The sequence below is a fragment of the Procambarus clarkii genome, chromosome 1, assembly GCF_040958095.1.
Source record: "Procambarus clarkii isolate CNS0578487 chromosome 1, FALCON_Pclarkii_2.0, whole genome shotgun sequence".
In the NCBI taxonomy this organism is placed as follows: Eukaryota; Metazoa; Arthropoda; class Malacostraca; order Decapoda; family Cambaridae; genus Procambarus; species Procambarus clarkii.
In genome coordinates this window covers 28,183,749-28,255,837 of record NC_091150.1, presented here as the reverse complement: position 1 = coordinate 28,255,837, position 72,089 = coordinate 28,183,749, and the positions used below count along the sequence as shown (strand labels likewise).

Below are 72,089 nucleotides of genomic sequence, written 5' to 3'. Positions count from 1 at the left end.
CCTATATGTGCTTGCAGGATCGAGCATTGACTCTTGGATCCCGCCTTTCTAGCTATCGGTTGTTTACAGCAATGACTCCTGTCCCATTTCCCTATCATACCTAGTTTTAAAAGTATGAATAGTATTTGCTTCCACAACCTGTTCCCCAAGTGCATTCCATTTTTCTACTACTCTCACGCTAAAAGAAAACTTCCTAACATCTCTGTGACTCATCTGAGTTCCCAGTTTCCACCCATGTCCCCTCGTTCTGTTATTATTACGTGTGAACATTTCATCTATTTCCACTTTGTCAATTCCCCTGAGTATTTTATATGTCCCTATCATATCTCCTCTCTCCCTTCTTTTCTCTAGTGTCGTAAGGTTCAGTTCCTTCAGCCGCTCTTCATATCCCATCCCTCGTAGCTCTGGGACAAGCCTCGTCGCAAACCTCTGAACCTTCTCCAGTTTCTTTATGTGTTTCTTCAGGTGGGGGCTCCATGATGACGCGGCATACTCTAAGACGGGTCTCACGTAGGCAGTGTAAAGCGCCCTAAAAGCTTCCTCATTTAGGTTTCTGAATGAAGTTCTAATTTTCGCCAGTGTAGAGTACGCTGCTGTCGTTATCCTATTTATATGTGCCTCAGGAGTTAGATTAGGTGTCACATCCACTCCCAGGTCTCTTTCTCGAATCGTTACAGGTAGGCTGTTCCCCTTCATTGTGTACTGTCCCTTTGGTCTCCTGTCACCTGATCCCATTTCCATAACTTTACATTTACTGGTGTTAAACTCCAGTAGCCATTTCTCTGACCATCTCTGCAGCCTGTTTAAGTCCTCTTGGAGGATCCTACAATCCTCGTCTGTCACAACTCTTCTCATTAATTTTGCGTCATCTGCAAACATCGACATGTATGATTCCACTCCTGTAAACATATCATTTACGTAAATTAGAAAGAGGATTGGTCCCAGCACCGATCCTTGAGGTACTCCACTTGTTACTGTTCGCCAGTCCGACTTTTCGCCCCTTACCATTACCCTCTGGCTCCTTCCTGTTAGGTAGTTCTTCACCCATACTAGGGCCTTTCCGCTTACTCCTGCCTGCCTCTCAAGTTTGTATAGCAGTCTCATGTGCGGTACCGTATCAAAGGCCTTTTGGCAGTCAAGAAATATGCAGTCTGCCCAGCCTTCTCTGTCCTGCCTTATCCTTGTTACTTTATCATAGAATTCTAAAAGGTTTGTTAGGCATGATTTCCCTGTCCAGAACCCATGTTGGTGCTTGTTTACAAACCCAATGCTCTCCAGGTGCTCAACAAGTCTTAGCCTAATTATTCTTTCAAGTATTTTGCAGGGGATGCTTGTCAGTGATACAGGTCTGTAGTTAAGTGCCTCCTCCCTATCCCCCTTTTTGAAAATCGGTACGACATTTGCCTCCTTCCAGCAACTGGGCAATTCTCCCGACATAAGTGACTCATTGAAGATTATTGCCAGAGGCACGCTGAGAGCCTGCGCTGCCTCTTTAAGTATCCACGGTGATACTTTGTCTGGTCCAACAGCTTTATTTGCATCCAGTGTTGTCAACTGTTTCATTACATCCTCTGCTGTCACCTCTATATCTGATAGTCTTTCATCTTGGGTAATCTCTTCTAACAATGGGAGCTGCTCAGGCTCGGTAGTGAACACTCCATGGAATTTTGCATTCAGTACCTCGCAGATTTCCTTGTCGCTTTCTGTATATGCCCCTTCTGTTTTCCTCAGTCTTGTCACTTGGTCATTTACCGACATCTTCCTTCTTATATGGCTATGTAGTAATTTTGGTTGCTTTTTCGCTTTGACTGCAATATCGTTCTCATAATTTCTTTCCGACACTCGTCTTATGTTAATGTAATCATTCCTAGCTCTGTTACATCTAATCCTGTTGTCCTCTGTCCTTTGTCTTCTGTACTTCCTCCACTCCCTCCTGCTTCTCACCTTTGCTTCCTGACACTGTCTATTAAACCATGGGTTATTATATTCCCTCCTGCTTTTTTCCTTTATTGTTGGAATAAATCTATCTTCAGCCTCCTTGCATTTCAATATGACTTGGTTCATCATACCTTGCACTGTTTTTCCTCTAAGTTCTTCCTCCCACTGCACTTCTCCCAGGTAGTCCCTTATCCTTCTGTAGTCCCCTTTTCTGTAATCAAGTCTCCTTTCCCGGACCTCTTGTCCTTTGGTCACAATTTTAAGCTCCATCATGTAGTCAAAGGCTAGGACACAATGGTCACTAGCTCCTAGTGGTATTTCATGTTCCAACTGCTCGATGTCTTCTACATTCTGAGTGATAATGAGATCTAATAGGCTGGGCGTATCCCCTCCTCTTTCCCTAGTATCTTCTTTCACATGCTGTGTTAGGAAATTCCTGTCAATAACGTCTACCAGCTTCGCTCCCCAGGTCTCCTCCCCGCCATGGGGATTCCTCGTTTCCCAATCTATCTCTCCGTGATTTAGGTCCCCCATGACCAGCAGCTTCGCTCTCATTCTATGCGCTAAAGTTGCTGCCCTCTGCAGTTCATCCATACATGTCTTGTTGCTGTCCTCGTACTCCTGCCTGGGCCTTCTACTGTTTGGTGGGGGATTGTAGAGTATCAAGATTACAATCTTCTTCCCATCCACTGTCAGAGTTCCATGTATGAAGCTTGTGCTTTCATTGGTACCCGGATTTTCCGGATTGTGTGTGTGTGTGTGTGTGTGTGTGTGTGTGTGTGTGTGTGTGTGTGTGTGTGTGTGTGTGTGTGTGTGTGTGTGTGTGTGTGTGTGCGCGCGCATGCGTGTGCGTGCCTGCGTGCGAGCGTCTACGTGTATCCACGTGCGTACGTTCCCCCCCTATACTTCAAAAATTTAATTTACGCAGTTCATTATATATTTAAGCCCTCCCCGCCCCCCCCCCCCCCTCTCCCCGCTGGCCGTGTCATAACACCTGATCTCCCTCTCCTGTTTACCCCATCATCAAAGCCCTTCAAACCAACCCCCCCCTCCCACTCTCAACCCCCCTCCCCCCCCCCCACCCTATCCGTTCCATCCCCACCTCACCCCCCACCCCCCCATTACCCGCTCCCCCAACCCAGAAGCCTCTGCAACAATAACATTGGAAAACAGGTCGCTGAATTCAAATATATATATATATATATATATATATATATATATATATATATATTGTTTTCAGTAGGTGTTCAAGGCTATGGCTTCCCCCCCCCCCCCCCCAGCAAGAGGACTACAGTCATGATTATTGGGTTACAATACTGCTGTAATGTTATTATGCCATCAGTCGTTGAATGCTAATTACCAAGTCCGTCAGTTTCATGCTGTGCTGTCAGTCTCTGTCTGATCGTACATACAGTCGATCTATTCGTACGTCAGTTCGGTCGTTCGGACGTCAATCGAGGAATAAGAAATTGTATTGAGACATAAGTGAAATTCGATGATAACGCAAGCTGTCGATTTGTGTAAAGGTTGGTAAATGGACAAATTGATAGATTAATAGGTTGAAAGACACAGATTGAGGTAGATTGATAGGCTGAGTTGGACAGAAAAACTAGGATCAAGAGAACTGTTGTTTAAAGGCATCTTAAAATATTGACCAAAATACATTAAAAAATCGTTGGTTAAAACAAAGTAATTTATTTTTTTAGTCCCGGCCATTACAAATTATGTGCTTGTAAATTCTGCGTTTGTAAATTACAACAATCACCAAAATTTAAATTTAAGTAAATTAGAGGGCCAAACAGCCCTGCCCCCCCCCCCACCCCCCCCCACCCCCACCAACAGATTTTGCATAGGGAAAGAAAATAATTTACGTGCGTGTGTATGTGCATTGAAATTCGAACACACGTAATTGAGTTTGGTGGGTAGAATCTCAGTTCCTGGGCCCAGCTTTCATATTTCCTCTCTACACACCTAGTGAAATGTGTGTCTGTTCCCCGGCTCGTTCGAGCAGCCCGTCCTCATCAAAACTGGCCAAATGCTCGTTAATTCAACCGCCCCTTGTTAATGAATCAAATGCATTTTACAAAACTAACAACTGATGACATTTTTTCCCCTCAATGCTTCACTTTCGTTCACTGTTCAAGTCGCAGTACCACTTTAAATGCTCCACTTAGGTACTGCAAATACAAATAGTTGCCTACAGAACCTAAACGCCTAACCTAGCCTAATGTAACTTAACCTAGCCTAATGTAACCTAACCTAGCCTAACGTAACCTAACCTACCCTATGCTTATATATAAACTTTATTTTAATAACTTTAAATTATATTTGAGAGGGGGGAAAATTATTGTAAATTCAGTGTGTCTTATTGATTAACGCATTTTGGGATCGCCCACCGCATGAACGAACCTAGCCTGAGGACGGGCTGCTGAACGCTTCACCAACCTCTTGCTAATACAAATGGTTTCAGCCGTCCTCATCAACAAAGGCCAAATGCTCGTTAATCTAGCAGCCAAACCCCCCATGTTTAAGAATGAAAAAACACTTTACACACGACTCTCAACTGATGACGTTCGAATATTTCTCGAACAATGGTTCGCTGACGACCTCTGTTCGAATCGCAGCTGCAAATCCTTAACCCAATCACTTGAAATACAAATAATTTATCGTGAACAAAACCAAAACACCTAACCTGACCTGACCTAACCTAACCTAACCTAACCTAACCTGACCTGACCTGACCTGACCTGACCTGACCTGACCTGACCTGACCTGACCTGACCTAACCTAACCTAACCTGACCTGACCTAACCTAACCTAACCTGACCTAACCTAACCTGACCTGACCTGACCTGACCTGACCTGACCTGACCTGACCTAACCTGACCTAACCTGACCTAACCTAACCTAACCTAACCTAACCTATCCTAACCTAACCTGACCTAACCTGACCTAACCTAACCTAACCTAACCTGACCTAACCTGACCTAACCTGACCTAACCTAACCTAACCTAACCTAACCTGACCTAACCTGACCTAACCTAACCTAACCTAACCTAACCTAACCTAACCTGACCTACGCGTAACTATACACTGAACTTTAATGTATAATAGTATCAATTTATATATAAGAACAAACTTATTTTTTAATTCACGATATGTTAAAAATTGATGAATGTGTCTTGGGGAACCGTAGCTGCTTTAACGAGCCTGGCCGGAGGACAGGTTAGATAATTGACAGCGGAACCTATAAATCCCTAATCAAACCTCAACTAGGCCTAACTATACAACAAATTCTTGTGTATTTGTTTATATTTGTTCTAGTGTATATATTTAGATTTGAAAAACTCCCGATTTCGAATACACAGTGGGATAAAATTTATGAATATGCCATTCTCAGCTTGGACGAACATGAAATGAAAATGAATTGTGTTGGAGTGTCCGATTTCCAATCATGTCGCTTCTTGTTGGTGTTTCTAATCATGAATAACTAGCTAATTTGCAATTATCCTCAACAGTATGTAACAATCATATCCCGATTCTGGTGTGTTGTCAAGTGTAGCTATGACTGTGTCCGTGCACCCTGCCTCACTGCTGGTGTACTTGGCTACCTGTGACTACCTGGGGGGGGGGTGGCTTTTATGGCCCCCCTATGAGCCGTGTTGAAGCTGTTGGGTAATAATTGACATTCAGATGTTGGAAGTGTGTGTGTGTGTGTACTCACCTAATTGTACTCACCTAATTGTGCTTGCGGGGGTTGAACTCTGGCTCTTTGGTCCCGCCTCTCAACTGTCAATCAACTGGTGTACAAGTTCCTGAGAATACTGAGCTCTATCATATCTACACTTGAAACTGTGTATGGAGTCAGCCTCCACCACATCACTTCCTAATGCATTCCATTTGTCAACCACTCTGACACTAAAAAAGTTCTTTCTAATATCTCTTTGGCTCATGTGCGCACTCAGCTTTCACCTGTGTCCCCTAGTGCGTGTGCCCCTTGTGCTAAATAGCCTGTCTTTATCTACCCTATCAATTCCTTTCAGAATCTTGTATGTAGTAATCATGTCCCCCCATGACTCTTCTGTCTTCCAGTGACGTGAGGTTTAATTCCCGTAGTCTCTCCCTCGTAGCTCATATCTCTCAGTTCGGGTACTAGTCTTGTGGCAAACCTTTGAACCTTTTCCAGTTTAGTCTTATGCTTGACTACATATGGACTCCATGCTGGAGCTGCATACTCCAGGACTGGTCTGACATGTGGTATACAAAGTTCTGAATGATTCCTTACACAAGTTTCTAAAGGCCGTTCTGACATTTGCCGCTGATGTTATCCTCTTGATATGAGCTTCACGGGACAGGTCTGGCGTGATATCAACCCCCAGATCTCTCTCTCTGACTATTGAAGTATTTCATCTCTCAAATGATACATTGCATCTGGTCTCCTGCTCCCTACACCTATCTTCATTATATAACATTTGCTTGGGTTAAACTCTAACAACCATTTGTTCGGCCATTCCTGCAGCTTGTCCAGGTCTTCTTCAAGCTTCAAGTTGTCCTCTTCTGTCTTAATCCTTCTCATAATTTTGGCGTCGTCAGCAAACATTGAGAGGAATGAGTCTATACCTTCTGGGAGAACATTTACGTATATCAGAAACAGGATAGGTCCGAGTACAAAGCCCTGTGGGATTCCACTGGTGACTTCACGCTAATCTGAGGTCTCACCCCTCACTGTAACTCTCTGCTTCCTATTGCTTAGATACTCCCTTATCCACTGGAGCGCCCTACCAGTTACTCCTGCCTGTTTCTCCAGCTTATGCATCAGCCTTTTATGGGGTACTGTGTCAAAGGCTTTCCGACAGTCCAAAAAAATGCAATCCGCCCATCTTTCTCTTTCTTGCTTAATCTTTGTCACCTGATCTTAGAATTCTATTAAGCCTGTAAGGTAAGATTTACCCTCCTTGAACCCATGTTGATGGGTTGTTACGAAATCCCTTCTCTTTAGATGTGTTACTAGGGTTTTTCTCACGATCTTCTCCATCACCTTGCATGGTATACAAGTCAAGGACACTGGCCTGTAGTTCAGTGTCTCTTATCTGTCACCCTTTTTTGTTTATTGGGACTACATTAGCCGTCTTCCATATTTCTGGTAGGTCTCCCAACCTACCAGAATAGGTGTATAGTGGGTCTGGTAGGACCCCAGTATACACTATGGAGTGTGGCAAGCAAAGCACTCCTGCACACTCTTCCAATACCCATGGTGAGATTCTGTCAGGGCCAACAGCCTTTCTCACGTTCAGATCCAACAGGTGCCTATTGACCTCATTTCTTGTAATTTCGAACCCTTCCGAGGCCGCCTGGTTAACTGCCACCTCTCCTTGTTCTATTGTGAAGACCTCCTGGAACCTCTTGTTGAGTTGTTCACACACCTCTTTGTCGTTCACTGTGTACCTGTCCTCACCCGTTCTAAGTTTCATCACCTGTTCCTTCACTATTGTTTTCCTCCTGATGTGACTGTGGAGTAGCTTTGGTTCGGTCTTGGCTTTATTAGCTATATCATTTTTATACTTTTTCTCAGCTGCTCTTCTCACACTAACATACTCGTTCCTGGTTCCCTGGTATCTCTCTCTGCTTTCTAGTGTTCTGTTATTTCGGAAGTTCCTCCATGCCCTTTTGTTCAGTTCCTTTGCTTTCATACATGCCCTATTAAACCACGGATTCTTCTTTTGCTTCTCGTTTTTTTTCCTGCTGGACCGGGATAAACCTGTTTACTGCCCCCCTGACACTTTTGGGTGACATAGTCCATCATGTCTTGATCAGATTTAGTTGTGAGTTCTGTCCCATGGTATATTCCTTAGGAATTTTCTCATATCCTCATAATTTCCCTTTTGGTACGCCAGCCCTTTGTTTCCCAGTTCATTTTTTTGGGAGATAATTCCTAGCTCTACCAGGTACTCAAAGATCAATGTACTGGGATCACTCATTCCCAAGGGGGCTTCCAACTTAACTTCCATTATATCCGACTCATTTAGGGTAAATATCAGATCAAGCATAGCTGGACTTAGAAAGTTTCTTGTTGCTACGTCCAGCAGCTTAGCTCTCCATGTGTGTCCGGTCCTCCATGTGGGTCTCTGTTTTCCCAATCTATCTTCCCGTGGTTGAAATCTCCCATGATTAGTAGTCTGGATCCATTCCTGCTAGCCACAGAAGCTGCTCTCTCTATTATATTGATGGTGGCCATGTTGTTTCTATCATATTACTGTCTGGGTCTTGTGTCGTTTGGTGGGGGGTTATATATGACTTCAACTATAATATTTTGTCCTCCAATTGCTATGGTACCTGTTATGTAGTCACTGAAACCTTCACAGCCCTGAATAACCATCTTTTCAAAACTCCAGCATTTTCTTACCAGCAAAGCTACACCACCTCCTCCTCTCCCTTCTCTCTTCTTCCTCACTACATAGTAGTCCTGTGGAAACACTGTATTTGTTATGGTTTTCGTTAGTTTTGTTTCTGTGAGTGCTATTATGTCTGGGTTTTCTTCTAGTGCCCATTCTCCAAGTTCACTTGTTTTATTCGTAATCCCATCAATGTTAGTGTACATCGCCTTGAAGCTCACTTTCTTCTGTTCATTCTCTTGTCCCCTTCTTGGTGAGCGTTCTGCTGATAGAGGAAGCTGTTCAATAGATGTGAAGATCATTTTTTTTATTATTATTACTATTTTCTACCACAGACATGGCCACACATTTACAATGCTAACCAGCATATACACATTTTCTTGTGTCCTCCATGGACAGGGTTAGAGATGTGTTAAACATATAGTTCAAGGGTTTATTGAACAATTAACTACAGACGGTGATTCGGTGCTTTTAAAATGCTAAGCTAACCTACATACGTAAATGCATAGATACACAGATTTACGTATGCCCTACATAAAGTGTTCGATGTGGCTTTTACGTAGTGTCATTAATGTGCATTTACAAAGGTGGAATGTAATTCTGATCAGCTTCCATATATACTTTATACACATACATATATACACACACACACACACACACACACATTCACATACATTTGTCTCTTTTATTCTGACAGGGTGAGATAGCTGATAGAGAAACTAGTGTGCAATTAAGCACTTAATCACTGAAGGTGATGAAGGTGCTTTTACAAGCTCAGGTTATATAGTTACATCACATACACACATTGTATAATTGATACATTACATGGTCAATCCCGGGTCTGTGAGGAGGTTATCAGGGTCTCAGAGGATTCTGGGGTGGGGGGTGGGGGATCAAGGGAAGAGGGGACAGGTAGGGTATGGGGTAAGGAGGTAGGGGGGACATGGAGGATACAGGGTGAGGGGGAGGAGGGATAGGGAGGGTATGGGATGAAATGGTAGGGGGGGGGACAGGAGGGGAATGGGGGTAGGGGGAAAGGGTGAAGGGGAGGATACATGTTGGGAATGGGGGAGGGGTGACATGGCCGGAATGGAGTGGGGGCGGGAGGGAGGGTTGAGTGAGTATTTGAGTGGGGGCAAGTAGGGTGAGGGCTAGGGAGGGTTTCTATGCAGAGGGGGGGGGGGGTGGTGTTGCCCTCCCCTCTGGTGTTGCTGGGATGCTGGTTGTGGGTTCCCCTCTTGTCTCTGGGGATGTTGCGTTGGGGGCAGTGGTTTCCTGGTTTACTCCTCTCTCCCTGCGCCTCTTCCTTGCCTCTGTCACCCTGGCTCTCTCCTCCTTCGTCCTATCCCTCTGGAGGAATATTTTTCTGTATTCCTCCACATAGTGGAGGAATACGTCTCCCTCCTTATACAGCTTAAGGCTTTTCTTCTAGTCGTTTCCAAGTAGTTTCCTTACATTGTTTACCGTTCACATGCTCTCCTATCACCTGTTCGCATTTTCGTCGCTTTACATTTGCCGGCGTTGAAGTCTTGAAGCCATTTCTCGAACCAACTCTTTATAGCTAGTCTAAGTTATCTCGGAGTATCTTGCAATGCCAATCTTTCTCAACTCTTCTGATCAGTTTCTCATCGTCTGTGAACATCAACATTTAGGACCCCTGCCGTGGGTGCCGTGGGTAGGTCATCAACACCAATGAGCAACAGAATGGGTCCCAGCATCATTCCTCAACCCGTTCTTGCACTTTCTTACAGTCAATATTGACTTATTAAATAAGTGCATATGTGACATACTAATTCATTGTGAATATTTTAGTTTACCTTGAAAAGCTTCATAGAAAAAAACGACCTTACCTAACCTTCTTAGTATGTTAAGATAAGCATCTTATTGCTTCGTAATTACAATTATTACTTAACCTATTATAGGTATAAACTAAAATATTCACAATAAATTAGTATGTCACATATGCACATACTTAATAAGTCAATATTGACTATACGAAAGTGCGAGAACGGGTTGCATTCCTTCAGGAGTTGTCTTGCTGGGGCTAATATGCCTTCTGCTGTTGCCTTAATTCTCATATTTTCATGATGGTGATAATAGTGGTAACGATGGTGTTGATATTCACGGTAATGGTGGTGACAATTGCACCACCAGTGGTCAGTGTGGCTGTTATATTTATGACATTAACGATGAAAACTGCGATAATGGTGATGGACACTATCAGCTCCTCCAATGGAGGAGCTGATAGTGTTGATAATGGAGGTGATATATTGATTGTGATGATCATCTTGTTAATAGAGAAAATGTCAAGTGTTAATGAATGATTGGCAATTCATTGACATTAGTGAAGGATGAGAGAAAGGGAGAGAGAATGTCTTGTGACCCAAATGAATATGAGTAAATAAGTTATGCTTTAGTCAAAGTATGAGTTCAGCAGAAGCATTTATGGGTGAGTGTATGAATGGGCTGCGTGTAGATGTGGGAGTAAGACACAGGAGACATCTAGGATGCCAGCATATGTCAGATCCTCTACGAACGTCCAATTATGAGAAGGTGATGGCCAATTACCCAAGCGGCCCCTGGAAACTATAGTCGCAAGTAGGTTGTGAAAACTAAGGCACGAGGAGGTACTGTGGAGGCAGGCCAGAGGGAAGTGTCACAGATGTGGGACTTAGAGATGCGATATTGGCTCCGGTAGGGAAGGCAGTTCTGCACATTGTCCCGAGTGATTAACGAGTGAGCTATGGAACCACCTCATCTGGTGATAGATCCTAACCTGGCAGTCATTGACACAACTTATCCCATGATTTTGAAATCGGACATTTGTATCATGAGAGGTATGAATTTGCTAGTATTAAAAATGATTAACACTGGGCCAGTAATCTGAGAGTCAAGTTGATCTCCAGAGATTAGGATGGCACAAGTATCAGGATTTTGAAGACCGGTGGAAGCCGGCTAGGATGAAAGGCTTATGAAACTGCGCGGTGTTTGTGGGTATGTAAACATTGAATATATGTAGATACTTGCGAATGTTTATAGATTAATTGTTAGTTGCGCTTATCTTATCCTCTTCGGCATGTTCCCTACCCATGCCTAGGCCTCAGTAGGAGTGGCTGGTGCATAGTGTGGGCATAATAGCATGCCAACACCATGAGATATGATGAGATACTGATATATTGATATAGTAGTCGAGAGAGAGAGAGAGAGAGAGAGAGAGAGAGAGAGAGAGAGAGAGAGAGAGAGAGAGAGAGAGAGAGAGAGAGAGAGAGAGAGAGAGAGAGAGAGAGAGAGAGAGAGAGAGAGGGGGGGGGGTTCCTCACCTCAGGCACCGGATATTAACAACTTCGACCCGTGTGTCTATTGTCATTTACGGGTGCCGCTCTTCCTCCTCCTCTTATTCCTTCTTCTACACCCCCCCCCCTCTACTTTATCTTCTCCCTATCATACCTTCTCTTTTTCTCATATTCTTACTTGCCTTTGCTTCTTCCTCATTCTCTCCTTAATTTGCCTATCACATTCTTCCTTCTCCGCTTTAACCTCTGTCATCTCTTCCTTTTGCTTGTCCCTCCTATTTACTGTTTAACTCCTTTACTTCTTCACCCTCTGTTATTTATTTATCTGTTGTTTTCTTCTGTTTCCTCCCCTTTTAGTGTAAGTGATTATTTTTAACCCACCGCCTCCTACTTTTCCCTCAAGTGAGGCATTCCATGCTTTCTCTGCCTGTTCCTTTACCTTTCCTATCCCCCTTTCTCCTTCCCTTCTTTCGTCTAATCGCCCTAAGTACCCCCCCTCTCCTCCCCTCACAATGCAAGGGGAATAGGGGTCGGAGGGTTAAGTTAGGACACACATTGCCAAGTGCATTTTCCTTAATCATTGGTCTTAACTCCTGATGGTGGGTGGTTACTGGAGGGGGAGGTCAGAAGAAGTGGTGTGTGTTCTCCTCTTCCACTTCTCTCCCTCCTTTCCTTTATATCCTTCTCTTCCTGTACACCATTTCTCCTCTTTCTTCCCTTCCTTTCCTGCTCTCCTAAATTCTCCATTGCACCTCCACTTGGAAATCCCTGCAAGTATGTGTGTGTGCTGGCGTGAGGGGTTCAACATATGTAGATCAACGTGTTGATGTTGTGGGGCGTCCCCCTACACACACTCCCACGCCTACTCCCACGCCCACTCCCACGCCCACTCCCACGCCTACTCCCACGCCCACTCCCACGCCTATACTCCCACGCCCACTCCCACGCCCACTCCCACGCCCACTCCCACGCCCACTCCCACGCCCACTCCCACGCCCACTCTACGATTAAGGACTTATACCTACACACCCAAGCACTATGTAGGTTACATTAGCATTTTATAAACACTACAAACACCTGTGGTTGATTTTTCAATAGATGACTGTATTATGTCTTTAGACAGATCTCTAACCCTGTCAAGTTCAAGTTCAAGTTCAAGTATGTTTATTGAGATAAGCAAGAAATACATCTCAAAGGGATAGAGTAGCTTAGGCTATTTCTACCCTCCTCTAACCCTGTCTATTGAGGATATGTACATATGCTGGTTAGTATTGTAATTGTGTGGCCACGTATGTGGTAGAGAGGAACAAAATGAGACTCGCTGCCGGTTGTAACCAAAGTTCTCTTTCGTCGATAATTTCATCTCTAATGGCACTGGTTCCCAATAAATTAATAAATGCTGATCTTTGACAATGAAAATGCTGCTGTATTTCTGATGTATAAGAAATTCAACCAACTCTCCCTTCTCTCAACCTCAACCCATCTTCCTGTAATACCAATCTCTCTCTCTCTCTCTCACACACACACACACACACACACACACACACACACACACACACACACACACACACACACACACACACACACACACACACACTCATTAATCCACCCCAGTTCTCATATCTAGCTTCTCAGGTCTTCGTCCCCTCTGTCTTTCTTTCCCCTCGTTTTCCTTCTACTTTTTCGACTTTATCACTTCCATTCTCTCTCACTTCTCTCCCCCTTCCCTGCTACTATCTCACCCTCTCACTCAAATTCCCCGGTTCATTTGACCTGATTTGATTCCTCTCCTTTCATCTTCCATATTCACTCTCACACCTCACTCCACTCGCCTCTATCACTCTCCTTCCTCTCCTCTAAACCTGTTTCGTTCTCATTACTCTCTTTACTTACTCTCATGTTGCCTCTTCTCTCTCTCCTCGCGCCTCGTAAGCTTTCTGTCTTTCCCACACTCACTCGTTTTCGTCTATTCTATTCCCTTTCCTTTCTATTTTCACCTATTTTCTTTTCCTTTGCCAATTTCTTCCTACTGCCCTTATTCATCACCCTTTCGATCTACACTCTTCCCTCTTCTTCCTCTCCCTCTCTTCTCCCTCCTCACCCTCGCCTTTCCCTCTCCGCCCTCTCCCCTTCCTCCTGTTCCCCCCCCCTCCTTTTACTAGCTCGAAGTTATCTACCTTGACACAGGCCAATTTACACGTATGAAGAAGCTAGGCTTCGTTTAGAGCTGCCTTCAGAGAGAGAGAGAGAGAGAGAGAGAGAGAGAGAGAGAGAGAGAGAGAGAGAGAGAGAGAGAGAGAGAGAGAGAGAGAGAGAGAGAGAGAGAGAGAGTCGAACCCTTGCCACAGGGATGTGCTCGTCGCGTGTTTTTGAAGTATTTACTTTAGAGGTTCAGTAGACCTCGACTGTGAAGGTCTACCTCAGGCTGACGACTGACCCTCAGCCTTAAATTAGCTCCTGCTGTCAGGCAGAACACAGGCGGCTGTCATCACTGGGTGTTATGGCTACAGGTTGGCCCTGGTCGGGGACAGGAGAGATTTAGTGATTATAAATGACGTGAACACCATGCAAGATTCTCACCCTGCAAGATTGCAAGCAAGATCTGATTTTCCAGTGACCACTTGGACTGGACGTTAGAGCGACGCACTTCTGTATTCCAGGGTCGGCGTTCAAACCCAAATGGACCTCATATCCTTGACTCCATATCCTGATACTGGCTCAGCTCTTCCTCGCCATAATAGGGACACCGTGGCCATACTGACCCCAAGAACTCAACCTGGCAAGCAAGGCATCTAAGAAAGCCTCGGTATTTAAACGGAAAATATTTTTGCTGGACAGTAGCGACTGCCAAACTCTGTATGAAGCCTTGATTATGCGGCACCTTCTTGGAGGGTCTGTGACTAATATCTTGCCTCCCAGTGTTCTGGGAGATGTTCTCAGGTGGACTCCCGCCTCCATCACACTCTGGGGACCAGAAGCCACCGATAGTGTCACACGGTACAATACTGCCACACAGTGCCACCCAGCGCCATACAGTGCCATCCAGTGCCACCCAGTGCCATTCAGTGCCACCCAGCGCCATTCAGTGCCACCCAGCGCCATACAGTGCCACCCAGCGCCATACAGTGTCACCCAGCGCCATATAGTGCCACCCAGCGCCATATAGTGCCACCCAGCGCCATATAGTGCCACCCAGCGCCATATAGTGCCACCCAGCGCCATATAGTGCCACCCAGCGCCATACAGTGTCACCCAGCGCCATATAGTGTCACCCAGCGCCATATAGTGCCACCCAGCGCCACCCAGCGCCATCCAGTGCTACCCAGCGCCATTCAGTGCCACTCAGCGCCATTCAGTGCCACCCAGCGCCATACGGTGCCACTCAGCGCCATTCAGTGCCACTCAGCGCCATTCAGTGCCACCCAGCGCCATACGGTGCCACTCAGCGCCATTCAGTGCCACGCAGCGCCATACGGTGTCACCCAGCGCCATTCAGTGCCACTCAGCGCCATTCAGTGCCACCCAGCCCCATACGGTGTCACCCAGCGCCATTCAGTGCCACCCAGCGCCATACAGTGCCACCCCGCGCCATACAGTGCCACCCAGCGCCATTCAGTGCCACCCAGTGCCACCCAGCGCCAAACAGTGCCATCCAGCGCCATCCAGCGCCATACAGTGCCACCCAGTGCCATACAGTGCCACCTAGCGCCATCCAGTGCCACCCAGCGCCATTCAGTGCCACACAGCGCCATAGTGTCACCCAGTGCCATGCAGAGCCATCCAGTGCCACCCAGCGCCATACAGTGCCACCCAGTGCCATACATTGCCACCTAGCGCCATACAGTGTCATCCAGAGCCATACAGCGCCCTCCAGCGCCATACAGCGCCACCCAGTGCCACCCAGCGCCACCCAGCACCACCCAGCACCACCCAGCACCACCCAGCGCCACCCAGCACCACCCACCACCACCCACCACCACCCAACACCACCCACCACCACCCACCACCACCCAGTGCCACCCACCACCACCCAGCACCACCCAGCACCACCCAGCACCACCCAGCGCCACCCACCACCACCCAGCACCACCCAGCACCACCCAGTGCCACCCACCACCACTCAGCACCACCCAGTGCCACCCACCACCACCCAGCACCACCCAGCGCCACCCAGCACCACCCAGCACCACCCAGCGCAACCCAGCACCACCCAGCACCACCCACCACCACCCAACACCACCCACTACCACACAGCACCACCCAGCGCCACCCAGCACCACCCAGCGCCACCCAGCACCACCCAGCAACACCCAGCGCCACCCACCACCACCCAGCGCCACCCAGCACCACCCAGCACCACCCACCACCACCCAGCGCCACCCACCACCACCCACCACCACCCAGCACCACCCACCACCACCCAGCGCCACCCAGCACCACCCAGCACCACCCAGCGCCACCCAGCACCACCCAGCACCACCCAGCACTACCCAGCGCCACCCAGCACCACCCAGCACCACCCAGCGCCACCCAGCGCCACCCAGCACCACCCAGCACCACCCAGCACCACCCAGCGCCACCCAGCACCACCCAGCACCACCCAGCGCCACCCAGCACCACCCAGCACCACCCAGCACCACCCAGCGCCACCCAGCACCACCCAGCGCCACCCAGCACCACCCAGCACCACCCAGCACCACCCAGCGCCACCCAGCACCACCCAGCGCCACCCAGCACCACCCAGCACCACCCAGCACCACCCAGCGCCACCCAGCACCACCCAGCACCACCCAGCACCACCCAGCGCCACCCAGCGCCACCCAGCACCACCCAGCACCACCCAGCGCCACCCAGCGCCACCCAGCACCACCCAGTGCCACCCAGCGCCACCCAGCACCACCCAGCGCCACCCAGCACCACCCAGCACCACCCAGCACCACCCAGCGCCACCCAGCACCACCCAGCGCCACCCAGCACCACCCAGCGCCACCCAGCACCACCCAGCACCACCCAGCACCACCCAGCGCCACCCAGCACCACCCAGCACCACCCAGCGCCACCCAGCACCACCCAGCACCACCCAGCGCCACCCAGCACCACCCAGCACCACCCAGCACCACCCAGTGCCACCCAGCACCACCTAGCACCACCCTATGCCACCCAGCACCACCCAGTGCCACCCAGCACCACCCAGCACCACCCAGCACCACCACCCAGCACTACCCAGCACCACCCAGCACCACCCAGCATCACCCAGCACCACCCAGCACCACCACCACCACCCAGCACCACCCACCACCACCACTCAGCACCACCCACCACCACCACTCAGCACCACCCACCACCACCCAGCACCACCCAGCACCACCCAGCACCACCCAGCATCACCCAGCACCTCTCAGCACCACCCACCACCACCCAGCACCACCCACCACCACCCACCACCACCCAGCACCACCACCCAGCACCACCCACCACCACCACCCACCACCACCCAGCACCACCCACCACCACCCAACACCACCCAGCACCACCCAGCACCACCCAGCACCACCCAGCACCACCCAGCACCACCACCACTCAGCACCACCCACCACCACCCACCACCCAGCACCACCCAGCACCACCCACCACCACCACCCAGCACCACCCAACACCACCCAGCACCACCCACCACCACCCAGCACTACCCAGCACCACCCAGCACCACCCAGCACCACCCAGCACCACCCAGCACCACCCAACACCACCCAGCACCACCCACCACCACCCAGCACCACCCAGCACTACCCAGCACCACCCAGCACCACCCAACACCACCCAGCACCACCCACCACCACCCACCACCACCCAGCACTACCCAGCACCACCCAACACCACCCAGCACCACCCACCACCACCCACCACCACCCAGCACCACCCAGCACTACCCAGCATCACCCAGCGCCACCCAGCACCACCCACTGGCCAGACCAAACAATGTGTGGTGTAAATGAGTGTGTGCCGCCCGCCACGCTCCACACAAACACCTCAGTAACTATCCCACCAACAATAACACCCTCCTACACCTCTTTGGCCCCTCGTTAACCTCCCCCTTCACTACCTCTCCCTTCCCCCTAGCTATCCCTTCCCCTAGCTACCCCATCCCCTAGCTACCCCTTCCTCTTGCTACCCCTTCCCCTAGCTACCCCTTTCCCTAGCTACCCCTTCCCCTAGCTACCCCTTCCCCTAGCTACCCCTTCCTCTTGCTACCCCTTCCCCTAGCTACCCCTTTCCCTAGCTACCCCTTCCCCTAGCTACCCCTTCCCCTAGCTACCCTTTCCCCTAGCTACCCCTTCCCCTAGCTACCCCTTCCCCTAGCTACCCTTTCCCCTAGCTACCCCTTCCCCTAGCTACCCCTTCCCCTAGCTACCCCTTCCCCTAGCTACCCCTTCCCCTAGCTACCCCTTCCCCTAGCTACCCCTTCCCCTAGCTATCCCTTCCCCTAGTTGCTATTTCCCTTAGATGCTCCTTCCCCTAATTCCTCTTTCCCTTGGTGCTCCTTCCCCAGGCTAGCCCTCTACCCTAGCATTCTTAAACACTGAGCTCCCCTCCTACCCCCTAGCTGCCCCTTCCCCTTACTGCTGAATAATTCTAAGTACAGGCTTCCTGTCCCCCTCCAACGGGAATTATTAAACGTAGTCTAATTAGAATTAGAAACTTGTTTCGTAGCAACTAAATACAAAATACTATAGTCAGGGCTGGACACGAGAGGAGTGCAGCATTCTAAGTCAAAGTTACGTTTTTGATATGAAGTAACATTGAGGTTATAATTTGAAAGGCAAAATATATATTGGGCAAATATATATATTATATATTGGGCAAAACAGAGTGTAGTTTACCATAAGAGCGGCAAGACACATATTGGCAATAATGTATATCAGATAATTGGCAAGTTGAGAACAATTTGGAGAGGTGTGCGGAAGTCTGTCTGTCTCTGGGGGGAAAGGAGAAAATATTGGACGGTAAGCAGCGTAAATTATTCGTCTCGTCTGTGTGAGAAAATAGTCTGTGCAGCAACAGTGAGAGTCTTCTATGTTTCACCATTTTCCCTTCTTTATCACTGCCCATTCCTCTTTTTCACTCACTCTTATCACAAGTGTGGTAGGACTTTCCCTTCCTTCTACCTTCCTCTCTTTATCCTTCATGCCTTTCTTCCCTCTCCCTCTCACAATATACAGGAACCCATCCCCATTTCCTTCCCCCTCTCACTCAATAGGCCAGCAACCGTCCCATTCCTTTCCCCTCTCAGTATACCAGCACCCATCCCCATTCCCTCCCTCCTTCAACATGATAGGTGGTGGTGGCAGGATCCACACACACACACACACACACACACACACACACACACACACACACACACACACACACACACACACACACACATACATACACACACACAATTAGAGTGGTAGACGGTTGGAACAAGTTAAGTGAGAAGGTGGTGGAGGCCAAGACCGTCAGTAGTTTCAAAGCGTTATATGACAAAGAGTGCTGGGAAGACGGGACACCACGAGCGTAGCTCTCATCCTGTAACTACACTTAGGTAATTACACTTAGGTAATTACACATACACACACACACACACACACACACACACACACACACACACACAGTGATGAACCTGAGAACAGGGGAGAACAGATACACAGAAAATGACAAGAAGGTGTGTGAAGAACTCAACAAGAGATTCCAGGAGGTCTTCACAATAAAACAACGAGGAGCCCCTGCACTAAATAAAGAGGCGGCAAACCAAGCAACCTTGGAGGAATTTGACCTCACCAGTGATGAGGTCAAAAGGTGTCTGTTGGAGCTGGATGTGACAAAGGGTGTTGGGCCTGACAGAATCTCACCATGGATACTAAAGGAAGGGGCAGAAGCACTAAGTGTGCCACTCTGGTGTATAACAGGTCACTGGAAACATGAGACCTACTGGAAAGTTGGAAGACAGCTAACGTAGTCCCAATATACAAGAAGGGTGACAGGTAAGAGGCACTGAACTACAGGCCAGTTTCCTTAACTTGTATACCATGCAAGGTGATGGAGAAGATTGTGAGGAAAAGGCTCGTAGAGCATCTGGAGGGAAATAACTTTGTAACGCACCACCAACATGGGTTCAGAGATTGTAAATCGTGCCTCACAGATTTAATAGAATTCTATGACCAGGCAGCAAAAAATTAGGCAAGAAAGAGAAGGGTGGTCAGACTGCATTTTCTTGGACTGCCAGAAAGCCTTTGACACAGTATCCCCATAAAAGGCTGTTAAAAAAGTTGGAAAAACAGGCAGGAAAAAAAGAGAAGGTGCTCCAGTGGATAAGGGAGTACTTAAGCAACAGGAAGCTGCGAGTAACTGTGAAGGGAGAGACATCAGAGTGGTGAGGTGTCACCAGCGGAGTGATATCTCCGGAGTCCCACAGGGCTCAGTACTTGGACTCATCTTGTTTCTAATATATGTAAACGATCTTCCGGAAGGGTATAGCCTCAATCCTCTCAATGTTTGCTGATGATGCAAAAATTACGAGAAGAATCAAGACAGATGAAGATGGACAGAGACTACAGGATGACCTGGACAAACTGAAGGAATGGTCTAGAAAATGGCTGCTAAAGTTCAACTCAGGAAAGTGTAAAGTAATGAAATTAGGGGAAGGGAGCAGAAGGCTGAACACATGATACCATCTGGGAGGTGAAATCCTACAAGAGTCAAATAGAGAGAAAGATCAAGGGGTTGATATCACACCGAACCTGTCCCCAGAGGCCCACATCAAAATGATATTATCAGCGGCATATGCTAGGTTGGCCAACATAAGAACTGCCTTTAGAAACTTGTGTAAGGAATCGTTCAGAACCCTGTATACCACTTATGTAAGACCAATCCTGGAATATGCAGCTCCAGTCTGGAGTCCATACCTAGTTAAACACAAGACAAAGTTAGAGAAGATTCAGCGGTATGCCACCAGGCTCATCCCGGAACTGAGAGGTATGAGCTACGAGGAAAGGCTAAAGGAGCTGAACCTCACATCCCTGGAAAACAGAAGAGTAAGGGGAGACACTGATAACCACCTACAAAATTCTCAAGGGGAATTGACAGAGTGGACAAAGACAAACTCTTCAGCACGGGTGGGACACGAACAAGGGGACACAAGTGGAAACTTAGTACCCAGATGAGCCACAGAGACGTTAGAAAGAATTTTTTCAGTGTCAGAGTAGTTAGTAAATGGAATGCATTAGGCAGTGATGTGGTGGAGGCTGACTCTATACACAGTTTCAAATGTATATATGATAGAGCCCAGTAGGCTCATGAATCTGTACACCAGTTGATTGACAGTTGAGAGGCGGGACCAAAGAGGCAAAGCTCAACCCACGCAAGCACAAGAAGGTGACTACAACTAGGTGAGTACACACCTTCAACAAAACAGAGGCTGCGAGAGTCAAATGCTAAGGCTCAACCCCGCTAGTAACTACACCTAGGAGATTACATCCTTGAGTACACAAGCATCCTCCCTTCACTCACCGGTATTCCTTCCCTCCCTCCTTCCCTTCCTTCCCTTCCTTCCCTTCCTTCCCTTCTCCACCTGTGTCAACTTCGATTGCGTCACTTCATCTGTCTCCCCCTCTCTCTTTCCCTTCCACTGTTTTCTCTCGTTTATCTTCCCCCCCCCTCTCTCTCTCTCTCTCTCTCTCTCTCTCTCTCTCTCTCTCTCTCTCTCTCTCTCTCTCTCTCTCTCTCTCTTCTCATTCACTACTTCCCTCTTCAGTCCATCGGTACGTTTGTCTCCATACGAGCCTCTACACTGCTCTGTACCACACGGGCCTCTACACTGCTCTGTACCACACGAGCCTCTACACTACACTATACCACACGGGCCTCTACACTACACTATACCACACGAGCCTCTACACTATACCACACGAGCCTCTACACTACACTATACCACACGAGCCTCTGCACTACTCTATGCTACACGAGCCTCTACACTACACTATACCACACGAGCCTCTACACTACACTATACCACACGAGCCTCTACACTACTCTATACCACAAGAGCCTCTACACTACACTATACCACACGAGCCTCTACACTACACTATACCACACGAGCCTCTACACTACACTATACCACACGAGCCTCTACACTACACTATACCACAAGAGCCTCTACACTACACTATACCACACGAGCCTCTACACTACACTATACCACACGAGCCTCTACACTACACTATACCACACGAGCCTCTACACTACACTATACCACACGAGCCTCTACACTACACTATACCACACGAGCCTCTACACTACACTATACCACAAGAGCCTCTACACTACACTATACCACACGAGCCTCTACACTACACTATACCACACGAGCCTCTACACTACACTATACCACACGAGCCTCTACACTACACTATACCACACGAGCCTCTACACTACACTATACCACACGAGCCTCTACACTACACTATACCACACGAGCCTCTACACTACACTATACCACACGAGCCTCTACACTACACTATACCACACGAGCCTCTACACTACACTATACCACACGAGCCTCTACACTACACTATACCACACGAGCCTCTACACTACACTATACCACACGAGCCTCTACACTACACTATACCACACGAGCCTCTACACTACACTATACCACACGAGCCTCTACACTACACTATACCACACGAGCCTCTACACTACACTATACCACACGAGCCTCTACACTACACTATACCACACGAGCCTCTACACTACACTATACCACACGAGCCTCTACACTACACTATACCACACGAGCCTCTACACTACACTATACCACACGAGCCTCTACACTACACTATACCACACGAGCCTCTACACTACACTATACCACACGAGCCTCTACACTACACTATACCACACGAGCCTCTACACTACACTATACCACACGAGCCTCTACACTACACTATACCACACGAGCCTCTACACTACACTATACCACACGAGCCTCTACACTACACTATACCACACGAGCCTCTACACTACACTATACCACAAGAGCCTCTACACTACACTATACCACACGAGCCTCTACACTACACTATACCACACGAGCCTCTACACTACACTATACCACACGAGCCTCTACACTACACTATACCACACGAGCCTCTACACTACACTATACCACAAGAGCCTCTACACTACTCTATACCACAAGAGCCTCTACACTACTCTATACCACATCAATACAATATCAAACATGAATCATAAATGGTTTACATTCAAAACTGGGAAAGTTTCCATGAGAAGTAGAGTACAATAACAACACAAGTCACACTAGAGCAAGCTCACTCTGTCATCATCAGCAGGGTCACGTGTACTACTACTCACTACTCACTACTAGAGTAGTGAGTAGCCTCACTACTCGAACACATTACAATGATGGCCTTAAGTGATCCCGGTAGATTATCTGTAAATGCACCGCACGGTACAGCTGGAGTTACAGCAGGGTACAGCTGGGGGTGCAGCACGGTACAGCTGGGGGTACTGCAGGGTACAGCTGGGGGTACAGTACGGTCCAGCTGGGGTACAGTACAGCTGGGGGTGCAGCACGGTACAGCTGGGGTACTGCAGGGTACAGCTGGGGGTACAGCACGGTACAGCTGGGGGTACAGTACGGTACAGCTGGGGGTGCAGCACGGTACAGCTGGGGGTACAGTACGGTACAGCTGGGGGTGCAGCACGGTACAGCTGGGGTACTGCAGGGTACAGCTGGGGGTATAGTACGGTACAGCTGGGGGTACAGTACGGTACAGCTGGGGGTACAGCACGGTACAGCTGGGGGTACAGTACGGTACAGCTGGGGGTACAGCACGGTACAGCTGGGGGTACAGCAGGGTACAGCTGGGGGTACAGCACAGTACAGCTGGGGGTACAGTACGGTACAGCTGGGGGTACAGCACGGTACAGCTGGGGGTACAGCACGGTACAGCTAGGGGTACAGCACGGTACAGCTGGTGGTACAGCACGGCACAGCTCGGGGTACAGCACGGTACAGCTGGGGGTACAGCATGGTACAGCTGGGGGTACAGCACGGTACAGCTGGGGGTACAGCATGGTACAGCTGAGGGTACAGCTGGGGGTACAACAGGGTACAGCTGGGGGTACAGCAGGGTACAGCTGGGGGTACAGCACGGTACAGCTGGGGGTACAGCACGGTACAGCTGGAGGTACAGTACAGCTGGGGGTACAACACGGTACAGCTGGGGGTACAGCACGGTACAGCTGGGGTACAGCACGGTACAGCTGGGGTACAGCACGGTACAGCTGGGGGTACACCACGGTACAGCTGGGGGTACAGCAGGGTACTGCTGGGGGTACAGCAGGGTACAGCTGGGGGTACAGCACGGTACAGCTGGGGGTACAGCACGGTACAGCTGGGGGTACAGTACAGCTGGGGGTACAGTACAGCTGGGGGTACAACACGGTACAGCTGGGGGTACAGCACGGTACAGCTGAGGGTACAGCACGGTACAGCTGGGGTACAGCACGGTACAGCTGGGGTACAGCACGGTACAGCTGGGGGTACAGCTGGGGGTACAGCAGGGTACAGCTGGGGGTACAGCACGGTACAGCTGGGGGTACAGCACGGTACAGCACGGTACAGCTGGGGGTACAGTACGGTACAGCTGGGGTATAGCATGGTACAGCTGAGGGTACAGCTGGGGGGTACAGCACGGTACAGCTGGGGGCACAGCACGATACAGCTGGGGGTACAGCACGATACAGCTGGGGGTACAGCACGGTACAGCTGGGGTACAGTACGGTACAGCTGGGGGTACAGCACGGTACAGCTGGGGATACAGCACGGTATAGCTGGGGGTACAGCACGGTACAGCTGGGGGTGCAGTACAGCCGGGGGTTCAGTACAGCTGAGGCTACAACACGGTACAGCTGGGGGTACAGCACGGTACAGCTGGGGGTACAGCAGGGTACAGCTGGGGGTACAGCAGGGTACAGCTGGGGGTACAGCACGATACAGCTAGGGGTACAGCACGGTACAGCTGGGGGTACAGCACGGTACAGCTGGGTACAGCTGGGGGTACAACACGGTACAGCTGGGGGTACAACACGGTACAGCTGGGGGTACAGCACGGTGCAGCTGGGAGTACAGAAGTTTCCCTAACACTCATGAATACAGGAGTATAATCAGTATACCGGATATGCATGCAATATGCCGGGGGGATTAACAGCTGAGTGGACAGCGCTTCGGATTCGTAGTCCTGAGGTTCCGAGTTCGAGCCCCGGTGGAGGCGGAGACAAATGGGCAAAATGTTTCTTTCAACCAGATGCCCTTGTTACCTAGCAGTAGTAGGTACCTGGGAGTTAGACAGCTGCTACGGGCTGCTTCCTGGGGGGGATTGTAACAAAAAGGAGACCTGGCCGAGGACCGGGCCGCAGGGACGCTAAGCCCCGAAATAATTTCAAGATAACCTCAAAACAGGAATATATTTAAACACTCTACTCTGGTACACACAGCAGTGAAGCGTGTCAGTGACTGGGACACTGCGACTCAAACCCAACTTTCAGCCATATACCTTGTCACTGAATTGTTACAAGACAAAGGCAGTGGACTAACATACTGTGACCCGCAGAGTGCGCTCCTGGCACTGAACGCACATAGTAGTGACACCCAGAAAATACTGATATTCGAATGAACGTTTTAGCTGCTAAAGAAAACAGATTTGAAATTAAATTCCTTTGGATACCATCACATGTTGGCATCTCAAGGCATGACACTGTTGACAGGCTTGCAAAAACAGTGTGTAGAAAACCAGTGGTAGAAATTGATATGGGTGTTTCATTAGCAGTTACAAAAAGAATACTTAAATATCTAATGAAAATCTCACCGACTTAACAAATTCACAAAGACCTGAAAGTTGTAACATTAAACATTATGATAGATATCGTGAGGAGACATTCACATATGGGACTAATAGAACAAGAACCCGGCAATGTGATGTTATAGTGGCCAGAATACGCCTGGGATATAGACGTATCTGGCAACTTTCTCAAATTTCAAGTGTCGAATACACCATGTGTCAACTTTGTGAAAGTGTCCAATACACCATGTGTCAACTTTGTGAAAGTGTCCAATACACCATGTGTCAACTTTGTGAAAGTGTCCAATACACAATGTGTCAACTTTGTGAAAGTGTCCAATACACCATGTGTCAATTTTGTGAAAGTGTCCAATACACCATGTGTCAACTTTGTGAAAGTGTCCAATACACAATGTGTCAACTTTGTGAAAGTGTCCAATACACCATGTGTCAACTTTGTGGAAGTGTCCAATACACCATGTGTCAACTTTGTGAAAGTGTCCAATACACCATGTGTCAACTTTGTGAAAGTGTCCAATACACCATGTGTCAACTTTGTGAAAGTGTCCAATACACCATGTGTCAACTTTGTGAAAGAGAAAACATGCACTCTCTTTAACATTATATTGTGGAATGTCCCATATTGACTGACTTTCGCCCTCCTGGGCTGAGGTATGGTGAACTCTGTAACTACTATATGAGTACTGGAACACTTGATGATATATTGGACTTGTACCCAAGATTGACAATGTAATACTTCTGTTATATAATGTATTGTACCTATACAATACGTAATACATCTGTTATACAATGTATTGTACCTATACAATACGTAATACATCTGTTATACAATGTATTGTACCTATACAATACGTAATACATCTGTTATATAATGTATTGTACCTATGCAATACGTAATACATCTGTTATACAATGTATTGTACCTATACAATACGTAATACATCTGTTATACAATGTATTGTACCTATACAATACGTAATACATCTGTTATACAATGTATGTACCTATAACCTGAGCTTGTAAAAGCATTTTAATCACCATCAGTGGTTGTTTAATATCACACTAGTTTCTATAGAAGCTATCTTACCCTGTCAAAGTAGGAGAGACATAGGTGTATGTATGTACATATGTATGTGGATATGTGTAGGTATATTTGTAAATATTTGTGTGTGTGTGTGTATTTGTATACACGGTATGTGGAAGCTGGTCAGAATGTATTTGACCTTTGTAAACGCACATTAATGATGCTATGTAAAAGATACCTCGAACACTGTTTATGTAGGACAGATGTAAATCTGTGTATTTATGTATGTAGGTTAGATTAGCATTTTAAAAGCACTACAATCACCTTCTGTGGTTGAGTGTTCAATAAATCACTGAACTATATGTTGAACAGATCTCTCACCCTGTCCATGGAGGACAGAAGAAAATGTATATATGCTGGTTAGCATTGTAAATGTCTGGCCATGTCTGTGGTAGAAAATAATAATAATAAATACAAAAAAATCCTGTATCCTTCTGTCATCCAGGGGGATCCTCCCTCCTTCACCCCAGGGGGGCCCCTCCTCCACACATGCTCCCATAACTCTCTCTTCGTTCTCTCACTCACATTCGAATGTCACCCTCCACTTCTCACCCTCGGTGTCAACACTCCTTTAAAGCCTACCCCTCCTTCACCTGTCACACACACACACACACACTGCACACACACACACACACACACACACACACACACACTGCACACACACACACACACACACACACACACCACACACACACACACCACACACACACAGCCACACACACACACACACACACACACACACACACACACACACACACACACACACACACACTGCACATACACTGCACACAGTCTAGAAAATGGCTACTAAAGTTCAACTCAGGAAAGTGTAAAGTGATGAAATTAGGTGAAGGGAACACAAGGTAAAATCTGAGAGGTGAAGTCCTGCAAAAGTCAAATAGAGAGAAAGATCTAAGGGTTGATATCGAACCTGTCCCCAGAGGCCAACATAAAAAGAATATCATCAGCGGCATATGCTAGATTGGCCAACATAAGAACTGTCTTTAGAAACTTGTGTAAGGAATCGTTCAGGACCCTGTATATCACAAATTGAGACCAATTCTGGACTATGCAGCTCCAGCCTGGAGTCCATACCTGGTTAAACACAAGACAAAGTTAGAGAAGATTCAGAGGTATGCCACCAGGACTAGTCCCGGAACTGAGTAGTATGAGCTATGAGGAAAGGCTAAGGGAGCTGAACCTCACATTCTTGGAAAACAGAAGAGTAAGGGGAGATATGATAAATACATACCAAATTCTCAAGGGAATTGACAGGGTAGATAAAGACAAACTCTTTAGCACGGGAGGAACACGAACAAGGGGACACAGGTGGAAACTTAGTACTCAGATGAACCACAGAGACATTAAAAAGAATTTTTTCAGTGTCAGAGTAGTTAACAGATGGAATGCATTAAGTAATGATGTAGTGGAGGCAGAATCCATACACAGTTTCTAATGTAGATTTGAAAGAGCCCAGTATCATGTTATCATTTTATTAATTCTGCTAGAATTTACCTACTTAAAATTATCTGTTAGATTAATGACCTGTCCAAAACGCTGCGCGTACTAGTGGTTTTACAAGATTGTAAATACTATGCTATGTATTCTCACAAACCCAATGTACCTTCTTGTATATAAATAAATATATAAATGAGCTCAAGAATCTGTACACCAGTTGATTGACAGTTGAGAGACGGGACCAAAGAGCCAAAGCTCAACTCCCGCAAGCACAATAAGGTGTGTACAACTAGGTGAGTACAAACACACACACAGAACATTACCATACAACACATTAAACTGCTACAACCCTGTAGCACTCCAATATCATATCCTGGCTTCACCAAGTATCCATATCAGGTGGCTGCCCAACACTAGGCTTACCACTTACTACTCCCTCACTGCTTGGGGCTGAAACTCTGTCACAACAGTACTGTATCCTCAACCCTAAAAGTATTTGAAACTCTGCTTGGGGCCGAAACGCCAGAACCTCTACATAAGTATCCTCCAACAAAAGAAGAAATCAATCTCTCACTTTACACTGCGTCTTACATGCCAATAAGCATTCAAGCACTCCACTTATACAATCAAATGTCCACAATGAACCTCTGTTCTGCTCCTAGAGGCTACTTAATCAATGCTTATATCTCAGTTTTCGAAAATATCAGGAGAGGCACTTCTGCAGTTCTCCCAATCTACTGCACAATGAAGTCCTGCTCCAACATCAGCGACGCTTCTCTACTGATTCCATAAAGAAACGTGCAGCTCTCGTACACTGCTTGAAGTCAACTCCTCACTATGGAGTTCTGCTCTACCACAGAGTTTAACATACACTTATTCTCCAGCCTCGAAGTTCCTCCCTTTACTTCTTCCCAGACAAACCGCAGGGATCTGTGACGTAGGGGCGTTCAGGCCCTGGCGCTCACACAGGCCGCCCACAAAAATCGCTTTAGGACTGCTTCACAAGACTACTTCTAGTCCTGACTTGAGTACATGGAGTCGCCCAGCAGGCTCCACACAGTACCACTTGCATATTTCCTTCCTCTTGAAAAAGCAAGACAATTACAGTTCCACCAAGAATAACTCTCGCTGGGTAGACTCATTCCACCCATGCTACAAGGGGTCATGACACTATGTAGCACCATCAAATGTACAGGATTATCAAAAGGGGCTAAATATCACTATTGATGCCAATACGAGAACAACAGCACATAACGCGAACGATATCAAAGGTTCACCAAGGATTCTAATCGAGGAACAAGCGACCGCGAGGGACGGTCAGGAAGCAAGACACACGCATGTCCTAGAAGTCAGGACATTCAACAAGGATATGCACAACTGTAAGAGGGACAATGCAGTTTGGACAATAAGGAACATGGTGGCGCTCATGAGTTAAACGTGTATCTTCTTGAGGTTATCTTGAGATGACTTCGGGGCTTTTTAGTGTTCCCGCGGCCCGGTCCTCGACCAGGCCTCCACCCCCAGGAAGCAGCCGGTGACAGCTGACTAACACCCAGGTACCGTATTTTACTGCTAGGTAACAGGGGCATAGGGTGAAAGAAACTCTGCCCATTGTTTCTCGCCGGAGCCTGGGATCGCACCCAGGACCACAGGATCACAAGTCCAGCGTGCTGTCCGCTCGGCCGACCGGCTCCCTCTGTATGGTGTATGGCTAATACGTAACCTCGCCAGAGCCTGAGTATCTAAATGAGCCACAGGGAAGTTAGAAACAACTTTTTAAGTGTCAAAGAAGTTAACAGATAGGAATGCATTAAGCAGTGATGTGGTGGAGGTAGACTCCACATACAGTTTCATATGTAGGTATGATAAGAGCCCAGTAGGCTCAGGATTCTGTACACCAGTTGATTGACAGTTGAGAAGCAGGACCAAAGAACCAGAGCTCAACCCCCGCAAGCACAACTAGGTGAGTACACACATACACACAGCCTTTATAAGCGTTTAGAACTGCCTTCAGAAACATGTGTAAGGTATCATTCAGAACCTTGTATACCACATATGTCAGACTAATCCTGGAGTATGCAGCTCCAGCATGGAGTCTGTATCTTATCAAGCACAAGACTCAATTGTAGAAGGTTTAGATGTATGCCACCAGACTAGTACCCGACCTGAGGGATATGAGCTACAAAGAGAGACTACAGGAACAAAACCTCACATCGCTGGAAAAAGTGTTAGTGGGAGACATGATCACCACATACAAGATTCTCATAGGAATTGAGTAGATAAAGACAGTTTATTTAACACGGGGGGGGGGGGGAAGAGTGAGGGAAGGAAGGAATTATCAGGGGAAAGCGCAAAGCCATTACACCTATATACCCGTGAATCAGAATACGGATTAGGGATGGGATGGGTGGGATGGGGAGGAGGAATGGTGCCCAATCACTTGGACCTACCTTGTGGTTACCTTGTGATGGTTTCGGGGCTTAGCGTCCCCGCGGCCCGGTCATCCCCAGGCTTCCTCGTTGCCGGTCTGGTCAACCAGTCTGTTGGACGCGGCTGCTCGCAGCCTGACGTATGAATCACAGCTTGGTTGACCAGGTATCCTCTGGAGATACCAAAGGACGGTCGGGAATAGAACGCCGATCTGCGTGAAGCGAGACCGTCGCTCTTCCGTCCACCCCAAGTGGTTGAGCGAGGAATGCAAAGAACTTAACAAAAGCTTTCAGGAAGTATTGAAGGTGGAACCTGATTTGCCACAGGGGCTTAGATCCCAAACTGTACAGAAAATTCCATAGGAAAGACTCACTTTAAATAACAGTGACACCAGCAGAAGTAACGAAACACCACACACACACACACACACACACACACACACACACACACACACACACACACACAGAAAGAGAGAGAGAGAGAGAGAGAGAGAGAGAGAGAGAGAGAGAGAGAGAGAGAGAGAGAGAGAGAGAGAGAGAGAGAGAGAGAGAGAGAGAGAGAGAGAGAGACTAAGGGGAAAAGATTAGAGAGAGAAATAGGTTAGAGTTGCAAAAGATAAGAGGAGATGAGAGGGGAGAGAACAAGAGGAAAGACGATGAGAAGGGAGAGGGGAGAGAACAAGAGAGGGGAGAGAGAGTCAGAGAGGGGAGAGGAGAGACTTTACAAGTGAAGAGACAGCTACACGGGGGATGGTACTGACACCTATAGCACAGGATAACAAAGGCAGAGGGGCCCTGGCTGACTATAGCTCTAGGGCCCTGGCTGACTATAGCTCTAGGGCTCTGGCTGACTATAGCTCTAGGGCTCTGGCTGACTATAGCTCTAGGGCCCTGGCTGACTATAGCTCTAGGGCTCTGGCTGACTATAGCTCTAGGGCTCTGGCTGACTATAGCTCTAGGGCTCCTGGCTGACTATAGCTCTAGGGCCCTGGCTGACTATAGCTCTAGGGCTCTGGCTGACTATAGCTCTAGCGCTCTGGCTGACTATAGCTCTAGGGCTCTGGCTGACTATAGCTCTAGGGCCCCGGCTGACTATAGCTCTAGGGCCCTGGCTGACTATAGCTCTATAGGGCTCTGGCTGACTATAGCTCTAGGACCCCGGCTGACTATAGCTATAGGGCCCTGGCTGACTATAGCTCTAGGGCCCCGGCTGACTATAGCTCTAGGGCTCTGGCTGACTATAGCTCTAGGGCCCCGGCTGACTATAGCTCTAGGGCCCTGGCTGACTATAGCTCTAGGGCTCTGGCTGACTATAGCTCTAGGGCTCTGGCTGACTATAGCTCTAGGGCTCTGGCTGACTATAGCTCTAGGGCCCTGGCTGACTATAGCTCTAGGGCTCTGGCTGACTATAGCTCTAGGGCTCTGGCTGACTATAGCTCTAGGGCTCTGGCTGACTATAGCTCTAGGGCCCTGGCTGACTATAGCTCTAGGGCTCTGGCTGACTATAGCTCTAGCGCTCTGGCTGACTATAGCTCTAGGGCTCTGGCTGACTATAGCTCTAGGGCCCCGGCTGACTATAGCTCTAGGGCCCTGGCTGACTATAGCTCTATAGGGCTCTGGCTGACTATAGCTCTAGGACCCCGGCTGACTATAGCTATAGGGCCCTGGCTGACTATAGCTCTAGGGCCCCGGCTGACTATAGCTCTAGGGCTCTGGCTGACTATAGCTCTAGGGCCCCGGCTGACTATAGCTCTAGGGCCCTGGCTGACTATAGCTCTAGGGCTCTGGCTGACTATAGCTCTAGGGCTCTGGCTGACTATAGCTCTAGGGCTCTGGCTGACTATAGCTCTAGGGCCCTGGCTGACTATAGCTCTAGGGCTCTGGCTGACTATAGCTCTAGGGCTCTGGCTGACTATAGCTCTAGGACCCCGGCTGACTATAGCTCTAGGGCCCTGGCTGACTATAGCTCTAGGGCTCTGGCTGACTATAGCTCTAGGGCTCTGGCTGACTATAGCTCTAGGACCCCGGCTGACTATAGCTCTAGGGCCCTGGCTGACTATAGCTCTAGGGCTCTGGCTGACTATAGCTCTAGGGCTCTGGCTGACTATAGCTCTAGGGCCCCGGCTGACTATAGCTCTAGGGCCCTGGCTGACTATAGCTCTAGGGCCCTGGCTGACTATAGCTCTAGGGCCCTGGCTGACTATAGCTCTAGGGCCCTGGCTGACTATAGCTCTAGGGCCCTGGCTGACTATAGCTCTAGGGCCCTGGCTGACTATAGCTCTAGGGCCCTGGCTGACTATAGCTCTAGGGCTCTGGCTGACTATAGCTTTAGGGCCCCGGCTGACTATAGCTCCAGGGCCCCGGCTGACTATGGTATCATGGTTTATAACTTTATAAGGTGGATGGGAAGATGGTTATAATGACAGGTGTTAGTACAGGTGTTGATACAGGTGCTGGTACAGGTGCTGGTACAGGTGCTGGTACAGGTGTTGGTACAGGTGATGGTACAGGTGCTGGTACAGGTGTTGGTACAGGTCCTGGTACAGGTGCTGGTACAGGTGCTGGTACAGGTGCTGGTACAGGTGTTGGTACAGGTGCTGGTACAGGTGTTGGTACAGGTGCTGGTACAGGTGCTGGTACAGGTGTTGGTACAGGTGCTGGTACAGGTGCTGGTACAGGTCCTGGTACAGGTGTTGGTACAGGTGCTGGTACAGGTGTTGGTACAGGTGCTGGTACAGGTGTTGGTACAGGTGTTGGTATAGGTGCTGGTACAAATGCTAGTACAGGTGTTGGTACAGGTGCTGGTACAGGTGCTGGTACAGGTGTTGGTACAGGTGCTGGTACAGATGCTGGTACAGATGCTAGTACAGGTCTTAGTACAGGTGCTGGGACAGGTGTTAGTACATATGCTAGTACAAGGGTGTTATGACCTAGCCTAACCAGCTCACACAGGATACGCTAAGGTCATACCATTAAGAGTCAAGGTACCTCTATTACAATGTGATCCATTCAGCAGTATTTGAAATACCATTATATACACGAGTATTATAGTCTAGTGTACGGTATTTCGCTGTATTATTATCATTATATTTCTTAATGTGTAGTGTGTGTGTAACTGCGGCGGCTGCTATCATTATCCCTTCCCCCCCTTGCCTGTGTGTGTGTGTGTACTCACCGAGTTGTACTCACCTTGTTGTGTCTGCAGGATCGAGCATTGACTCTTGGATCCCGCCTTTCCAGCATCGGTTGTTTACAACAATGACTCCTGTCCCATTTCCCTATCATACCTAGTTTTAAAAGTATGAATAGTATTTGCTTCCACAACCTGTTCCTGAAGTGCATTCCATTTTCCCACTACTCTCACGCTAAAAGAAAACTTCCTAACATCTCTGTGACTCATCTGAGTTTCAAGCTTCCATCCATGTCCCCTCGTTCTGTTACTATTCCGTGTGAACATTTCGTCTATGTCCACTCTGTCAATCCCTCTGAGTATCTTATACGTTCCTATCATGTCCCCCCTCTCCCTTCTTCTTTCTAGTGTCGTAAGGCACAGTTCCCTCAGGCGCTCCTCATACCCCATCCCTCGTAGCTCTGGGACGAGTCTCGTTGCAAACCTCTGAACCTTTTCCAGTTTCATTATATGCTTCTTCAGATGGGGACTCCATGATGAGGCGGCATACTTTAAGACTGGCCTTATGTAGGCAGTGTAAAGCGCCCTAAATGCCTCCTTACTTAGGTTTCTGAATGATGTTCTAACTTTTGCCAGTGTAGAGTACGCTGCTGTCGTTATCCTATTTATATGTGCCTCAGGAGATAGATTAGGTGTTACGTCCACCCCCAGGTCTCTTTCACGCATCGTTACAGGTAGGCTGTTCCCCTTCATTGTGTACTGTCCCTTTGGTCTCCTATCTCCTAGTCCCATTTCCATAACTTTACATTTGCTCGTGTTGAATTCCAGTAGCCATTTCTCTGACCATCTTTGCAACCTGTTCAGGTCCTCTTGGAGGATCCTGCAATCCTCATCTGTCACAACTCTTCTCATCAACTTTGCGTCATCCGCGAACATCGACATGTAGGACTTTATACAAGGACTTTGCCATTGTGTGTGTGTGTGTGTGTGTGTGTGTGTGTGTGTGTGTGTGTGTGTGTGTGTGTCAGTACAGCTAACCCGCTGCGGTTGGTAAGCTTCTTGCTTGTTGTATATACATATTTGTATGCTAATTTTGTGTAGTTGAACATCTGCGTATGTTCCCAAGGTGTATATATATACGTAACGGTATTTTTGGAGTTTTCTGTTCTCTGTGTTGAGTTATATGTGTAGAGTTGACCAGTGGTGGAGTCAGCCAGCAGTGTTGGTACTGAGGGTTGACCAGTGGTGGAGTCAGCCAGCAGTGTTGGTACTGAGGGTTGACCAGTGGTGGAGTCAGCCAGCAGTGTTGGTACTGAGGGTTGACCAGTGGTGGAGTCAGCCAGCAGTGTTGGTACTGAGGGTTGACCAGTGGTGGAGTCAGCCAGCAGTGTTGGTACTGAGGGTTGACCAGTGGTGGAGTCAGCCAGCAGTGTTGGTACTGAGGGTTGACCAGTGGTGGAGTCAGCCAGCAGTGTTGGTACTGAGGGTTGACCAGTGGTGGTGCCAGCCAGTAGTGTTGGTACTGAGGGTTGACCAGTGGTGGTGTCAGCCAGTAGTGTTGGTACTGTGAGGTGACCAGTGGTGGTGCCAGCCAACAGTGTTGGTACTGTGAGGTGACCAGTGGTGGAGTCAGCCAGCAGTGTTGGTACTGAGGGTTGACCAGTGGTGGAGTCAGCCAGCAGTGTTGGTACTGAGAGTTGACCAGTGGTGGTGCCAGCCAGTAGTGTTGGTACTGAGGGTTGACCAGTGGTGGTGTCAGCCAGCAGTGTTGGTACTGTGAGTTGACCAGTGGTGGTGTCAGCCAGCAGTGTTGACCAGTGGTGGTGCCAGCCAACAGTGTTGGTACTGTGAGGTGACCAGTGGTGGTGCCAGCCAACAGTGTTGGTACTGAGAGTTGACCAGTGGTGGAGTTAGCCAGCAGTGTTGGTACTCAGGGTTGACCAGTGGTGGTGTCAGCCAGCAGTGTTGGTACTGAGGGTTGACCAGTGGTGGTGCCAGCCAGTAGTGTTGGTACTGAGGGTTGACCAGTGGTGGTGTCAGCCAGTAGTGTTGGTACTGTGAGGTGACCAGTGGTGGTGCCAGCCAACAGTGTTGGTACTGTGAGGTGACCAGTGGTGGTGTCAGCCAGCAGTGACCTCACTGCTCTGTCTGGGTTCTTGGAGCTCACACGTATTGTGTGTGTGAGCTCTCTGGATAAATTTGTATGTACTTATCTTTTGAACTTGTTACCATTATGTAAGAAGTGGATGATTAGTGTGGATCAGAGGTTCTATAGTGCTGTCACTGGATTCACGTGTGTAACCTTTTTGGTGAGGTGATGTATTAGCCGTAGAGCCGTTTGGGGACATTGTAAATTTTCTGCTGCCTGTGTAGAGTTTAACTCTGGAGAGGAGATTCAGGACTTAGCCAAATTTTATAACTTGTGGACTATACTTTATTTATTTATTTATTTTTTTTTTTTTTATTTTTTTTTTTTTTTGAGATATATACAAGAGTTGTTACATTCTTGTACAGCCACTAGTACGCGTAACGTTTCGGGCAGGTCCCTGGAATACGATCCCCGCCGCGAAGAATCGTTGTTACAACCAAGTACACATTTTACTGTTGCGTTAAACAGAGGCTACAGTTAAGGAATTGCGCCCAGTAAATCCTCCCCGGCCAGGATACGAACCCATGACATAGCGCTCGCGGAACGCCAGGCGAGTGTCTTACCACTACACCACGGAGACTGCTAAAATTACTTTAGAGAAGTGATTCCTGACTCTGCCAGATTTCTGAGACATTTTGAACTTTTGAAGACGAGTAATTAACTTTGCCATTTGTCCGTCAGTGTAGACTCAAAACGTGAATTGATGCGTTTCTGGACTTTGCCATTGTCAGTCTTTGTAGACTCTGACTTTCAAGAAGAGTTTTATTGTCATTTGTAAGTCCATATGGGACTTAGTTTCTCTTAAGGCAAAGCGATACTTCATTTACTTTACTCCCCCACTCTGGTTACTTAACAGCACCACCCACCTTGTTCACCACTTAACAGCCAGTCTTAAGCTGTTTAGTGTACCCAAGTCATTAGATGATCTTTACTTAGTGACCCCTAGCTGCTTGACTTGTGCCTTGCCTTAACTTGATTGTTACTTAGTGGTGGATATGTATATAGATAATGGTGAATATAATGCTGGCTGCCTGTGTCATGTAGATAAGTCCGTCCCAGTAAACTGGTGGATTTTACTTAAGACTTTCACTCATCCCGAGACATTTAATTATTTATTCACTTGAAGGTCACTAAGTTCACTGAGTTATGAGAGAAGGTCTTATCTTTGAGCCTTATTGAGGAGCATGACATAACACAGTGCTAGTACAGGTGCTGGTACAGGTGTTGTACAGGTACAAATGCTAGCACAGGTGTTATACAGGTGCTAGTACAGGTGCTAGTACAGGTGTTGGTACAGGTTTTGGTACAGGTGCTGTACAGGTACAGATGCTAGCACAGGTGTTATACAGGTGCTATATCAGGTACAGATGCTAGCACAGGTGTTATACAGGTGCTAGTACGGGTGCTGTATAGGTGCTAGTACAGGTGCTGGATCAGGTACAGATGCTAGTACAGGTGCTGTATAGGTGCTGGTACAGGTTCTAATACAGGTTCTGGCACAGATGATATTACAGGTACTAAAACAGGTGGTAGTGCACCTGCAGGTGACTAGCATAAACACCCCCCACCCCCCCCCCCCCAGTGCACACTTGTGAGAACGGGTGCCCACAACACTGTGCACCTGTGAATAACGTGCGCACACTCATAGTGGACACCTGTGAACGTGCCCACAGCCGACTCATAGTGGACGCCTGTGAACGTGCCCACAGCCGCACGAGGTGTGCACCTCGTACCGTACACCTGTTAACGCGTGCACAACCGCTCCCGCTGTGCCGAGTCAGAAAAGCAATTTCAAGGGGGGAGGGAGGAAGGCGTCTGCTGCGGCTTCTGGTTTTTTCACCAAGACCAACACACGGTGGAAATTGTATCAGAGGGGATTTGTATGCGGGAAAAATCTGTATTGTATTTCAGAAGAACCAAATGTGTGTGTGTGTGTGTGTGTGTGTGTGTGTGTGTGTGTGTGTGTGTGTGTTGTGTGTGTGTGTGTGTGTGTGTGTGTGTGTGTGTTGTGTGTGTGTGTGTGTGTGTGTGTGTGTGTGTGTGTGTTGTGTGTGTGTGTGTGTGTGTGTGTGTGTGTGTGTGTGTGTGTGTGTGTGTGTGTGTGTTGTGTGTGTGTGTGTGTGTGTGTGTGTGTGTGTGTGTGTGTGTGTGTGTGTGTGCGTGTACTCACCTAGGTGTGTTTGCGGGGGTTGAGCTCTGGCTCTTTGGTCCCGCCTTTCAACCGTCAATCAACAGGTGTACAGATTCCTGAGCCTACTGGGCTCTATCATAACTACACTTGAAACTATGTATGGAGTCAGCCTCCACCACATCACTGCAAAATGCATTCCATTTATTAACTACTCTGACACTAAACAAATTATTTCTAATGTAGTGTTTATGGCTCATTTGGGTACTCAATTTCCACGTGTGTGTGTATGTGTGTGTGTGTGTGTTTGTGTGGGTGGGGGGGGGGGGCGGTGTAAGCATGAGGTGAAAATAACAATGCCCAATCGTTGCCATCTAGCCCGAGGACTGAACCCGGTCCCCGTGATGGTGATCCGAGAACGTAGGCCTTTCTGCTAAACGTTCATAAGTGAATAGAGGAAACAGGGCACCCCACAAATGCTTATTAGTTACAATTAAATAAATTGTAATTGAAAGTCGCACTTCAAACTTGCATTATGTCTTATAACATTGGTGTGACAGTCTCTGGCTACCAAGACCAGGGGCCAGATTCACGGAGCAGTTACGCCAGTACTTACGAACGTGTACATCTTTCCTCAATCTTTGACGGCTTTGGTTACATGTATTAAACAGTTTACAAGCATGAAAACTTCCCAATCAACTGTTGTTATTGTTATAAACAGCCTCCTGGTGCTTCAGAGCTCATTAACTGTTTAATAATTGTAAACAAAGCCGCCAAAGATTGGGAAAAGAGGGACAGGTTCGTAAGTACTTGCGTAAGTGCTTAGTGAATTGAGGTCCAGACTCTGCGCCACCGCTCACCAACGGTGGAGCTGCACTCTCTCTCTTCTTCACCATAACCTTATAATACACCCAGAGTTCCCCATCGCAAGCTACTGATCACATCTTGTCCGACAGGATGCGATTTGATACGATTTTATAAAATCAGACACTAATGCTATTTTATATGGTGCGCCCAACTCTCTTTTTGCTGTCCCTGTGTCTTTTTCCCCGTGTCCCTGTGGTGTCTCTGAGACTCTCAGACACACGCTGTGAACTCTCTGAGGCGTCCTGGGTGGTATTGGCTCTGATGTAGGTTACCTTGAGGTTACCTTGAGGTTACCTTGAGGTGCTTCCGGGGCTTAGCGTCCCCGCGGCCCGGTCGTCGACCAGGCCTCCCACATCACGACGTAAACAATAATTCACACACACACACTAAGAGTCACGTGTGTGACAAACCATCAATTTTGCTCATAAAATTCTCGATGCTGAAACGATTTCAGATTACGATCCACCTTGTTCACGTGTCTTCTCTTGTTCAGAATGTTAATTTTGTTCACGTTGTGTCTTTTTGTTCATCTCACATTATGTTAAATGCTTGATTCCTGGCAATTATTGATTCACGATCACTTAAACGACACATACAACAATGTAGGAAACCACAGAAGATATTTTGGGCCATACAGAGCACCTCTTATTAATACCCCACCCAAACGCCTTCGTACATGTCTAGCCTACGGATGAAACAATCCAGCAATTTCACATCTATTTTACCAGGGAAATTTGTGCCACAAATCAACTCTCCTGTTTGCAAACCAGTATTTACCCAGGTCTTTCCTCAATCTAAACTTCTTCAATTTTCTATCCGGTGTGTTATCTTTCCATCCATTGGAACACGGAGTTCGTAGAACACGTAGAACACTATAGCTGTATGTCAACCACGTGATTTAATGTACACTTCTTTTGTGTACACTCTGTACACGAAGCATAACTTACACTGGACCCCAGACAGGGGGCGTACCAGGTCAGTCCCAGACCAACACGTGGTGACCTGTACACGTGGTGACCTGTACACGTGGTGACCTGTACACGTGGTAACCTGTACACGTGGTGACCTGTACACGTGGTTTCCTGTACACGTGGTGACCTGTACACGTGGTAACCTGTACACGTGGTGACCTATACACGTGGTGACCTGTACCCGTGGTGTCCTGTACACGTGGTGACCTGTACACGTGGTGACCTGTACACGTGGTGACCTATACACGTGGTGACCTGTACACGTGGTGTCCTGTACACGTGGTGACCTGTACACGTGGTGACCTGTACACGTGGTGACCTGTACACGTGGTGACCTGTACCCGTGGTAACCTGTACACGTGGTGACCTGTACACGTGGTGACCTGTACACGTGGTGACCTGTACACGAAGGCTAGACACAAGGCGTCGTCCTTAACACACAAGAATGGTCATGTGAGTCACTGTAATAAGCTCTCCCGACCTCAGAGAGATAGTGAGGCAGACACTACACACGGGTCACTACAGTCAGAGAGATCAGCGTTAGGGGGGGGGGGCAAGTGATGAACTTGGCTGCGTCCTGGAATGCTTCTTATGGATTATCAATAAGCTGCTCTTGGAAATGCTCTCTAATGCGCGCTAAAGCTGTACACTCAGAGGTCACATGGCTGGTACTGGAGATCTCCTCTACTATGATGGGCTGCTTAAGAGAGGGGAGAGTGCACAGGCGTCGCCATACACCAGTTTACCATGCACGGTGGTGCATTGGGTCTAGGCTGCGAGCAGCCGCGTCCAACAGCCTGGTTGATCAGTCCGGCAACCAGGAGGCCTGGTCGACGACCGGGCCGCGGGGACGCTAAGCCCCGGAAGCACCTCAAGGTAACCTCAAGGTAGGTTCCATTAGCATTGCTCGACACATCTCGTGCTTAGGATGGTTGAAGAGCCTTAACTTGAACGGGGGATAAATGATCGAGAAGGACTCGCGGAAAGGAATTTTGTTTCCAGGTTTTAGAAGCAACAAACTTCCGTTAATGAGGAACTGGTTCAATGTTCTAGGGTGAATCAGACTTCAACAGCTTCACACACACACACACACACACACACACACACACACACACACACACACACACACACACACACACACACAAGAAAGGCTGCGGGAAATGCATCTCACGACACTGGAAGACAGAAGAGTAAAGGGAGACATGATCACTGCCTACAAAATTCTCAGAGGAATTGACAGCGTAGATAAGGTTAAACTGTTAAACACGGGTGGTACGCGAACAAGGGGACACAGGTGGAGACTGAGTACCCACATGAGCCACAGAGACGTTAGAAAGAACATTTTCAGTGTCAGAGTAGTTAACAGCTGGAATGCATTAGGCAGTGATGTGGTGGAGGCTGACTCCATACACAGTTTCAAATGTAGATATGATAGAGCCCAGTAGGACTCAGGAACCTGTACACCAGTTGATTGACAGTTGAGAGGCGGGACCAAAGAGCCAAAGCTCAACCCCCGCAAGCACAACTAGGTGAGTATACACACCCACGTACGTGACCCAGGACAGACCGAAGCATCGTAGCTCTCCTTTCATGTACAGTAGTGTTCACTTGCACTTCAGAATGCTGGCAGCATAGGTGACGATCATTATGACGTCATAGTGACGTTACAGCCGGTTAGATCCGTTTAAAAAGTAGCGATGACGTAGAGGGTACATACTTTCCTCAGGTCTTAGACTCTACTTGGTTTACACTCCAATCCTAATGAACAGGGTCGCTGGCCCATCCGAAATTGGCGCCAAAGTTGCGTCTTAAGGCAGAGTCAGTTCATTTTTCCTACCCAATACTCACTCACCCACCCAATAACAACTCACCTCACCACTAACAGCAGAGAGAGAGAGAGAGAGAGAGAGAGAGAGAGAGAGAGAGAGAGAGAGAGAGAGAGAGAGAGAGAGAGAGAGAGAGAGAGAGAGAGAGAGAGAGAGAGAGAGAGTGTGTGTGTGTGTGTGTGTGTGTGTGTGTGTGTGTGTGTGTGTGTGTGTGTGTGTGTGTGTGTGCGCGCGCGTGTGTACTCATCTAATTGTGCTTGCGGGGGTTGAGCTTTGGCTCTTTGGTCCCGCCTCTCAACTGTCAATCAACTAGTGTACAGATTCCTGAGCCTATTGGGCTCTATCATATCTACACTTGAAACTGTGTATGGAGTCAGCCTCCACCACATCACTGCCTAATGCATTCCATTTATTGACTACTCTGACACTGAAAAAATTCCTCCTAACGTCTCTGTGACTCATCTGGGTACTAAGTTTCCACCTGTGTCCCCTTGTTCGTGTCCCACCCGTGCTGAAGAGTTTGTCTTTGTCCACCCTGTCAATTCCCCTGAGAATTTTGTAGGTGGTTATCATGTCTCCCCTTACTCTTCTGTTTTCCAGGGATGTGAGGTTCAGCTCCTTTAGCCTTTCCTCGTAGCTCATTCCTCTCAGTTCCGGGACGAGCCTGGTGGCATACCGCTGAATCTTCTCTAACTTTGTCTTGTTTTTAACTAGGTATGGACTCCAGGCTGGAGCTGCATACTCCAGGATTGGTCTTACATAAGTGGTAAACAGGATCCTGAACGATTCCTTACACAAGTTTCTAAAGGCAGTTCTTATGCTGGCCAGTCTAGCATATGCCGCTGATGATATTCTTTTGATGTGGGCCTCTGGGGACAGGTTCGGTGTGATATCAACCCCCAGATCTTTCTCTCTATTTGACTCTTGCAGGATTTCACCTCCCAGATGATACCTTGTGTTCAGCCTTCTGCTCCCTTCACCTAATTTCATCACCTTACACTTTTCTGAGTTGAACTTTAGCAGCCATTTTCTAGACCATTTTCATGCGCACATGTGTGCGCATGTGCGTGTCCATGTGCGTGTGTGTGTGCGTGTGTATATATTGTGTATAATATATATATATATATATATATATATATATATATATATATATATATATATATATATATATATATATATATATGAAGTGTTCCACAGGTGTCCAGCAGGGAGATACCCTTGCCTCTTTCCTTTTCTGCATGGCTGCTAAAGAGGTTGATCAGCGAGCTCAACAGTTGGTCCCTGGACGATGGCATCCTGGCAGGGACACAGGGGTCTCTTCTAGGGGATCTACAGCTGAGGAAATCTAAGTCAGAGGAGTTAGCACTCGCATTAAACCCATCAAAGTGTGAAATCATCTCATCCAGCCAACCAATCATAGATGCAGTACGAACTATATTGCCAGGAGCCCCAGTGATCGCTCCCACCAACAGTGTGCTGCTAGGGGCACCTCTGGGCTCGAACGCCATTAAGGTAGTTCTCGAAGAAAAGCTGAACGACCTGAGGAGGATGGAAGAAAGAATTGGTGTTTTGGATGCCCACGAGGCTGTGTACTCCACACAAGGTGCCTGGCTGTACCCAGGATTACCTATTTCTTAAGATGTGCTCCCTCCTTCGACAGTCCAAAATTAACAGTGTAACAAACTCCTAAAAGCATAAGCCATGAAAGTGTTAAACCTCTTCCTGAAAGATGGCCAATGGGACTAAACAATGATCTCAGACTCGATGGTATTACAGTCTTCACTCAGACTGAGAGTGAATTAGTTGAAAAAGATCCTACCAGAGTACCCAAGAGACTCCACTGGAGTTTTTGATCCCCAAATTCGCTGAAGGCGCCAACCAGTAGGACTTACACTGAAGGAGGCAACTTTAAAGCTCTTCACCACGACTAACTTTTCCAGGAGACTCTAACCAGACCAAACGGGATAACCTCATAGTGAACATTTCCGAAGCAATGCTGAAGGCAGCTTCTGGGAAGGACAAAACACATCTACTCCCTTTCCTTCTTGGCTCTTCCGTGCCCTGGAGAACCCAGCAGAGCCTCACTGACTCTCCCCCGACAATCTGATGAACAAGATTGTTCTACAAAACTAACACGTTTGAACACCCCTGAAATCTATGCAGAGGACCGAGTGAGTGATGTCCCATCAACAGCTTCCAGAGCGGAACCCTTGTAAGCCACGCTGACGTGTCTGGACTTAAGGTTATACACTTAGTTATTAATTTCTAGGACGCACGAATCTCTGGTAATTGTTAATGACTGGACCACTGCTGGTACCACTGTAACGAAGGGGGCAAATGGAGGAGAGATTGAAAGAGAAGAACAGCATATGAGGAAAAAGGAAGAGATGACAGTGAGAGGTGAAGGAGAATGAGGGAGATAAGAGTGAGAGAGGTGGAGGAGAATGAGGGAGATAAGAGTGAGAGAGGTGGAGGAGAATGAGTGAGATAAGAGTGAGAGAGGTGGAGGAGAAAGGAGTGAAAAGGGAAAGTCTAGTGAGATAGAAGATGGGATAAAGGGTAGACTAATGGAGAAAGGATAATGAATGAAGGGTATAATGAGAGTAAAAGGGGTAGACAAAGGGTTGGTGTGTCCGCTATTGTAACATCTGCTACTTAATATCCCCTTAATAACTAAAGCCTCACTCCCAGTACGTCATGAAATATAACGCAGTCTCCGTGGTGTAGTGGTAAGACACTCGCCTGGCGTTCCGCGAGCGCTAAGTCATGGGTTCGTATCCTGGCCGGGGAGGATTTACTGGGCGCAATTCCTTAACTGTAGCCTCTGTTTAACACAACAGTAAAATGTGTACTTGGATGAAAAAACGATTCTTCGCGGCAGGAAATCGTATTCCAGGGACCCTTAGGATTAAGGACTTGCCCGAAACGCTACGCGTACTAGTGGCTGTACAAGAATGTAACAACTCTTGTATATATCTCAAAAAAAAACCGCGTCCACCCTCTCAGTGGTCACCCACGGGGGTCATTCCATACGAGGGCAGAATTAGCACGCTGGACGGGAGACCTGTATGTTATACTAACTATACTAGGGGGCCTCGTAGCCTGGTGGATAGCGCGCAGGACTCGTAATTCTGTGGCGCGGGTTCGATTCCCGCACGAGGCAGAAACAAATGGGCAAAGTTTCACCCTGAATGCCCCTGTTACCTAGCAGTAAATAGGTACCTGGGTGTTAGTCAGCTGTCACGGGCTGCTTCCTGGGGGTGGATGCCTGGTCGAGGACCGGGCCGCGGGGACACTAAAGCCCCGAAATCATCTCAAGATAACTATATTACATCTTAAAACAAGGATAATTATATGCAAGCTCGTAAGATCGTTAAACGCTGCCACCACTCCTCATAAATGTACTTAAGAGTGTCCTGACCCCGAGGAGAGGGTTCGAAGACATGAAAATCAGAGACTTGGAAGCTTTATTTTAATGATAATTACTTGAAACCAATTAATTCATCATTGCAATCAATGGAAGCCCTCCGCCAGCACTGCCAAAACCACACTCAAATTCCACTAAAATTTTCACACCTAAGTTACCATCCGGCTCCGCCTCCTGGGGCCATAAGGTCAGAATTCTCATGGGATGAGAATACATATATACCTGGGTATATCAGGATATATACCTGATGGAACTGGACACCTTATCACTGACAAATCAAGGAAATATTGGCGCAACATTTGAGGAGAATGGGGGGGGGGAGTCCAAGGGGGGGGAGTCCAAGGGGGGGGGGAGTCCAAGGGGGGGGAGTCCAAGGGGGGGGAGTCCAAGGGGGGGGGAGTCCAAGGGGGGGAGTCCAAAGGGGGGGGGCCATCCTGGGGTGGGGTAAGAGGGGGGGGGATGGCCACAATCCCTGGTAGAGTCACGTGACCAAACAAGACAAGGAGGTGACGTCTCACGTGCGGACCACTCAGCCAAAGTTTAATCCTTGACAAGCGCAGCTGTATGACACAGCTCGTGACAGGTCACGGCTGGGAATGGACAGAGAAATGGAGATAACACCAGGATAGGTAACCCTTGAGGCCTGTTACAAGAGGCGGCACAGTAACACCATACATGGTCAACTGATAACATTCCCAAACACATGTGACGTCAGGTAGTTTGTTGCAGTCTCCAGTCTGTCTCAGTTAAACGATGGGAAACACACACACACTTCAAAATGTTCATTTCTCACACTGACGCAGAGGTCTGGTCTTGTATGTATGTGACCTGCCAGCTCCCGCAAAATGTGCTAAGCGGATACTTAAAGATGGCCCGGCTTGTGGCCTCCAGTCAACATCTGTGTGGACAGCGAGACACCCCTAAATAGTTCGTTATCTTGCCCTGAGACCTTGGCAATATAATTTTAACTTTTTGATATACATGTGTTCTTTAATTATGAAAATACAGTTGGGAAATTATTGGTTAGACACAGCCCTCGTAGTGTTAACTGTGTCATTTACAAAATACATTATAAAGATTGTCATTAAATATATATATGTCAAAATATTCGACAGATATAACGACAACAGGAGACACTACATATTAAGAAGTCCAGACCAGCAATCATCAACCAGCTAACACATAATTACATTCTACCCACTTCAAGACCCAGAGCCAAGGTAGACACAGCATCCAATGACCCTACTAATATACCCTGATCCATTTATTAATTGATATATTTAATACCCTCTTCTTATGGCATTCATTCACCACCTCACCCAAAGAGTTTACCGTGTTAATCCGATGTTTAACACGGTAAAATTGTCTTTGAAAATGTAAGGTGTACCTTGCGAAATGCGTCCCCAAGCGTCAGACTATAATAAAGTTTAAAAAGGAAATTTGGAGAGTTAGTTTTTCAACTTCCCTCGACAGTGAAGAAAAACGTAAGAAATATTGAGGAGATTCGTGTTAGAATCATTAATCTTACCCTTTCGGTTATAGTCAACAACATATGTTTACAAGAAAGACTGCTACCAAAATAAATATTATATATATATATATATATATATATATATATATATATATATATATATATATATATATATATATATATATATATGTTATATATATATATATATATATATATATATATATATATATATATATATATATATATATATATATATATATATATGAAAACTCCACACCCCAGAAATGACTCAAACCCGGACCTCCAGGAGCACACATTGCAACTGGTGTCACTGTGCCTTAATCCACTCGACCATCAGTGACCGCACATAAAGAGGTGATAGCCGAAGCTATTTGACCACCCTCCCGGCGGCACTCTGATGGTAATCTTGGGCATAGCTATTTCATCAAATCACTTCATTTTAATGGGGCCACGTGAGCAACAGAAATAGGAATAAGCTTGACTGGTCCGCAAGCAAATATGCAAATGAAAACTCCACACCCCAGAAGTGACTCGAACCCTTTGGGTTCAGCTCTGGCTCTTTGGTCCCACCCCTCAACTGTCAATCAACTGGTGTACAGGTTCCTGAGCCTACTGGGCTCTATCATATCACATTTGAAACTATGTATGGAGTCAGCTCCACCACATCACTGCCTAATGCATTTCACCTGTTAACTACTTTGACACTGAAAAAGTTCTTTCTAACGTCCCTGTGGCTCATGTGGGTACTCAGTGTCCACCTGTGTCCCCTTGTTCGCGTACCACCTATGTTAAACAGTGTGTATGTTACTGAAAGCGTTAGATTTTTTCAGACATTTTTATACATTCCTTATGCTAAGAGGCGCGTTTCGTTGAGCTTGTCATCATATTCAGAGACAGCAGGAAAGTGGATACAAGTTAGCTGGAACAGCGGAATATATATAACAATGGAGGGTTAATTAGATCAAATATAAGGTCTTTACCAGTTAATGATGGTTGGGGCAGTGCCGGTTATTTCAGCCCGACCTCTTAAGGTATCCCTCAATGTCAACAAACTGTCGCACTAAAGTCCCCCCTTACCCTAACCTACCAGAGGACTAAAAACAGAAAACGGGACAGTATGTTTATTTCACGAGCCGCTATCATTTCCTACTACGACCATTTTTGGCCTTAGGCGGAGTATACGTCAAAATTCGCCGTTCTATTAGGAGCACTAGGTGTTACAGGGAGCCAGTCGGCCGAGCGGACAGCACGCGGGACTTGTGATCCTGTGGTCCTAGGTTCGATCCCAGGCGCCGGCGAGAAACAATGGGCAGAGTTTCTTTCACCCTATGCCCCTGTTACTTAGCAGTAAATTAGGTACCTGGGTGTTAGTCAGCTGTCACGGGCTGCTTCCTGGGGGTGGAGGCCTGGTCGAGGACCGGGCGGCGGGGACACTAATAGCCCCGAAACCATCTCAAGATAACCTCAAGATAAGAAGCATGTTGTGCCTGGGTGTTGAGCATGGTAGAATGGTCGTGAGTGTGTGATGGTTGTTGATGGGTGCAACTACTTGTTAAGTTGTGCTTCGTCGATGTCTAGGAATGTGTTATCTTGGTGTTATCGTTGGTCGGGCTATCTCTGCAGATAGTCTGTTTGTGTGAAGATATCGTGAGTTCCGGGTGTGGCCACGTCGACCACAGTCTCCGTGGTGTAGTGGTAAGACACTCGCCTGGCGTTCCGCGAGCGCTTTCTCATGGGTTCGTATCCTGGCCGGGAAGGATTTACTGAGAACAAATCCTTAACTGTAGCCTCAGTTTAACTCAACAGTAAAATGTGTACTTGGTTGTAACAACGATTCTTCGCGGCGGGGATCGTATTCCAGGGACCATAGGATTAAGGACTTGCCCGAAACGCTACGCGTACTAGTGGCTGTACAAGAATGTAACAACTCTTGTATATATCTCAAAACAAATATATATATATCCTGTTCCATGCTGATCACTTGGATCAAGGTCATTCATTATAACAAGGGAGGAAAAACACATGACTCTAGAACAGGAAGGGAACGGAATGGGTTACCGAGGGTGGAAAAGGGATAATTCTAAACCAAGAATGGGAAAGGAAGAAAAGAGTGGGAAAGGAGGGAGGGTGAGAAGTGTGTATTGCTTACACCGGGTGTCACAACCACACCATGATCGATCCCGGGGACGAGGGAGGGGGGAGGGTTAGGAGGAAGGGGGGGGGGGTGGAAAATGTGGGGAGGGAGAAGGGAAGGGGAAGGGAAGGGGAAGGAATGGGTAAGGAGGCAGGGAGGGGAAGATGGAGGGATTTTTACCGTTGGGTTCCAGGAAACTCGTGTTCTTTAGTACTCGTCAGCGCTCAAGTACGAATTCCTAAACTCCTTTTTTTGTCAATTATTCACGTTTTATGATTTTGGCATTGAGAAAATATTATATATATATATATATATATATATATATATATATATATATATATATATATATATATATATATATACATACATATATATAGGCGAACAAGCTTGAATGGTCCCCAAGCATATATGCAACTGAAAACTCTACACCCCAGAAGTGACTCGAACCCAGCCAGGAGCACTATGCAACTGGCGTACATGCGTACATGGTACCTTAACCACTTGACCAACCTAGACCGTACAAAAAACGTTGGTAGCCGAGGCTATATCCCCAACATCCCGACGGCACTTGGCGGTAAGCTTGGGCATAGTTATTTCATCGTGTATATATATAAATAATAAACCACTATTTTGAAAACACGAGGAAATGTATGTAGACTGTATATTTCGATATCAACCGGGATCCTCTTCAGCAGTGAGTGAGGAATAAGATTGATTGATTGATAAAGATTAAGCCACCACGATTAAGAGGTGGCACGGACATGAATAGCCCGTGTTAGATTTTTAGGAGTGAATGTGATCTTAGGTCGTGAAAGGATATATTGTGTGCTGAATTGCCATTTAAAGCGTCAGTACATACTATATGGCTGCTATCGCTGGGGAGGACACTGCTTGACAGTGTTCATGAGGGTGTCCAGCTGCTGGACACCTTTTTTGACCAGAAGAGTGACAGTGTTGATTGCTTCAGGGTGGTTACTGCATGATTCACGGACTCTTAAAGCTCTTCTAAGGTCGTTGGTTGCTTCACATTCCAGGACATAGTGAAGTAGTGACTTTTCTGTGATTGTTTGGCAGAAGATGCATTCCCAATCCTTGGGTTCACCAATCTCCCAGTTGCATCTGTAACCTAGACGTAGTCTATATAACCGAACTGCTATTTTCCTGTGGATTTCTCTAGGGATATTTAACCTGTCTAACTTGGTGGTGTGAAGATACCATACTGCAGAGGGCGAACCTTCTGCTACTCTCTGGTGTAAATGGCCTAGCGAGAATTATGACTGTAGTCAAGTCAGGTGTCCGGGGGAGAGGTGAAAGCATTGGGGTAATAACCTCCTTGTTACATAATCGCTCACCAAATCTAGTCTGTAATTACGGGCTATTCATGTCCGTGTCACCTCTTGGGGGTGGCTTAATCTTCATCAATCAATCAATCTGGTCTATAACCAATTCCACCACCGCCCACGGGATGGAATGGGGTGCATAATAAATAAATAACAAACAATTGGTAACCACTGCACTCAGGAGATATGCAAATTTGGATTATTGTTTAAAAAAGTAGATGCTATTATTTTTCTTCCAAAGCCACAGAGTGGGGTATTAATTATACAAGAATCATCCTTTATAATTTTGTGATCGGCCTCACATGTTTATATAAAGCTGAGTGGTCATGTCTAACAGACTTCTTGTGTTCTGTGATGCGGGGTTTTAGATCCCTGCCTGTCTGGTCATAATAAGCTTTGGTACGATGAAAAATTTGTAATATCTCCTCGAGACAGTGGTTTCCAAATTATATATACACACAATAAATATATTACACTCACACATATATGTATACACACACACACACACACAAGACAAAGTTACAGAAGATTCAGCGGTATGCCACCAGGCTCGTCCCGGAACTGAGAGGAATGAGCTACGAGGAAAAGCTAAAGGAGTTGAACCTCACGTACCTGGAAAACAGAAGAGTAAGGGGAGACATGATAACCACCTACAAAATTCTCAGGGGGAACTGGCAGGGTAGATAAAGACACACTTCAGCACTGGTGGAACACGAACAAGGGGACACAAGTGGAAACTTAGTACCCAGATGAACCACAGAGACGTTAGAAAGAAATTTTTTCAGTGTCAGAGTAGTTAATAAATGGAATGCACTAGGAAGTGATGTGGTGGAGGCTGACTCCATACACAGTTTCAAATGTAGATATAATAGAGTCCAGTAGGCTCAGGAATCTGTAAACCAGTTGATTGACGGTTGAGAGGCGGGACCAAAGAGCCAAAGCTCAACCCCCGCAAGCACAACTAGGTGAGTACACAATGTTCACAACACCAATAGAACGAGGGGACCTGGAAGCTTGAGACTCGTAAGTCATAGAGATGTTAGAAAGTTTTCATTTAGCGTAAGAGTGGTGGGAAAGTGGAATGACTTAAAGGAGCAGGTTGTGGAAGCAAACTCCATTCATAATTTAAATGGCAATAAGCCAGAGATCATTGCTTTAGATAGGTGAAGGCTAGAGAGGCGGGGTCCAAGAGCTAATGCTTGATCCGGCAGGCACAAATTGTTGAATACACACATGCACTTGGAGGGGTACCCGGCGGTGCCCGGGATAGTATATCTCGCCCACTCTTCTTTCCCACTTTTTCCTCTTTTCCTTCGTTTTCAACGTTTTCAACATCTACTCCACTTTCCTTCCATCTCTCTCATTTTCCCTTCTCTCCCACTACCCCCATCTCCCTACACTCCCCTTTGTCCCTTCTTTTCCTCCCTTAACCCTCCCCCTCCTTCCTTCCTCATGTGGCCTCCAACATTATAATAATATATATATATATATATATATATATATATATATATATATATATATATATATATATATATATATATATATATATATATATATGTCGTACCTAGTAGCCAGAACTCACTTCTCAGCCTACTATTCAAGGCCCGATTTGCCTAATAAGCCTAGTTTTCCTGAATTAATATATTTACTATAATTATTTTCTTATGAAATGATAAAGCAACCCTTTTCTCTATGTATGAGGTCAATTTTTTTTTATTGGAGTTAAAATTAACGTAGATATATGACCGAACCTAACCAACCCTACCTAACCTAACCTAACCTATATTTATAGGTAAGGTTAGGTTAGGTAGCCAAAAAAAGCTAGGTTAGGTTAGGTTAGGTAGGTTAGGTAGACGAAAAAATATTAATTCATGAAAACTTGGCTTATTAGGCAAATCGGGCCTTGAATAGTAGGCTGAGAAGTGCGTTCTGGCTATTAGGTACGACATATATATATATATATATATATATATATATATATATATATATATATATATATATATATATATATATATATATATAAACAAAATAAATAATTTTATACAAACACCACATGAATAACATGCGTGGGGCTATATCTGTCAAAACTGGAACAAACAAAAATCTTCTTTTATTGCCATTACGAAGAAAGAACCAATATGATCGCGTTCAGAGAACCATATACGTATAATGCACAGAAGAAAAAACCAGGACCAAACGGAGTCGAACGCGTTAGCACACTACCGATGCAATTAAGAGAGGTGCCTTGTAAATCGAACACGGTCTTGTTTATGTTTGCAGCTGTTCCCGCGCCGATTATTTCCCGCCTAAAATATCAGCTGTTATTTTGGCGGGAAATAGCTTCTGGCCGACACATATGGCGACGTAAAACAAACCAGATTGGTACTTACACTCTGGCTGTTCTTGAGGGTCTCAGTGAGTGTGTTTGGTGGTAGAGTGTAACACTCCAGAAGTGTACATAGTGGGTGTAACATTCTTCATACCCGGTAAACAGGTGGGAGATCAGAATAGCGGGGTTGGAGGATAGGCTTCAAGCGATAAAACCAAACTGATCGGCTCTTCCGCATGAGATGTTCTCGGAAGCCGGAGTTGCTGTATATGACCAATAAAATATACCCAATAGACAAAGAACTACACTCTAAAAATACATTACACATCCTTTTCAATATCATACACACGCAGGTCCAGGAAGCTGGACCAAGAGACGAAAAAATAAACAAAGAACGAACGCCGCCAACCGTTCAGTGCGGTGCGCGGGGAATGAAGGATCCAACCCACTCCGCCTCAAAAGCTCATTAAACACATTATTTTCCAATTCTGAGTTCACTTTCCCCTGACTTTCGCCCGTAATTACCTTGACTGATAGCCCTTTTAAACTTTCCCACCATGAGGGATGTAGCCACGGCAGGCAAACCCGCCACTGGAATCCTGAATTTAAACATCGTTGTCGTCTGTCTGCACCAGGCTTTTAACCCACTTTATTATTATTATTATTATTATTATTATTAGTAGTAGTAGTAGTACTAGTAATAACAATAACAGTAATAATATTAGAATAATATTTACAGCAGCTTAAGTAAAATAAATAAATATATATTTTTATGTTTGCATTCTTGGGCAGCAGGCGTTGCTTTAAACATATTTGGTTAAATATGATGGCAATGGTGGCTTTGTTGTCCCTATAGATAGCATAAGCTATCTATGCTTCTAACTATATTCTTACTCTCGGGATTAAGAAACAAACAAAAAAAGAGTAATCAAGTTACTGAAATTCAAGGTAAAGAAACTACTGTCAGAAGATAAATAAACGACCAATCATCCTCTACAATCGTTTGACAATCAATAGTAAGGTGGTTATCGTACTCTGTACGCCACAGGGTGATCCTGGCCGCTCAGGTTCGAATCTTTGTCAGGTTAAATTATTTTTTTTAAATAATTTATGGCTAGCGAGTTCATACAGTCTGTGTCACACACACTAATTATATATATATATATATATATATATATATATATATATATATATATATATATATATATATATATGCGAACAAGCCTGAATGGTCCCCAGGACAATATGCAACTGAAAACTCACACCCCAGAAGTGACTCGAACCCATACTCCCAGGAGCAACGCAACAGGTATGTAGAAGACGCCTTAATCCACTTGGCCATCACGACCGGACAATAATGAGGTGATAGCCGAGGCTATTTGAACCACCCCACCGCCGGCACTCGGATAGTAATCTTGGGCATAGCATTTTACCAAATCACCTCATTCTTTGGGGCACACGTGAGGAACACAAATGCGAACAAGCCTGCTATGCCCAAGATTACTATCCGAGTGCCGGCGGTGGGGTGGTTCAAATAGCCTCGGCTATCACCTCATTATTGTCCGGTCGTGATGGTCAAGTGGATTAAGGCGTCTTCTACATACCTGTTGCGTTGCTCCTGGGAGTATGGGTTCGAGTCACTTCTGGGGTGTGAGTTTTCAGTTATATATATATATATATATATATATATATATATATATATATATATATATATATATATATATATATATATATATATTTATATATATATTTATATATATATATATATATGTGTGTGTGTGTGTACATTATATATACATGTATTTTATATTATAGTTATTAAAGTGTCATGATTACATCTGGCACCTTTGACCAGCCCGCCCACACACACACACACACACACACACACACACACACACACACACACACACTCTGACATAAGATAAATCAGTTTTGAGGACCCAGTAGGAATGAGCGACCACAGTGTATTGGTGTTTGAGTACCTGATTGAAGAAGGGTTATTGAACTCGAGGAGGGATACCGAAACCAAAAGGTTAGCATACCGAAAGGGAAACTATGAGGAGATAAGAAAATGCCTAGCTGATATAGCATGGGAAACAGAGCTCAGGGAAAAGACGGCCCAAGATATGATGAACTACATCACGCAAAAGTGCAAGGACGCAGCAAACAAGTTTGCCCCAGCCCAAAAGGAAAACAGTGAAATGAAGATGAGAAACTCATGGTTTAAAAAGAGATGTAGGTTAGCTAAGCAGCAAAGTAAAAGGATATGGAGAAACTATAGGAATAACAGGACACTGGAGAGCAGAGAAAGATACCAGAATGCCAGGAATGAATATGTTAGGATGAGAAGAGAGGCAGAAAGACAATACGAAAATGACATCGCAAGCAAGGCAAAGACTCAGCCTAAATTGCTGCATAGCCACATCAGGACAAAAACAACAGTAAAGGAACAGGTTATGAAATTAAGGATAGGGGCAGAAGGATTCACTACAAACGACAAGGAAGTGTGTGAGGAACTGAATAAGACATTCCAGGAGGTCTTCACCTTAGAGCAAGGAGAAATCCCAGAGATAAGAGGGAATAGCTAACCAGGAACCACTGGAAGAGTTTGAGATTACCAGTGGGGAAGTAAGGAAGTGTTTACTAGAGTTGGACGTGACAAAGGCTATAGGCCCAGATGGAATCTCCCCTTGGATACTAAAGGAAGGAGCAGAAGAACTGTGCCTACCACTCTCCATAGTGTATAACAAATCACTGGCAACAGGGGAACTGCCAGAAATTTGGAAAGCAGCTAACATAGTCCCGATATACAAGAAAGGGGATAGACAGGAGGCACTGAATTACAGGCCAGTGTCCCTAACCTGCATACCATGCAAGCTGATGGAGAAGATTGTGCGAAAAAAGCTAGTGGAGCACCTGGAGCGAAAGAACTTTGTAACACAGCATCAACATGGGTTCAGGGATGGCAGGTCCTGCCTCACAGGGTTATTTGAATTCTACGACTAGGCAACAAAAATAAGGCAAGAAAGAGAAGGGTGGGCAGACTGCATATTTTTGGATTGTCAGAAAGCCTTTGATACAGTGCCACACAAGAGGCTAGTGAAAAAGCTGGAGATGCAGGCTGGAGTGAAAGGGAAGGTACTCCATTGGATACAGGAGTACCTAAGCAACAGGAGACAACGAGTCTGTGTGAGGGGGTGAGGTCTCAGATTGGCGAGACGTTACGAGTGGAGTCCCGCAGGGGTCAGTCCTTGGACCTATACTGTTTCTGATATATGTAAATGATCTCCCAGAGGGTATAGAATCGTTTCTCTCAATGTTTGCCGAGGATGCAAAAATTATGAGGAGGATTGAAACTGAGGACGATAGTAGGAGGCTACAAGATGACCTAGACAGATTGAGTGAATGGTCCAACAAATGGCTATTGAAGTTCAACCCGAGTAAATGCAAAGTAATGAAACTAGGCAGTGGAAACAGGAGGCCAGACACAGGATACAGAATAGGAGATGAAGTACTTAATGAAAAGGACAGAGAGAAAGATCTAGGAGTTGATATCACACCAAACCTGTCTCCTGAAGCCCACATAAAAAGAATAACTTCTGCGGCATATGCGAGGCTGGCTAACATCAGAACAGCGTTCAGGAACCTGTGTAAGGAATCATTCAAAATCTTGTACACCACATATGTAAGACCAATCCTGGAGTATGCGGCCCCAGCATGGAGCCCGTACCTTGTCAAGCACAAGACGAAGCTGGAAAAAAGTCCAAAGGTATGCCACTAGACTAGTCCCAGAACTAAGAGGCATGAGTTACGAGGAAAGGCTGCGGGAAATGCACCTTACGACTCTGGAAGACAGAAGAGTAAGGGGAGACATGATCACAACCTACACAATCCTCAGAGGAATCGACCGGGTAAACAAGGATAAACTATTCAACACTGGTGGGACGCGAACAAGGGGACACGGTGGAAACTGAGTACCCACATGAGCCACAGAGACGTTAGAAGGATCTTTTTCAGTGTCAGAGTAGTTAACGGATGGAATGCATTAGGCAGTGATGTGGTGGAGGCTGACTCCATACACTGTTTCAAATGTAGATATGATAGAGCCCAGTAGGCTCAGGAATCTGTACACCAGTTGATTGACAGTTGAGAGGCGGGACCAAAGAGCCAAAGCTCAACCCCCGCAAGCACAAATAGGTGAGTACACGCACCCGCGCGCACGCACACACACACACACAGACACACACACACACACACACACACACACACACACACACACACACACACACACACACACACACAATGATGGAATTCAAACTTATGACCATGGGACAAGAGATTTGGGAAAGGAGAGTTGACTACAGGAAAGGGGACTATAAGAGGATAAGGGACTATCTGGGTGAAGTGCAGTGGGAGGAAGAAATTAGAGGAAAAACAGTCCAAGATATGATGGACCTAGTCATACAGCAATGCCAGGAGGCCGAAGAGAGATTTATACCAATAGTAAAGGGAAAAAATATGAAGGAATATAATAACCCATGGTTTAATAGACAGTGTCAGGAAGCAAAAATGGCCAGCAGGCGGGAGTGGAGGAAGTACAGAAGACAAAGAACAGAGGACAACAGGATCAGATACAACAGAGCTAGGATCGATTACATTAACATAAGACGAACATCGGAAAGGGACTATGAGAACGATATTGCAATCAAAGCGAAAAAACAACCTAAGTTACTACACAGTCATATAAGAAGAAAAATGTCGGTGAACGACCAAGTGACAAGACTAAGGAAGACAGAGGGGGCATATACTGAAAGTGACAAGGAAATCTGCGAGGCACTGATTGCCAGTTTCCATGGAGTGTTTACTACCGAGCCTCAGCAGCTCCCATTGTTGGAAGGGGTTACCCTAGATGAAAGACTATCAGATATAGAGGTGACAGCAGAGGAGGTAATGAAACTGTTGACAACTCTAGATATGCAACTAAAGCAGTTGGACCAGACAAAGTATCACCGTGGATACTAAAAGAAGCAGCGCAGGCCCTCAGCGTGCCTCTGGCAATCATCTTTAATGAGTCACTTATGTCAGGAGAATTGCCCAGTTGCTGGAAGAAGGCAAATGTCATGCCGATCTTCAAGAAAGGTGATAGGGAGGAGGCACTTAACTATAGACCTGTATCACTGACAAGCATCCCCTGTAAAATACTGGAAAGAATAATTAGGCTACGACTGGTTGCACACCTGGAGAACATTAGGTTTGTGAACAAACATCAACATGGGTTCTGGACAGGGAAATCGTGCCTAACAAACCTTCTGGAATTCTATGATAAAATAACGAGGATAAGACAGGACAGAGATGGTTGGGCAGACTGCATATTTCTGGACTGACAAAAAGCCTTTGATACAGTACCGCACATGAGACTGCTGTTCAAGCTCGAGAGGCAGGCGGGGGTGGGGGGAAAGGTCCTAGCATGGATAAGGAACTACCTAACAGGAAGAAGCCAAAGAGTTACGGTAAGGGGCGAGAAGTCGGTCTGGCGAACAGTAACAAGTGGAGTACCACAAGGATCGGTGCTGGGACCAATTCTATTTCTTGTATATGTTAACGACATGTTTACAGGCGTAAAGTCCTACATGTCGATGTTTGCGGATGACGCAAAGTTGATGAGAAGAGTTGTGACAGATGAGGATTGCAGGATCCTCCAAGAGGACCTGAACAGGTTGCAGAGATGGTCAGAGAAATGGCTACTGAAATTCAACACGAGCAAATGTAAAGTTATGGAAATGGGACTAGGAGATAGGAGACCAAAGGGACAGTACACAATGAAGGGGAACAGCCTACCTGTGACGACGCGCGAAAGAGACCTGGGGGTGGACGTAACACCTAATCTATCTCCTGAGGCACATATAAATAGGATAACGACAGCAGCGTACTCTACACTGGCAAAAGTTAGAACATCATTCAGAAACCTAAGTAAGGAGGCATTTAGGGCGCTTTACACTGCCTACGTGAGGCCAGTCTTAGAGTATGCCGCCTCATCATGGAGTCCCCATCTGAAGAAGCATATAATGAAACTGGAAAAGGTTCAGAGGTTTGCAACGAGACTCGTCCCAGAGCTACGAGGGATGGGGTATGAGGAGCGCCTGAGGGAACTGTGCCTTACGACACTAGAAAGAAGAGGGGAGAGGGGGGGACATGATAGGAACGTATAAGATACTCAGAGGGATTGACAGAGTGGACATAGACGAAATGTTCACACGGAATAGTAACAGAACGAGAGCACATGGATGGAAGCTGGAAACTCAGATGAGTCACAGAGATGTTAGGAAGTTTTCTTTTAGCGTGAGAGTAGTGGGAAAATGGAATGCACTTCAGGAACAGGTTGTGTAAGCAAATACTATTCATAATTTTAAAACCAGGTATGATAGGGAAATGGGACAGGAGTCATTGCTGTAAACAACCGATGCTCGAAAGGCGGGATCCAAGAGTCAATGCTCGATCCTGCAGACACAACTAGGTGAGTACAACTAGGTGAGTACACACACACACACACACACACACACACACACACACCAGCTGGGTGAGGCTTAATCAGAGACTGAAAGTCTCAAGATTTTTGAAAAGTCGAGAACAATTTTACTCCACAATTGCTCTTAATTATTTCTCCTCCCCATGTGAGTGGGTCAGGTATTATGGCCCTCACGAATTATCTGCTCTTTAACGACCGATTATGAGTAACATAATCGGTCCTGTTACTTATTATTATTATTATTATTAAACAATAGTGTGTCACTTCACGGATATAATTACAGAGGATAAAAACCCACACTAATGTGTTTGTGAATTTGATGTAAAGATTTACATATATTACTGTATATGTAAATCTCTGATGTATTACATTTGGATTACATTACATCCAAATCTTACATTTGGATTATTGTATGCAAGCATGGAGACCTCGTCATCAGGATGACACAAGCTGCTCTGGAGAAAGTGCAACACCGGGCAACAAAAATCATTCTAGGGATAAGTCAATTCTCAAAAGGTCAGATGTAACACAAACAAGGAACAACGGTTTCAAGCTCAACAAGCCACAACGTAGGACTGAAAATAGGAGAGGCATGTTCACCCACAGAGTTATAAACCCATGGAACCGCCTACCCGCCGATGCCGTAAGTGCCAGCTGGAAAAAATTCAAAATGACACAAATGGGGGGACATCTGACAAGCCGCCGGCGTTCGGTCGTCGTCGAAGCCACTAGAGTGGTAGTGGCCTTCAGGAAAATGTACACTAGGGCTTTGCACTCTCCTGAGTGCTTTATACTCAGAACTTGATAAAGCACTCGGAGTAAATCTGTTCCTGAAATACATAAATACATAAGCGGGGGGGGGGGGGAGGGGGTTATCCTATGTTAATGTTACTGGTACTGTAGTTATTATTGCTTTAATATATCTTTATACATTAATTATTTATCTTGTATATGAGGGGAATCGGAGGTGAGAGGGTTGGGGGAGGGGGGATGGGGGAGGTCGGGGGAAGTGACAAGGGGGATGGGAAGGGGGAGGGGGGAAAGGGTGTGGGGAAGTGTAAAGCTGAAGGAGGGAGAAGGGTGAATGTTTGAAGAGAAGCAGTGATGGAGGGAGGAGGGGGTGAGAGAGGGAGATAGGGTGAGAGAGAGAGAGAGAGAGAGAGAGAGAGAGAGAGAGAGGGGGAGAGAGAGAGAGAGAGAGGGGGGGGAGAGAGAGAGAGAGAGAGAGAGAGAGAGAGAGAGAGAGAGAGAGAGAGAGAGAGAGAGAGAGAGAGAGAGAGAGAGAGAGAGAGAGAGGGAGAGAGAGAGAGAGAGAGAGAGAGAGAGAGAGAGAGAGAGAGAGAGAGAGAGAGAGAGAGAGAGAGAGAGAGAGAGAGAGAGAGAGAGAGGGGGGGGAGAGAGAGAGAGAGAGAGGGGGGGGAGAGAGAGAGAGAGAGAGGGGGGGAGAGAGAGAGAGAGAGAGGGGGGGGGGGGAGAGAGAGAGAGAGAGGGGGGGAGAGAGAGAGAGAGAGAGAGAGAGAGAGAGAGAGAGAGAGAGAGAGAGAGAGAGAGAGAGAGAGACAGTTCAGTTTGGAGACATGTTAGAACAATCATATTTACCCCCAATCTTGAGGAGGACGAGGTAGAGGCCACACACTCCTGTGTCCCCACATGTATCCTGCTGCATTGTCTCTGCTCGGGGGGATAGTCTAGCCAGGGAGGGAGGAAGCAGGGTGCAGCACTGCTGGGCCGGCTATCGTGCTTCTCTACCAACACGATAGCCATTTCGACTCTCTCCCAGGATACAGACAATACCCGACTCTCAGTATACGTCAGTTTTCGAGGTACAAACACCTTTCAAAATGCTTAGAATGAAAATATTTTTTTTTTATTTTTTTTTGAGATATATACAAGAGTTGTTACATTCTTGTACAGCCACTAGTACGCGTAGCGTTTCGGGCAGGTCCCTGGAATACGATCCCCGCCGCGAAGAATCGTTGTTACAACCAAGTACACATTTTACTGTTGCGTTAAACAGAGGCTACAGTTAAGGAATTGCGCCCAGTAAATCCTCCCCGGCCAGGATACGAACCCATGACAAAGCGCTCGCGGAACGCCAGGCGAGTGTCTTACCACTGCACCACGGAATAATGGTTTACGTCTGCTTGCCAAATCGAACCACTTGGACTGGACGGTAAAGCGACGGTCTTGCTTCATGCATGTCGGCGTTCAATCCCCGACCATCCAAGAGGTTGGGCACCATTCCTTTCCCCCTCGTCCCATTTCCCTTATTCCTTCCAAGTGCTATATAGTCGTAATGGCCTAGCGCTTTTTCCTAGTTACCTTACCTTGCCTAATGCAGCAACTACACCTTTTCTGGCCTACAGTGGCCGCTTCTACACTAGCCTAGTTAGTTAACCCAAATAAAATACGACAGACAAATCATACCTATTCGACTGATTAAACTGTTGTGACTTGCAAAAGGCAATATGGACATGTTTATATCTTCGTCATCGGGAAATAATGACTAATAATTCAATGTGTTTTCCCCAGACTTGATAACCAATCCGGTGCGAGGAGATATTCCCTCTTAGCACGGAGACACTTCTCTCCGATCAGCTGAATGGTCAGGACAGCCAGCACCAAGTGATGGGTGACGAATGAGCGTCCTGTATCATCATGACGTCATTTCATTACCCCCAGCTGATTGGCTGGTGACGCGCCTTCACAGCCAATCAACTTGCAAACAATGTTACGATGATGAAGCGTTTGATGGCGTAATCTCCCATCAATCATGTTACAAGCGGGGGCCAGGAACGTGGGCTGACAAGGAGCGCGGAACACTAGACGCAGCAACATCAAGGAGCTGAAAGTATCAGTAAGACACACCTGCGGCAAGTAACGATCACAAGGGCCAAGGAGGGAGAAATAAACCACAAGGAACGTTACGGAAATGAAAGTAACCAAGTAACCATATTACATTATAACATAAAGGGCCAGTTAACACTACAAGGACCCACAAGCGTATTAAAGCCAAACACAATGGAGCACGTAATCCATATATCAATAATTATAATAACTCTTAATTTTATAATAATAATACACAGAAAAATCACATTAATGCGAGATATCAAAGAACAAACCCACAGGAGCCTTGATGGGGGGTTCGAACCTATGTGCTGAGTGTTCCCAGACGCGCTCTAGTCAACTGTACCACCATATGGTAAAAAAAAAAAAAAAAATTGTACCCTGGAGTGGTGCTGGCGTACAGTTGACTGAGGCGCGTCTGGGGACACTCGGCGCATAGGTTCGAACCCCCCATCAAGGCTCCTGTGTGGATTTGTTTAAAATGAATAATAATTACACAAATAACACTAACATGATATATACATAACAAGGAGAAAATCAACAGGACCAATAAGGTGACTCGAACCAGCGATCAAGGTGGTCTCAACCTACTGTATTAACCTACTGTATGTAGACTGTATTAACCGTCAACTGGTGTAGGCTCCACACACACACGCTCTTGGCGGGGTCTAAATTACTGAAATTTAGATTTAATGAACATTTACATTTACATCATCTCGGTGGTTAATTATAATTTTAAATTTCATGTTAAGATCAGAGATCTTATATGTTTAAATCATTGTTGAACGCCACTGAATGATACGGTTTTATTGTAATTTTAAATGTAATTAATACTTAACGTTAGACAAATTTAATTCTAAGCTGGTGATTAGAGAGACATGTTACTTTCGCATCCAATATGGCCGCGGCGCAGCCTGTCATCCTAAAGTTTCCCAACGTCAAGAATCTGTCGTACAAGAGTGCCCTTATCTTGACCTACCAGAGGACCCAAAACAGAAAATGGGACAGTTCCTCAATTTCGCGAGTCGCTTCCATTATTACAAAGATTTTTTTGTTTTAGGGGAGACTACACGTCAAAAAGCGACGCATTATTGGGAGGATGGGTTGCTGCGACGTCCTTCACGGAGAGCAACTTATGGCACCAACTTCCTCCTGCCGGCAAGGTTGCCGTTAGATTGGATACAAATTCATATATAATTTATCTAAATTATCTAATGCTAATATTTATCAGTAAATTGAGATTTATTCTCTTACGTGAGGTAATTTGGTTTCCTTGCTTCGTAACCGGTCTCATCTCCCTCCTGTAGTCACCCAAACATACGTCTTGTGGCCACAATAGCTACGCCTCACGGGGAAATGAGGTGTATCACTTAGCTACAGCTGAAGTGTGAGGCGGGCACGACCCTCGTCTTGGTCGTGGAGGTGGGCACGACCCTCGTCTTGGTCGTGGAGGCAGGCACGACCCTCATCGTGGTCGTGGAGGTGGGCACGACCCTCATCTTGGTCGTGGAGGCGGGCACGACCCTCGTCTTGGTCGTGGAGGCGGGCACGACCCTCATCTTGGTCGTGGAGGCGGGCACGACCCTCATCTTGGTCGTGGAGGCGGGCACGACCCTCATCTTGGTCGTGGAGGTGGGCACGACCCTCATCTTGGTCGTGGAGGCGGGCACGACCCTCATCTTGGTCGTGGAGGCAAGCACGACCCTCATCTTGGTCGTGGAGGCGGGCACGACCCTCATCTTGGTCGTGGAGGTGGGCACGACCCTCATCTTGGTCGTGGAGGCGGGCACGACCCTCATCTTGGTCCTGGAGGCGGGCACGACCCTCGTCTTGGTCGTGGAGGCGGGCACGACCCTCGTCTTGGTCGTGGAGGCGGGCACGACACTCATCTTGGTCGTGGAGGCGGGCACGACCCTCATCTTGGTCCTAGAGGCGGGCACGACCCTCGTCTTGGTCGTGGAGGCGGGCACGACCCTCGTCTTGGTCATGGAGGCGGGCACGACCCTCGTCTTGGTCATGGAGGCGGGCACGACCCTCATCTTGGTCGTGGAGGCAGGCACGACCCTCATCGTGGTCGTGGAGGCGGGCACGACCCTCATCTTGGTCGTGGAGGTGGGCACGACCCTCATCGTGGTCGTGGAGGCGGGCACGACCCTCATCGTGGTCGTGGAGGCGGGCACGACCCTCATCTTGGTCGTGGAGGCGGGCACGACCCTCATCGTGGTCGTGGAGGCGGGCACGACCCTCATCGTGGTCGTGGAGGCGGGCACGACCCTCATCGTGGTCGTGGAGGTGGGCACGACCCTCATCGTGGTCGTGGAGGCGGGCACGACCCTCATCGTGGTCGTGGAGGCGGGCACGACCCTCATCTTGGTCGTGGAGGTGGGCACGACCCTCATCGTGGTCGTGGAGGCGGGCACGACCCTCATCGTAGTCGTGGAGACGGGCACGACCCTCATCTTGGTCGTGGAGGTGGGCACGACCCTCATCTTGATCGTGGAGGCGGGCACGACCCTCATCTTGGTCGTGGAGGCGGGCACGACCCTCGTCGTGGTCGTGGAGGCGGGCACGACCCTCATCTTGGTCGTGGAGGTGGGCACGACCCTCATCGTGGTCGTGGAGGCGGGCACGACCCTCATCGTGGTCGTGGAGGCGGGCACGACCCTCATCGTGGCCGTGGAGGCGGGCACGACCCTCATCTTGGTCGTGGAGGTGGGCACGACCCTCATCGTGGTCGTGGAGGAGGGCACGACCCTCATCTTGGTCGTGGAGGTGGGCACGACCCTCATCGTGGTCGTGGAGGCGGGCACGACCCTCGTCGTGGTCGTGGAGACGGGCACGACCCTCATCTTGGTCGTGGAGGTGGGCACGACCCTCATCTTGATCGTGGAGGCGGGCACGACCCTCATCTTGGTCGTGGAGGCGGGCACGACCCTCGTCTTGGTCGTGGAGGTGGGCACGACCCTCGTCTTGGTCGTGGAGGCGGGCACGACCCTCATCTTGGTCGTGGAGGTGGGCACGACCCTCATCTTGATCGTGGAGGCGGGCACGACCCTCGTCTTGGTCGTGGAGGTGGGCACGACCCTCGTCTTGGTCGTGGAGGTGGGCACGACCCTCGTCTTGGTCGTGGAGGTGGGCACGACCCTCATCTTGGTCGTGGAGGCGGGCACGACCCTCATCTTGGTCGTGGAGGCGGGCACGACCCTCATCTTGGTCGTGGAGGCGGGCACGACCCTCATCTTGGTCGTGGAGGCGGGCACGACCCTCATCTTGGTCGTGGAGGCGGGCACGACCCTCGTCTTGGTCGTGGAGGTGGGCACGACCCTCGTCTTGGTCGTGGAGGCGGGCACGACCCTCATCTTGGTCGTGGAGGTGGGCACGACCCTCATCTTGATCGTGGAGGCGGGCACGACCCTCGTCTTGGTCGTGGAGGTGGGCACGACCCTCGTCTTGGTCGTGGAGGTGGGCACGACCCTCGTCTTGGTCGTGGAGGTGGGCACGACCCTCATCTTGGTCGTGGAGGCGGGCACGACCCTCATCTTGGTCGTGGAGGCGGGCACGACCCTCATCTTGGTCGTGGAGGCGGGCACGACCCTCATCTTGGTCGTGGAGGCGGGCACGACCCTCATCTTGGTCGTGGAGGTGGGCACGACCCTCATCCTGGTCGTGGAGGTGGGCACGACCCTCATCTTGGTCGTGGAGGCGGGCACGACCCTCATCCTGGTCGTGGAGGCGGGTCAACAACAGCTCGTGTCGTCTTTACTGCGGCATAATGCCTCGTGTTGTCGTCTGCGTGGGTGGGCCGCCGCCTACTACCTCCAGGGCGAAGGAGAGTCTTTCTTATATATTTATTTATTCGGAGCATTAAACCCCGCTTATGCATGAATTTGAATTAACAATATTAGTTAAATTAGTTATCTAAGAGCTGATTAATTTCTTATAATTGTATACTTGGTAAGAAATGAGTGGAGATAAATTCCGTCTTGCAGTTGTTTCTGGTGGTGACCGGCAACCCCAGCACCCGCCCGGCCCGCCCGGGTCCGCGCAGCTCTAAGCTGCGCATTTATGAATTTAAATTTGAATAGAGAATTTTTTTCTTCTCAAAGAGACTTATTTTGTAATATTTTATAGTTAGAGGATTTATATGGTGAATATTTCCCACACCTTACCCCCTGTACCACCACTTGATATAAATTATACAACAGTGGATTCCACTGCAGTTACAGCCCCGCTCCTGTGCCAGGTAAGTCCACTCCGGGCTCACCGTAGCCCGTGCTACTTGGAACTTTTTGTTCCCAGTAGCTGAATCTTAAACAATGATTCCACTGACTCCACAGGAAGCTTGGAGAGGCTTCTATACTGACGCCTCTCCAAGTTTTACATTTAACTCCCAAAAGTACTTGCTGCTTATTGCTCCGTCATGCTCCGCCACGCCACCACAGCGGAGCATGGCGGTGCAGTGCCATGCTCCGTATATAAACGATACATAAACCGACTGTTAACCAAAGTGGGGTGCTCCGCGCTGGAGTCACATAATGGGGGTATGGGAGCCACATAATGGGGGTATGGGAGCCACATAATGGGGGGTATGGGAGCCACATAATGGGGGGGTATGGGAGCCACATAATGGGGGTATGGGAGCCACATAATGGGGGGTATGGGAGCCACATAATGGGGGTATGGGAGCCACATAATGGGGGGTATGGGAGCCACATAATGGGGGTATGGGAGCCACATAATGGGGGGTATGGGAGCCACATAATGGGGGGTATGGGAGCCACATAATGGGGGGTATGGGAGCCACATAATGGGGGGTATGGGAGCCACATAGTGGGGGTATGGGAGCCACATAATGGGGGGTATGGGAGCCACATAATGGGGGTATGGGAGCCACATAATGGGGGTATGGGAGCCACATAATGGGGGGTATGGGAGCCACATAATGGGGGGGTATGGGAGCCACATAATGGGGGTATGGGAGACACATAGTGGGGGTATGGGAGCCACATAATGGGGGGTATGGGAGCCACATAATGGGGGTATGGGAGCCACATAATGGGGGTATGGGAGCCACATAATGGGGGTATGGGAGCCACATAATGGGGGGTATGGGAGCCACATAATGGGGGGTATGGGAGCCACGTAATGGGGGTATGGGAGCCACATAATGGGGGTATGGGAACACATAATGGGGGTATGGGAGCCACATAATGGGGGGTATGGGAGCCACATAATGGCGGTATGGGAGCCACATAATGGGGGTATGGGAGCCACATAATGGCGGTATGGGAGTCACATAATGGGGGTATGGGAGCCACATAATGGGGGGTATGGGAGCCACATAATGGGGTATGGGAGCCACATAATGGGGGTATGGGAGCCACATAATGGCGGTATGGGAGCCACATAATGGGGGTATGGGAGCCACATAATGGCGGTATGGGAGTCACATAATGGGGGTATGGGAGCCACATAATGGGGGTATGAGAGCCACATAATGGGGGGTATGGGAGCCACATAATGGGGGTATGGGAGCCACATAATGGCGGTATGGGAGCCACATAATGGGGGGTATGGGAGCCACATAATGGCGGTATGGGAGTCACATAATGGGGGTATGGGAGCCAAATAATGGGGGTATGGGAGCCACACAATGGGGCTATGGGAGCCACATAATGGGGGTATGGGAGCCACACAATGGGGCTATGGAAGCCACATTATGGGGCTATGGGAGCCACATAATGGGGGTTCGGGTAATCCCTTTGAGGCCTGTAATCCTAAAAAAGGTTCAGATCCCCAGCACCAGAGGGAGAGGCCGTAGAAACCAGTAAAACGTGTTAACAAAAGTAGAGATCACTGGAAACCACGAGTCGGGAGTCACTCCAGTGGACAACCGACAGCAGGTAAGGCAGGGCTCAAGAGTCAGCGCCCGACCCGGCAAACACAATTAGGTGAATACATTCAGGAAAGTGTACGACAGTCTGAAACAAAATTTCATCTTACTGCTGCCTCACCTTAGTCGTGTTTGCTCAGTCCATGTTATGACCTACCAGCCTCGCCCGCCCCTCTGACCCACACACACACACACACACACACACACACACACACACACACGCACACACACACACACACACACACACACACACACACACACACACACACACACACACACACACGCACGCACACGGAATCTTTCAGAACCTTGTATACCACATATGAAAGACAAATCCTGGAGTATGCGGCCCCAGCATGGAGCCCGTACCTTGTCAAGCACAAGACGAAGCAGGACAGAGTTCAGAGGTATGCCACTAGGCTAGTCCCAGAACTAAGAGGCATGAGTTACGAGGAAAGGCTGCGTGAACTGTTCCTCGCGTCGCTGGATGATAGAAGAGCCCAGGGAGACATGATCACCACATAGAAAATTCGCAGGGGAATTAACATGGTAGACAAAGATGGATTATTTAACACGGGTGGTACACGAACAAGGGGACATAGGTGGAAGCTGAAAACCCACATGAGCCTCAGAGACGTTAGAAAGAACTTTTTCAGTGTCAGGGGAATGCAGGTGGAATAACAGGTGGAATGCATTAAGCAGTGATGTGGTGGAGGCTGACTCCATACACAGTTTCAAATGTAGATATGATAGAGCCCAGTAGGCTCAGGAATCTGTACACCAGTTGATTGACAGTTGAGAGGCGGGACCAAAGAGCCAGAGCTCAACCCCCGCAAGCTCAACTAGGTGAGTGCACACACACACACACACACACACGCACACACACACACACACACACACACACACACACACACACACACACACACCTCCGGACCTGTAATGTGTTACTACTGTAAGCAGGTTCACAACCAACTGGTCCTGGGTTAGTGTCCCGGGCAGGGCTGGGGATAAGACTTGCGGTCCTCTTACCGTGTTCCTCCGGTGTTCAGAGAGGTTCCCTCTAATATTTTCCCATCTGCAAATTATTACTCTCTCTCTCCCGCCTGTGATCTAGCGAATACAGATTTAAACATGTTAATCGGTCCCAATAATCTAGACGTTTTATTGAGTGGATTCTAGCGGTAAAAGATCTTTGCACGCTAGTGTTGACTGAAGGATAGGCCGCTGCTGTGACCTATCCTGGGGTAGTTTCCATCTAGATTCAAACCCTCTCCTCTACCCATCAAGCCTATTTTTAAAACTAACTCTGCCATTTAGAAAAAACTTAAATGCTTGAGTCTAAAGCCAGCCACATATATAATAAAATATTCAAACAGTGGAGTTAGATTTTATCTCATGTGGATCCCTTCCCATATTGGCCTCCGAATGCACGGGCTCGCCATAGCCTGTGCTACTTGGAACTTTTTGTTCCAGGTAGCGAATCTTAAACAACAACAACATGATAGAACTGATGAGTTAGCCACAGCATGTGCTCTTAAAGACGGAGTTAAACACCTGCATTTTGCATTGCCTTTAAACAGCCTGGGATCTACAACATAATCCAGTAGACTTGAGACGAAGTGAAATTCACGCTACCTATTCCATCTCTCATCATAACATTATGCTAGAGCCACAGATCTGTGGATCATCTAACAATGTCAACAGACGTCAAGTATGTTTATTGAGAGAAGAAGAAAATGCATCTCAAAGGGATAGAGTAGCTTAGGCTATATCTACCCCCAAGAACAGACGTCAAGCCATTACTTACTGCTAGAGTTAAGGGTCGACTACAACTACCTCTGGGAGTGCAGAAGAACATCTCACCAAGTGTAAACACTGTCCGCAGAACCACTTACGCCTTATGCACTTAATTGAATGTGAAAAGTGTTTCAGAATTCAGAGATAACTTCATTAAAGTGTTCAAGAAATGTGAAATTCATTCATAATGTACCACCAGAAATCTCAGGTAAATATACAAAATTTGCTTATTGTAGGAAGTGCATGAACGTGACTAAACCTTCCACAGCTGGTCCCGAGGACAGCTGTGGTGCAGCTGGTCCCGAGGACAGCTGCGGTGCAGCGGGTACCGAGGACAGCTGTGGTGCAGCTGGTCCCGAGGACAGCTGTGGTGCAGCTGGTACCGAGGACAGCTGTGGTGCAGCTGGTACCGAGGACAGCTGTGGTGCAGCTGGTCCCGAGGACAGCTGTGGTGCAGCTGGTACCGAGGACAGCTGTGGTGCAGCTGGTACCGAGGACAGCTGTGGTGCAGCTGGTACCGAGGACAGCTGTGGTGCAGCTGGTTCACTACAGCTGTAAAGTGCTCGGCTCAGAGGCTGTTGTGGGCCAGGTTCTTCTGTGCTATAAAAGAACATTTACAAAACATTAAACAGTGTAACTAGCCTCACAAACGTGCCATTTGCTGAGCTAAATGAAGTTTGGCGTTCAGTTCCCCACTACCACCCACCGGATGGGAATAGGGTGAATAATAAATGAACTCAATCATTCATTTGCTTCAATGTCGGTGACCGGCAACCTTGTTCTATTTGTCTAACTCCTCGTTGACAAACCGGGAGTTCGGCAAACTTCCCCTAAACTTCTTGAACCTGAACTTCTCTAACTCGTATATCTAGTGTTAGGAATTCTGACCCGGGGTCTGATATTTTCAAGACCAATTCTCTCCCGATCATTCCCCCTCATAAACATTGAAGATCTTGATCATGTCTCCCCTCACCTTGTGCCTCTTCAGGGAATGCAGGTCGTGCTTCCTCGACCTCTCCTTGAGTATGAGGTCCCCCAATGCCAGTGGTCCGTCTGGTCATCTAAAATGGATTTCCTCAAGAGAAGGGAAGCCCACTCTCACACGGTGACCAGAACTGGCTGGCATAGTCGTAGTGGGAAGGCTTCACTATGCCTAAATATAATTGCAGAACGATATCTCAGTGTATTGCAGAAGCTTCCGGTTAGAAAACTTAACATTTTTATTCATATTGCTTTGGCACGTTGCTATAGTGTTGGGCAAGGTCCAAGGTCACTGCATGTCATCACTTCTAAAACAGTTTTTTTGCAACATGATTTGGCCAAATCTGCACCATTCATAAAGTAGACGGTGCTAGTGTTTAGGACTTTGCACTTATTAACGTTGAACTCTATATGCCACTTTTCTGCCCAATTGTCCTCATTCGAGTGGCATGGTGCTGGTTTGGTGCTGGTATGGTGCTGGCATGGTGCTGGCATGGTGCTGGTATGGTGCTCGCATGGTGCTGGTATGGTGCTGGTATGGTGCTGGCATGGTGCTGGCATGGTGCTGGCATGGTGCTGGTATGGTGCTGGCATGGTGCTGGTATGGTGCTGGCATGGTGCTGGTATGGTGCTGGTATGGTGCTGGCACGGTGCTGGTATGGTGCTGGCATGGTGCTGGCATGGTGCTGGCATGGTGCTGGTATGGTGCTGGTATGGTGCTGGCACGGTGCTGGTATGGTGCTGGCATGGTGCTGGTATGGTGCTGGTATGGTGCTGGTATGGTGCTGGCATGGTGCTGGTATGGTGCTGGCATGGTGCTGGCATGGTGCTGGCATGGTGCTGGTATGGTGCTGGCATGGTGCTGGTATGGTGTAATGGTGCTGGCATGGTGCTGGTATGGTGCTGGCATGGTGCTGGTATGGTGCTGGCATGGTGCTGGTATGGTGTAATGGTGCTGGCATGGTGCTGGTATGGTGCTGGCATGGTGCTGGTATGGTGCTGGTATGGTGCTGGCACGGTGCTGGCATGGTGCTGGTATGGTGCTGGCATGGTGCTGGTATGGTGCTGGCATGGTGCTGGTATGGTGCTGGCATGGTGCTGGTATGGTGCTGGTATGGTGCTGGCATGGTGCTGGTATGGTGTAATGGTGCTGGCATGGTGCTGGTATGGTGCTGGCATGGTGCTGGTATGGTGCTGGCATGGTGCTGGCATGGTGCTGGCATGGTGCTGGTATGGTGCTGGCATGGTGCTGGCATGGTGCTGGTATGGTGCTGGCATGGTGCTGGTATGGTGCTGGTATGGTGCTGGCATGGTGCTGGCATGGTGCTGGCATGGTGCTGGTATGGTGCTGGCATGGTGCTGGTATGGTGCTGGCATGGTGCTGGTATGGTGCTGGTATGGTGCTGGCACGGTGCTGGTATGGTGCTGGCATGGTGCTGGCATGGTGCTGGCATGGTGCTGGTATGGTGCTGGTATGGTGCTGGCACGGTGCTGGTATGGTGCTGGCATGGTGCTGGTATGGTGCTGGTATGGTGCTGGTATGGTGCTGGCATGGTGCTGGTATGGTGCTGGCATGGTGCTGGCATGGTGCTGGCATGGTGCTGGTATGGTGCTGGCATGGTGCTGGTATGGTGTAATGGTGCTGGCATGGTGCTGGTATGGTGCTGGCATGGTGCTGGTATGGTGCTGGCATGGTGCTGGTATGGTGTAATGGTGCTGGCATGGT

General features: G+C 47.7%; 3 protein-coding genes across 3 annotated transcripts; 1 reads left to right on the top strand and 2 right to left on the bottom strand.

Moving 5' to 3' along the window:
- Nucleotides 1–63,062: 63,062 nt before the first annotated feature.
- LOC138362768 (salivary glue protein Sgs-3-like) lies at nucleotides 63,063–63,611 on the bottom strand. The gene has a single exon (XM_069321325.1). The coding sequence runs from the start codon at nucleotides 63,609–63,611 to the stop codon at nucleotides 63,063–63,065; it is 549 nt and encodes a 182-aa protein (XP_069177426.1).
- A 7-nt stretch (nucleotides 63,612–63,618) lies between these two features.
- Nucleotides 63,619–66,142, bottom strand: LOC138362761 (involucrin-like). Its single transcript, XM_069321316.1, has 2 exons — nucleotides 66,053–66,142; nucleotides 63,619–65,412 (listed from the first exon to the last, which is right to left on the bottom strand). The coding sequence occupies exons 1-2, from the start codon at nucleotides 66,140–66,142 to the stop codon at nucleotides 63,619–63,621; spliced, it is 1,884 nt and encodes a 627-aa protein (XP_069177417.1).
- A 3,103-nt stretch (nucleotides 66,143–69,245) lies between these two features.
- LOC123754106 (putative cuticle collagen 91) lies at nucleotides 69,246–69,940 on the top strand. The gene is made up of 2 exons (XM_045736330.2): nucleotides 69,246–69,296; nucleotides 69,518–69,940. Exons 1-2 carry the CDS (start codon nucleotides 69,246–69,248, stop codon nucleotides 69,938–69,940), a joined length of 474 nt encoding a protein of 157 aa, XP_045592286.2.
- Nucleotides 69,941–72,089: the final 2,149 nt, after the last annotated feature.

Excerpts from the sequence above, each read along its gene's own strand:
- LOC138362768 (XM_069321325.1), bottom strand. The coding sequence starts at position 63,611 with ATGAGGGTCGTGCCCGCCTCCACGACCAAGATGAGTGTCGTGCCCGCC.
- LOC138362761 (XM_069321316.1), bottom strand. The coding sequence starts at position 66,142 with ATGCTCCGCTGTGGTGGCGTGGCGGAGCATGACGGAGCAATAAGCAGC. Across the intron at positions 65,413-66,052 it reads TAAAACTTGGAGAGGCGTCA|GATGAGGGTCGTGCCCGCCT; the intron begins GTATAGAAGCCT and ends CTCCACGACCAG.
- LOC123754106 (XM_045736330.2), top strand. The coding sequence starts at position 69,246 with ATGCTAGAGCCACAGATCTGTGGATCATCTAACAATGTCAACAGACGT. Across the intron at positions 69,297-69,517 it reads ACAATGTCAACAGACGTCAA|AATTCAGAGATAACTTCATT; the intron begins GTATGTTTATTG and ends AAAGTGTTTCAG.